The sequence below is a fragment of the Tiliqua scincoides genome, chromosome 1 (genome assembly GCF_035046505.1).
Source record: "Tiliqua scincoides isolate rTilSci1 chromosome 1, rTilSci1.hap2, whole genome shotgun sequence".
Taxonomy (NCBI): Eukaryota; Metazoa; Chordata; class Lepidosauria; order Squamata; family Scincidae; genus Tiliqua; species Tiliqua scincoides.
This window is the reverse complement of record NC_089821.1, coordinates 224,185,515-224,257,603: the sequence shown is the minus strand read 5'-3', so window position 1 is coordinate 224,257,603 and position 72,089 is coordinate 224,185,515. Positions and strand designations below refer to the sequence as shown.

Sequence of the window (72,089 nt, the reverse complement as noted above, 5' to 3'; positions counted from 1 at the left end):
ACTGGAAAGTTGGATAGGGTTGGGCCCTTAGTAATCTTATGATGTTACCAAGCCCTGCCTCAGAAATCTCAGGTGTTAGGATGCATTAAACGTAGAAATGCTACTCCATACCAAATAATAACATGGGCTCCCTCCGTCCCCTGCTTGTTTTGTAAAATTATTTGATTGATTGGTGTCATTTTCTTCTTTAAGTCTAAAATTCTAGATACCTAAAAAGTGTGTTAAAACTTCTGCAATGAGTGGAGAGAATCTTGTCACTTCCTGATTGGTTTTGCTCATGTGAGCAATGCTCCTGATCATGAAATGTGGTTTGTGTCAGCATTGCTGTCAGCAGCAATGAACAACATGGCATTGTGCAGAGAAAGCAGCCAATAAAGCGGCTAATTTGTAAAGACAGCAACTTTCGAGACTCTGAAGACATTAGGTAACCACAGCCTCAGCCACTAAGAAAGAAAGTCATTCTAACAATGCAACTTTCCTTGTGCTTCATTTATTGTGCTTCCTGAAGAGGTTGCTGGGAGAGGAGACAGAGCACTCATCTTGCTCAAGTCTCATCTACATAAATCCAGGTGTTGTTTCTTTCAGTTTGCCATTTGACCACTCTGTTCACTTCTATTTTTTTCAATTCATGTTTGGAAGTTTGTGCCTTAAATTAAAGCTCTGTCCATAACGTTTCCCTGCCAGAGGAAAGCCTAGAGTGAAATTGAACAGCCTGGTCAAAACAAAACTTAAACAAAAGTCTCCAAAAAACATTTTGTGTTTCTGTTTTCAGTGCAACATTCATACATGAACATCAGGTCAACATAAAATTCACAAAGTACAAATACACACATGCAAAAAATACACATGCACACATTTGTTGCAAATACATATAACATCCAACTTTTCCCTTGAAAATGCTCACAGTGATGTTGAAAATTGTAGTGATGTTGAAAAGATTATTTTTAGTTTAAAGGGAGCATCCACTCACATTACGTTAGTTAGAAGAAAACAGTTGTTATGCACCATTCATAGCTGCCATGACAAAGGATTGGGCTCTTAGTAATCCTATGATGTTACCAAACCCTGCCTCAGAAATCTCAGGCTTTAGGATGTGTCCAAGTTAGCAATGCTAATCCATACCAAATTACAACATGGGCTACCTCCCTCCCCTGTCTTGTTTTGGAAAATTGTTGTTGTCTAGTGGTATTGACAAAAGAAAAGATCTAGAGTCATGGCGTGATCTTTTTTGCACCTGTATCTTTTTGTTGTGTTGGCAACCTTCAGTCTATGGTATCACGCTCTGAATGGTGGTTCTGGAACAGCATCTAGTGTGGCTGAAAAGGCCAATTCGGGAGTGACAATCCCTTCCACACTGGGAGCAAGTGCAGTCTGTCCCTGGTCTGTCTTCCTGGCTATGGGCCTTCCTTCTTTGCCTCTTTGCCTCAGACTGTTGGCCAAGTGTCTCTTCAAACTGGGAAAGGCCATGCTGCACAGCCTGCCTCCAAGCGGGCCGCTCAGAGGCCAGGGTTTCCCACTTGTTGAGGTCCACTCCTAAGGCCTTCAGATCCCTCTTGCAGATGTCCTTGTATCGCAGCTGTGGTCTACCTGTAGGGCGCTTTCCTTGCACGAGTTCTCCATAGAGGAGATCCTTTGGGATCCGGCCATCATCCATTCTCACAACATGACCAAGCCAACACAGGCGTCTCTGTTTCAACAGTGCATACATGCTAGGGATTCCAGCACGTTCCAGGACTGTGTTGTTAGGAACTTGGTCCTGCCAGGTGATGCCGAGAATGCGTCGGAGGCAGCGCATGTGGAAAGCATTCAGTTTCCTCTCCTGTTGTGAGCGGAGAGTCCATGACTCGCTGCAGTACAGAAGTGTACTCAGGACGCAAGCTCTGTAGACCTGGATCTTGGTATGTTCCGTCAGCTTCTTGTTGGACCAGACTCTCTTTGTGAGTCTGGAAAACGTGGTAGCTGCTTTACCGATGCGTTTGTTTAGCCAATGTTTGTTTGTTGAAGACTGACAATCAGCCTGAAGAAAACACAGGTCATGGTTCAGGATGTGGACTCACCTCCCTGCATTACAATCTCTGCGCATGAACTGGAGTTTGTCCATGACTTTGTGTACCTTGGCTCAACAATCTTTTTGTTACACTTATGAAAAGTATATTGGCTATAACTTTTTACCTCTCTGATCTAGCCCAGTGAATATGATTGCATAGTGAGTTTTGCTCATTCCTTGTACTTTTAAACTTGCATCATACCAGTGAAACCCATGAATACAGGTGTGATTTTTTTATTTTTTGCAAATTTTGTTTTTTGACAAAAATGATAGGTGCAGAAAGGTACAGATAGGTGCTGTAGTGTTTTTATTCCAAGGGCACGTTTTTATAAATTATAATTATAAATTATAATTGCTTTAAGTGTGTACTAGGTAGGTGATATAGGTGGTATAGTGACAGCAGACACAGCCACAGTCATTACCCATGCATCACCACCCTCAGTCCAGCTCAACAGCTTACAGTGACCAATATGTAGAGCTGTTAGAAAACTGTCTTACTTTTTTGCAGGTTTTGGGTTCTTTTTGTTTACAAAAACAAGAAGTGGAGAAAGCAGTGTTATGTGTTTGTATTTCGTTATCACCAAAAAATCACATCTCTACCCATGGCGAATTTCTGATTTACCAAGGAGCGAGTGCAGAGTTGTATGTGTGTTCAGAAGTGGTATTTAATCAATGTTGGGCCCATAACATTCTTCCATATGCTTTTCTTCCACTTCGGTCCTCCTCCACCTCCTGCCTGCTTAGTAAATTCACTCCAGAACTGAGAGGTCAAGAAGTCCAAGACATGTTGTGTTTTTCTAATTGACCACATGCATCTTGTGTTCAGCTTGTCAATTGTTTCAACACAATGATGTAGTCTGCTTGTTAACTGGAACACAGTGCCCAAGTTAAGAAAGCTTTCCACACCAATACAACTGATGTGGGGGGAAACATAACTAGATTAGTAATTCTCCAGACACAGTTGGAGAATTATGCACCTGAGAAAAATTCTGTTTCCTTTTACAGTTCCGCACTGGCACACTGGGTCCCTATCACAGTCCGTCCAGGCAAATAGATAGGGCCTAATCAGAGCCTGAAGAAGACTTAGTCCCCCAAACCTGTTTTCAGTGGAATGTATGAAATAAATTTGGAAGACTTTTGGGAATAATTATGACCATTATGGGGGAGGGGTAGGCAAGCCACTCCATATTCAAGTAGTATAACATTGCTTACTTTACTGTATGCATATCATTATTCCCTGCCTCCTCCTCACCATCATGTATGCTTTCTTATGACCTTTCTGTGAAATACACTTGGTACAATAAAATATGTATCAGGTTGCCCCATGAAAAATCTGCTCATCAAGAAAGAAGAGACCTTTCCATCATCTGGGGCTCAAAGATTGAGCTGATGGCGGCAGTGCAGAAAAGCTTTGGCCACATCCACTTGGCTTGCATACCTAAAAATAATCACTCCTGCAGCCGCGGACCTCTCCAGCCCTGTGCCCAGGGCAAAGCTCCGCGATGGCACCCCTCCCCCGCAGGCTATCACTGCCCCCGCATGCAGAAATCTGTCCCCCCTACTCACCAGAGCCTCACACAACCTCATCCCGAATTTCCGGAGGCACAGTTTCTGCCTCCATCAGGAGCCTCAGAGAGGCTTCCATGGGGTCCTAACGGCAGGCAGCTGGGGCTTTTGGCCTATGGCAGGTACACAACTGCACTCCTGTTTAAATTTAAATTCCCTTTCCCCCCTACCACACTGATTAATTTCAACAGAAGATCATGTTCAAAAGCAGAGTGTAGTTGTTTCTGTTCCAAATGAAAGAAGTATATATCATGTCAAATACGTATATTTAGATTTAACTGCTCATTGGCCATATACCTATGAGTTTAAAAAGATTTTAAAAATTTTAAAAACATATTTGAACAAAAATTGGCCACATTTACTACACAATTTTTACGAAACTGCTCAGAAGTAACTTTAATCTTGCAGTATCCAGGAAGGTTGAGTATTTCAACAGCCACTTTTTAAAGAATCTCTCTATCGCCATTTCATATTTCAGGCAGTGAAAGAAAACTATGCAATGGTGTATCCAGTTCTGACAAGGGGCAGTCACAGTAATGTCAAGAAATAGGAACACTTTCCTGGTGATTTCTGATCATTTCTTATAAAGATACATTACATATATATTCTCATATTACTATAACGTGCAGTGATACATATGGAAAGCTTCAGCATATGGTTCCACAGGAATGAACTTCCCTGACGGCCCAATCCCTGATGGGTCTTGACACAAGTTGAATGCATGTTCCATTGGCGGTGACTGTCGAAAAACAGCCATCAGCATGCTCCAGCAGGATGCCAAGTAGCGCAGTGCCGGCAGAAGTCCAGAGCCTTTCCAAGCACATCACCCACCAAGAAAGGTAAGGAGGCGGGGAGGGATGAGGGAGGGCAGAATGGGGTGGGGAGGGATGAAGCTGGGCAGAGAAGAGGAAGGAACAAGGGGCAGGAAGGCTGTGGGATGGGGTGGATTTAGCAGCAATGTTGCATGTTGGATTCTATCTTCTCTGGAAGCATCCTACCACCCCCTTTCTCTCTTCAGATTTGCACCAGCAAAATCTCTGGGGCAGGTCCAAGGAGGGCAGGAAGGGCAGGAAGCTTACTGAGAGGGAAGAGAATTTAAATTCTTTCACTTCTGAAGCCCCTTGCTCTCACCCCCGGCCCCCAGGCTGGATAGAGTGCATGCCTTTTCAGTGCAGCTGCACCAGCAGGGAGGGGGGAAGGATTAAATTGGACTACAAGGTACCTTGAATTCAGTGCCATCGCAGAAAAAACCACATGGCCAATTAGACAGATCATTTTGTGAACTCCTGTGAATTTCTGGTCTTCTTCATCTAGGTCCAGCAAGAACAATAGCTCCTAGCTGCTGGAATTGGCACACACTTGTCAATTGGGCATCCAAGTCCACCTGATTAGGTCAGAGGGCAGGTAACTAGGTATCCAATCACATGGACCAGTGACATCATCAATACTTGGTTTTGTAAAATCAAGCAGGAGTCTGAGGGTCCAGTCATATCCAACTTTCCAACACCAGTACAGCCGTGCCAATGGGGAGTGCACTGCATCCTATGGTGGAAGGGTGGTCACAAAGTCCTCCTCAAGGTAAGGGAATGTTTTTGCATTCCCCAAGGCAGGGCCTATGAGAAGAATTTTAGCAGGAGGTACAAAGTTTCTTCTGGGCCCCTTCCCAAAGGGGAAGGGGGACAATGGGGGCAAGCAGAATAGGGGGCAAAATAGGGCGGGAGAGAGTGCTGACAGCCACAATAGTCTTTGGACCTCAGGTCTACTAGGCTTCTTGATGCAGAGCCCAAGTCTACCTGACCATGCACCATTGGCAGCTAGATAAAGTAATATGGAAAACCAAACTCCCTCCTAAGTCTCTCTAAATTTTTTGAAATTTAGAAAATCGATTGCAGAAAATTAGCATCATCGTACTTAGGCTCACACTAGAATGGATCAAAATGAACTTCCGCCACAGCTGTAGCCCCACAGCTGGGTCCCTGAACTCCTATACACTCCTTCATGGTTATAGGATCCACAAGCCAAAGAGCTACTGTAGCAGGCCAGTCTCCTCCCAGATTTGACATTGTGTTAAGGAGGGTCATGGATACTTTCCTGGGCCTAGTGTGTATGGCTTGCAGCAGCAGTTAACACTGCATGCATATGGTTGTGCCCCAGCATTATGTGCTGACAGTGAGTTCAGATGAGATAGGAAAATGTCAAGTCCCAGGAACTTTCTGGGCCCCCTCTTTTGGCTCCTGGACCCCCTTTCTGACCCTGGGCCTGGGTACAAATTACCCCCTTTACCCCCCTCTCCTAGGCCCTGTCCCAAGGTAAGTGTTGCATTGTGGCTACATCAGTGCTGGAAAATTGGCTAGGATTGGGCTTTAGCTGTGTTCCAGCTTGGCTCCCTCAGAGAAAGTAGCTGGGTGCAGCCAAGTCCTCTTCCAAGGATCAGAGAGGTGTGATGCACTTTTCAAGCTCACTTTAAACCAAATAGGAAACAGTAAGATTTAGGTAATCATTTTGCTTTAAAGTTTTCCTGTAATTGCTAAACATTTTGCTAGCATTCACATCTGAGCACTGCGGATCCCCAAGCTATTTTTCAAATCCTGCTTGTTTTATTCTTTCCTTTTTGCTTTATTCAGCCCTGCCCCAATCCACCCTGTTCTTTTTATAGTTTTAATAATTGTTAAAATGCTTTAACCATTGTCTGTCTGTGGCTTCAGACAGCCAGAGACTTCCCTTAGTTCAATCAGAGACTTGCCTTAGTACTCATAGATCCTGTGTTAGGGTTAGAATGTTAGGAATTAGCCAAGTAATTGGGAGGAAGACTTTCAAGGACAGTTTATCTCTGCCTGGATTTGTCCTTATGGTGGCAGCAAAGTTTACCAACTTTGGCTTTGGCCCAGGAAAAGAAGGGAGGTACCAGCACCAGAGTTTCCTCCCCCGTCAATCAATCACCACACATTGGTGGACATAAAGGTTTGATTTAGCTATCATAGCTGATAATAGGGGTTTCCATAACTGAAGTAGATAGAAAGGCCCTTGATAGGTGGAGCCAAAGAAAGGTGTGTATGCATGGTGTCGCTGGGGTGGCTGGTAATATCTCATTTTAGGAAAGCAGCAGCTGCCACTATTATTATTATATTATTATACTTTATTTTTACGCTGCCTTTCTCCTCAAAGGGACTCAAGGCGGCATACAAAACAAGGTTAAAACACATTAAAAACATAGTTTAAAACAGATACAAAATAACATATTTTGTACAGATACAAAATAACATATTGTAACATATTGTAAAAACACTACTATTTGCATTGGAGTCCAACAGCAGAATCTCATGCATGTGTACTCAGAAGTAAGTCCCACTGTGTTCAATATGGCTTACTCCCTGGAAAGTGTTATAGGATTGCATCTTAGTAACCTCCACCTGGAACTGGCCAGTATAAAACCATTCCCTACTTCACACATTGTTTAAAACATAGTTTATTTTCTGTTTTGTAGGCAGCCCTTCCTAGACATTATCAGTTTTATCATGTCTTGTGATACTTTGTAATGGAAAAAAGGAAAAACCTCATCCCATCTCATCACTGCACTCACTGGCAAATGTCTATCTGATCCCATGCAATGAATCAAATGACTACATTCAGAAATAAGAGTAAAAAATTACATCTTTTATCTCTAACCATAGAGTTTCCATAGGAAATGTCCACAGGTCATGGGCAGCCCAAACCTGAGCTCCCGTGGCACGCAGCTTCATCGGCACCGAAAACAGCTGCCACTGGATCCTGCTGGTCACAGGCTACCGCAGGTGGCACCTTGGGAGAAGGGGATGTTCGTTCCCTTTTCCTGGAAAAAGGAAGTAGCCCCACAATGGGGCTACTCAGTTTACTGCTGACTAAGGTAAAAGTGTTCATGTAGGGCGCTGAGCCCCACGCAAATGGACAGGATCCAGACCCACCTCCCTCCCTCCCCGCTCCCTCCCCCCGGGTGTGTTTGAGCAACATACATTTGGGTCAGGGGCTGCTGGGAGTCAAGTTACTCACTGTAACCCACAGAAAATAAGGAGAAAGCCATCTGGAACTGAATCTTCAGCCGGGATAGTTGCAAGCCTCCAAATGGGAGATATTTTAATTTTTCTCAAGATCCTAACTGCTATCAGGTGATCCACATAAACTGTGTTGGACCTCCAGTGCAGCCTATAATCCAGAGATTGTCCATTTCTGATGGAGGTGGTAAATGAGCCAAGGTGCACTAGTAAAAATCAGATGTATTAAGAAATTTTCTTTATACAGAATCTCCTTGAGGAGGGTCAATATGGTCAGTGAACAATATTATGGTTTGTTTTTTCTCACCTTGCAAGTATGCTTCTGTGAGTGCAAAAGAGAAAATAGCTCTGAGAAAATGAAAAGCTAATATCCTTCTAAGCGCAATTTCAGAAACGTGTGCAAAAATGGCCTAATGGGGTTTGTCTCCAGGGAGCATTGGGCAAAGTTAAACATCTTCTGATCCAAGTGCATGTGGACAATATATTATGGAAGCCATTAACCAAGAGAAGGACAGCATTGTTTCACAAAATGGAGCAGAATGTCTCCACCTAGTAGAGAAAACACATTCAATCAGCTGATGTGAATGACATTTCTGATCATGAGTTTAATTATGAAGAATGACATTGCAAAACATACAAACATCACAAGTTTAGTGAAACATCATGTGGATTGCTAGACTTCCATTACTGGGTGAGGTCACAGACTGACTTTTAAGTTTTCAAAATATGGAGCTGCTGTCTAGCCTAAAAGATTCTTCCCATAGTGCTTAAGGGTAAGTGGTTTGTCTACGTTTTGCGGAATGTCAGATGTTGTCTGTAGATGCAGTTGAGCACACTCCCTAGTAAAAGCTTCTGACTATATATTAGCCTGTTACTTGGAGTCTATTAGGATTGGTTATCTTGAGCGCAGGACAGTGTTCTGATTGTTGAATATGAGTCAAATATTCAATTTTTAATCAGACAATGTTTTGATTGTTGAACAGTGTCAAATATCTGATCATAAAGACAGCATTTTGTGGTTATTGTGTAAAATGCTGAAATAGTATTGCAGAAGATCAGGCTTATGCAACTGTTTAAAAGTCTGTTTTTATTTATTACTCATATAATGAAGTTGGGATGGCAGAATTTCAAAACTGCAACAACTCACTGTCTTGAATATCCCTCCAGAATTTTCAGTTGTTTCATGTACCTAGAAGACCTTTGTAAGGCATCTAAGGTTTAAAAAAAAGGGGGTGGGGTGCTGGAGATGCCTTGAAGAAGGCTGGTGTGAGAAAAAATAAAGTCTGGGTCTTATAAAGGTCTGGGTCTTATAAAAATAGTCTGGGTCTTATAAAGACCAGTTCTACCTCCACTTTCCCCCATAGGATCTTGCAATGATTCTGAGCCAGAGAAAGTAGGGTACAGTGCTTAAAACCTTTATTAATATGTTTACACATGGGAGTAAAATAAAGTCAATGTGGGTAAAATGTTACAATCTGAATGCCGAATACTCTGAAATACATAGATCTTATCCAAACCTTTCCCAAACAGAATACTTCTCAGGGCTAAGCAGCCGGCCTAATCTTTGGGGCAGTTTCTTACCATTCTCTGCAGAAGCCCAGGGTCTAGAATGGGTGTAGTTGCACTCGAGTGGGCAAAAGCAAGTTGTCACTTGTGCACTGACTTCTCTTTTTTACACCTTCATTGATACATAAATCTCTGAGACTTTCCAGACGCCTTCATCTCTCCCTCCTTTTGTCAGTGCTTTTTCAATCTGAAAATCACCACCTAAAATCTTTTTTTTTCCCTTTTCCCAGTGCCTGCTTATCTATTTCCCAGAGCTGTGCCCTACTTGCCCCATTCTTGTCTTTGTTCCTGGTGGGTTCCTATCTTGCAACTTAGAACTCAGTGAACCTTCTATGTTGCTGTCATCAGGGCCTCTGAGAGGAATTTTGGCAGGGGGTACAAAGTTTCTTTTGGGCCCCTTCCCAAAGGGGGAGGGGTCAACAAGGTGGGAGGGCAGCAACGGGGTCGATGAGTATAATAAATATAAATAAATAAAAGATGATAACAAAGCACATTTGATTTGAACATATTTGTTTATGCTATAATGCAGATGAGAAAGAACAATACAGATAAGGAGACAGAATTCACATTGAAACACCATTTTATATTAATATGCAGATATGATCATCAGAAGACATAACTATTATTAAGAAACTTACAGTGCAGTCCTATTCATGTCTACTCATAAGTAAGCCTCATTGTGTTCAGTAAGGCTTACTCCCAGGAATGTGTGTCTAGAATTGTAGCTTTAGTATTTACTTTGCAAAAAGAGCTTTTCTGGCCTTTTTCTGTGAAAAGTTTTGAATCACAACATGGAAATTAGTTGTTCTGGCAACACTTGATTTGATACTTAGCCTGGCCAAATCCACAAGACGTCCCTGAGACATTGTAGATCTTAAATAATTCTTAATTAGCTTTAGTTTGCTAAATGACCGCTCTGCAGAAGCTACTGTTGCTGGAATTGTTAACAATATTCTTAAACTAATACAAACATTTGGAAACAGGTCACCTAGTCTGTACTCTGTTCACAAGTTCAACAGATCTCATGGTTTTAATTGTGCAGTTCCAAAATTTGCTTTATGCACTGATGGTAAATGTTCCATTCATAACATACTTTTCTATTTCCTTTTGAGGTGGAAACTCAGTTGTGATATATCCAGTGTCAAGTGATCACACCTCTCTCCTTCCAAATTCACTTTCACCTGCATCTGTATGTCTACTTCTTTCTGTTTTTCATTTTCATTTCTTGCATCTGCCTCTTTATCCAAACTCCGTGCAGAAGCACCCAAATCAATTTGGGGATAAGGCTTTCAACATCTTCTTCTTGTTCCAATTCTACATGTGAGCTCAATGGAGAACTCTGTGCATGTGAAGCTGCACCTCACCCAAACCGAAATAGTGTTTGTTGACCCCTTCCATGAGTTTCATCTCATTCTTTTTTGTCTTCTCTTTTCTGGGCTCCTGATTTATGAGAATAAGACATTTTAGAGACAGACCAGACTGAAGAGAAGCCACAAAAAACTTTTTCAGACGTTGAAAATGTTGAGGGAATATTTAGGATGCCAGCAGGCCACAAGAACAGATCTCAGCCCCTCTCTTATAGCTCAGAGCACAGGTCTGCCTTGTGCACTAGTGCCCAAGCCCAGTAGGTGGCGCTGCCTCTTTGCCTTGTGGGAGTTGGAGGCCAGTTCACAGAGCCTGCTGCTGAGCGCTGGCATTGCCTGGCCTCTGAGTTCCAGGAGGCAAAGCAGCAGCGCTCCTGCATGAGGCAAGCCTGCGTGCCACTGCTAAGCTCTGAGGGAGGGGCGCAGGCTCAGTAGGCTATAGCCTGCTGCTTTGCCTTCTGGGACTTGGAGCTAGCGTCAGCATCCTGTCTCCCGTGCAGCAGTCTGCTGAGCTCTCAGGAGACTGTATCTCTCCGGGCCCCCTCCTCTAGCTCCCGGGCCCCCTTTCAGAACCCGGGCCCAGGTACAAATTACCCCCTTTACCCCCCTCTCCTAGGCCCTGGCTGTCATCAGGCCCGGCGACCTGACCAATCTTCTCATCCCAAGTCCTCTGGTCTCTACATGACCTCCTTAATCTTATCAAGCTATCAGCCAAACATTCAATCACTAACTGATAATTCTTGAAGCACAAGCCAAGGTGCTTCAACAGTAGAGAAGGAGGAGGATAGAGTGAACTTATCATATACAAAATTAGCTCATGTTGTTCTCCAGAGGCATTCAAATACACAACAGCATGAATGGGGTTTTTAAATGGAGGGTGTGAACCAGGGTAGAAGGTGGGGTAAATGAGTCAAGAGTTGAGAACAGGGACCTGTTTTTTGTTGTTAGTTTGGCACTGTGCTAATTGATGGCACCATAATTAACAGTATTTAATTAATTAACAGTATTTGATCCATATTGATCACAATGAGCGGCAAGAGGAGGAAAAAATAAGCTCTTAGCCATCACAACTCAAGTGAAAACTCAAGAACAGGCAACTTACCGTAGTGTGCAGTCTGAGAGCCCAATCCTACGCGTATCAACTCAAAAGTAAGTTCCACTGTGGGAAATGAGGCTTATGCCCAGGGTACTTTGGTTAAGATTGAAGCCTGAATCTATCAAGTCCTATGAATGTGGCCAGAGCAGCACATTGGGTCCTAAGGCCAGTCCCAGGTAACACTTGTTACCTTATCCTGCAATCTAGTTCCAGTGCCCAGTTATTGATCTGCTGTCTCTTGTGCCCAAAGTGGTTCCATTGTACCTACAGGGGGGGCTGAAAGAAGAAGCTTCTCTTTCTTCACCTATGTGGGAGCCCCAGGTTAGAATGAGGGAATGTAGGGGAAGGTTTGCTTACTGAGAAGACAGACCCAGCCCTTCAACCAAGCCTTGGATTTCACCCGATCTCACTGGTGAACAGTGACACAACTCCTAATGATTCAGTGAGATTCAGTGAGATACAGCTTCCCATCATCTTCAGTGAATGTGGAAACCTTGCCATCAGCATAATATTTTTGTATTCAATAATATTTTTGCATTCAAAGTATTCTGCAAAAAAGTGATGCCATTATATTCACAATGAGTGAGGCCAACATTCACAATGATTATAAATAATATGTTTAAAGTGGAGTGCTATGTGTGCTCCAACTCAGATAAAGAGCTGGGGTTTTGAGTGATTTTATTACCTAGGAGCTTGGTGATTAGATTCTAAGGCCTCTAGTTGACCTAGCATTCATGGGGTTTCTTCTATAAACAACCTCACCAGTGATGTTCTCTGTTTTGTGTCCATCTATTCTTAGTTGCTCGCAGCCCACCCTTCAGTGCAAGAGAAAAGAAACTGGGGAACACTTGGAGGACATTCTTTAAAAGTCCTGAGTAAGAAAGATACTGTACTGAGTAAGAAAGATACTGTATTTATTTCCTTGTGAGACCTATTTTAAGACACAGCACAGGCAACTCCCATCTTTAAATGAGAATGATTCAAATGGTTGCTCTTCCAGTGCTACTCCCTTTTTGGCATTTTGACTACCTTGGGCAACTTAAATATATTGAAATGGCTCCATTAAAACAGGCAAGCACTCTGAACTTTGCTCTGCCTGACATTTGTCTGAAACAAAAATATTCATTTGCTTGCGGCTGAACAGAAACCACGTGGAAGACTACGGAAATGTTATCAATTGGGAAATGGGGGGGGTCCCCACTATTTTAGTCAATAGTAATGGTTAGAGGTGTTTGAAAATCAGGTTATTTATTTTACTCAGTCATCTCATTGCGTTCAGTAAGACTTAAGCTGTAATCCTATCTACTCACCAGAAACAAAGACCTCTACTAATGGTCTTATGTCCTGGTGACGCAGAGGCAAGGGGCCAGGGACAGCCCATCTATGAAGCAAAGTGATGAAGGTTGTTTCAGTGGCAGGTGTGTGTGTGAGAGAGAGGGTGGCTGATCTGAGGTGCCCTTCACTCTGAGTCTGCCACCACTGCTGCCTCCTTCCAGCCCTCCACAGACACAAGCCCCATCAATCCACTCTCCTACTGTTAAAAGCCAGTAGAAAGTGGACCATCTACCTTCTCACCATGCTTCTTATGCAGTTTGTGGAAATGCTGGAAAAGGAAGAGGAAGGGAGGAGAGTGCTGAGCTAGAACATTGGCAAGTGGGAGGGGCAGAGGCCAGCACACCATCAGACAAGGGGGTAGCATTTGGCTGGCCCTGGGCATAACTAGATCAGTAGTCCTAATATCAGTCAATTTTCTAATGACCCATAGTATATAATTTGCCTTTTTACCACTCATTTTCATAGAGCTATCCACCACAAACCCAAAATCTCTTTTATGATTCATCACTAACAGCACAAAGTCTGTCAGTACTTATGTGAAGTTGGGATGTTTTGCCCCCCAAAATGTTTTGTTTTTTTTAATTCAGTTTAGTTTAAGTGAAAAGTCAGTACCTTGGTGGTGCTACAAGTAGCATGTCTGGAAGGCCCATGTATCAAACAATGCATTCTGTGAAGATTACAAATATCACAACACTTTCTCAAGTTTTTGGGACAACCTGCATATTAAGACATTCTCTCACTTGTGTTTGCAAAACCTGCACAAGCCATTTAAGGCACAAGGAGAGGGACAGAAAATGAATTTCTAGTGTACCATCTTTCTTACCTCTCCCAGAACCAAGGAGTTTCATGGTCATCTCTCCCTTTGATCCTTCAAGAGTGCTAAATGAGGAAGCCATGACTATGATATGTTTGGGTAATAGAGGAAGGGAGTGGCATTGTGATGTAATCTCTTTCCTTGTGCTACTACTTAAGGGTGCACCCAGGAACGGAGAGTATCAGGGGCAGTTTCCAACTACAAGAGTAGCACCAAACAAAGTTTCATAACTCAGCATGTGAAACTGACTACTGTTGCTTGATTTCGGCAATACAAAGCTAGAGTGTCTTGAATGGCACAGGAAGGGAATACTAAACCTCCGAAGAACACAAGCTGCAGAATCCTGAGAGGATGGATTTTTGAAGGACTGTTCTCAGGAGGCCTGCCACCACTGCTGAAATTACCATTAACAAGAAGGATTTTCAAAGGTAACTCACTCCATTGAACCAGTTGGTATAGGCAGTGTCTGTGGGCAGTGTGGGTGAGAACAAGAGAGCAGCTGTTCTTTACAGCAATTGCAAGAGACTAAAATCTTACAGTGCATGTCTTAGGTAGGAGTCAGGCCTTTCAGGCATGCATCTATCCCAGAGCTATATCCTCTAACCCCAAAGGAAGTAGTAGCCCAGAGCTCCATTGCAAATCACATCCTTACATGCAGAAGACCCCACTCTTCATCCCTAGCAAGTGTGTAACCTGTCTTACACTGCCACTTGACCATGCTTCATTTCTCCCCAGCTCAGTTTCAGTATTGGAGCCAGGATGGAAGAAAAGTGTTTTCAGTAATGTAATGGGCGAGAGAGGGAAGACCCATTCCCCTCACTTGTGTGCACATTCTATTGTAGAAATGAGACCCCACCCCCAGACCAGCACAGCTTTATCCACCAACAGGAAAGATGCATAGACCACAGATGTGGTTACCCCATCAGGTTTATTTTGGCCCTAAAATCATAGGGAAATGAATGCAAAATTATGGCAATTGGTACTGTGCTCATGTTTGCTCACCTCTGTACGTTACCTTTGCTTCCAGGCTTGTTAATATAGCTCTGATCCTTCTTTTAGGACCAAACTAGATGAGATGTTGGCAGTCGTTGATCAGATCTCCTCCTTCTTGTTTTAAGAACACTTGTCACAGATGGAGAGAGGGCAAATTGGTTTGGGACCTGCATACTAGTGTAAGAAATTCTTTCCCTTGTATTATTTTCCCTGTTAATCATTCTCTCTCAAATTGTTTTGTGCCTCATTAAGGAATGCATGTGGGAGTCACCAGCAACTGATCCAGTTGCTTAGTCCTGATTCAGTTCTGCATGCTACTCCACCCCGAGGATGTTTTTTTTTTAAACATTACTTCAGAGGGACAAGAGATCCAGTCATAGATTTCCATTATCTACTTTGGCCCTTAGTGTCATGTGTACTGGTTGCTAAGTATGCAAATAGTTCTGAGATAAGAGGGGGATTGGTGTGGAAACTGCTGATGTCACAAAGACCCAATAACTCTCTAAATGAGAGAAAAGCAGTAACCTTCTGTAATGTTGCTCCTCGTAGGGCATTTGGATTTTAACCTGGCACTTTTAAAATGGAACCCCTCCAGCCACAATTGGCAAAGCAGTTCAAGAGAAGAAAGCAAAGCAGACAGGCAGAGATTCACGCAAGCTCTGAATATTGTTATGGAAAATATAACTAGGAGTGGAACTGAAGGACTGTTTTCCATAGTAAGTTTGATTAGATTTCAGAATAATAATAATAGGCTACATAATCAGAATACTGCTGGTTATTTTCAGTACCTAATATGCCACCATCACTTCTGAATTTAACCTGGTGCTATGAAATACTTGACAAGACCAGAGCGTATACGGTCTCCCGAGTTACTGCATATTCATTTTAAATTCATTCTTCAGGCTGCATTGATAGTTTAAGCTCTTCAATTCACATTGATCTCTGCAGTTTTTTGGCAGACCTCTCAAATTTTCCTTTTAAAAAGCATTCTAAAAGAGGTTTCAAAGGAATGAATGCACAGTAACTAAGACAAAGCCACTTAAAAGTTGTGTTATATCCAACAAGGGTAGGTTGAGAAGGTCATGGTGACAGCAGATGAAGTCAACCAGAAGGGACCAGAGCTCTTGAGATAAGCTAAAATGTCCAGAGAGGAATCTGATCCATGAAATCAGAGCCATCTGGACATACTCCTGCACTTCATGTGAAGGGTAGTCCATCACCATTCCCCTGTTGAGCTATAGCATGTGGAACTAAAACCTCACCCCTGATAGTTTCTTTCCCACATTTGAGCTTTTTGCTCTTCACCAGTAACAGTTTTCCAAAGAAAAGTCCCATGCAGGGCTCCTGTGCCTTTAACAGCAGCCTATCAAGCCGCAGTTCAGAGTAAGAAGATTTCCTGGCCTGGAAATGCAGTGATGGGAAGTTGCTTTATTTCTGCTATGGCCCTGCTAGACAACTACTTCTATCCCAACTCTTTACAATAAAAAAGGGCATTGAAGGTGAATATGAGGAAGGTACTCCAAAGGTTACAGAGTGGAATCACAGCTGTTTGGAAACTGTGGGTTTTCATATCAGATTAGCCCGTGCTTGAGATCAAAAGGATCCCCCATTGTTTGTTTGGAATGCTTCCCAAATAGACTGAGCCAGCCATTGGTCTGCTGTGCCAAGCTCCTGGGTTCCAGTTCTGATTTGGCTGTAGTTGCCTTTGGACTCAAGGCATAAGAGGCAAGCTGACACTGTTACATGAAAACACAGGGCATCCTTTTTTTGAACAGTGAAAGGACCTGCAGTGGATAAGCATACTGATTTCAAAAAAAAAAAAATTTTTTTTAATCCACAGGCCAGGTATTCCCTGGCCTGAGGCTTGCAAACTCAGTTCCTTACAATCCATTCTGGGCAAGATCCATCCTAGCCACAGGCTCCAGAGTTGTTGCTGGGACCACTCCAGGTTCTGCCCTTACCAGTGGTGTAGCTAATGATCCTGTTGTCCGGTGCAGAGCACAAAATGATGTCCTGGCAGTGACGTCACTTCTGGGTTTTTATTTCATACTTTTTTTTTTAATTGAGAAATAAAAAATCTGCCATATCCCCCCAGCACCAGTATCTCCCTCAGCACTTAATCCCTACTACAGTCTGTCTGAGGCAAACCCTGCGTGCCCATGAGGGAAGCTCCAGACATACCCCTCAACACACCAGATGGCCATTTTGTTTGGCAAGCAGAGCTCGAGTCCCGCAGCTGTCTGGGAGAGGAGGCTGTGGCGATTCCGCCACCCACTTGCTGGCTTGCAGTGGCCAGGGGGGGTAGGAAGGAGGATTCGGGGCAGGCAGGTGGGAGGAAGCCACACCTGATGACTGAGGCTACAATTCTATCCACACTTACCTGAGAGTAAACCCCATTGGCTGTAATGGGACTTACTTCTGAGTAGACGTGCCTAGGATTGGCTCTGAATGAGCCAATCAGGAGGCGGCGGCAGCAGTGACGTGTTCCCGCTCCTTCCCTCCCACTGCTGCACCACTGAGTGTGATGGAGGCAGATGGCAGCCTCCGCCTCAGCACTCACAGGCCTAGATGGGGCAGCTGTTGGTTCTTGGGCAGGGGGGCTGCAGTGCCCCCCCAGGACTGAAACACCCTGCAAAGGCCTTCCCCAGCCCTGCCAAGGTCTTGGTTGGCTCTTCCCACAGGGAACTTTCCCCCCTCAGCCTCTGCCCACCATCGCTGCCTCAACCCCCTTTCCAGCTCTGCCAAGGGCTGGCGGGCAGGCGGCCTGCCCTGCACCCTCCTCATCTCTCCTTCCCACCCAAGGGAGGGTGGTCAAGGCGAGGCTTCCCCGCCACCCCCCACCCCCCGAGGGGCTTCCCTGCTCTCTCCCGGCTGCTAGGGAGGAAACAGTGTAGCCCATTGCCGCATGTGCGACTTACACTCTCCTGCACGTGGTGATAACAATGGACAACCATAGCTCCAACCCGTAGGCCAAGTTGCATACAAGAATTTTTGTCCCTGATGTTGCCCCCCCCAGCAGCTGTAGCCTGCGTTTGCTACCCCCTGCATCCCTTTAACTATGCCACTGGCCCTGGCATGCAGCTATTGGGGTGTTGAGGGAAGCCTGTGTGAGTCATCCCTTTCCCTGACAATTCCCAGACTATTAGATCTGTGTAAGTAAAATGGAATGCCCCAACAAGGATTCTCTCATCCACCCTCAAAGTCTGTGGCTAATTTATTTTCAATCAGTACTCCAGGATGTTCACCATACCTCCTCTAGATGGTATCTCCAACGACCTTCAATATTTCTGTTTCTTGTTCTGAAATAATGAACCTAATTATCACATTCCCCCCCCCCCAAATTAGGTAATGCAATTTTCCTAACCTTATGTGGCAAAGTAGGTGAACATATAACACACCACAAGGCCAACATGGGATGAATCTTTTTAAAAAATCCTACCCCATCCCAAAGGACCCAGCTAATTCTGCACTGAAGAACAGGAAAGGGGCAGGTTGGCTGAAACACAGTGGAAAGGTTGACTTTGGTTGATAAGTAAATATCCAGCCAAGCCAAGCCTCTTTATCGGCCACACTGCACAAGGCTGTAAAGCCAGAGCAGAAAGCCACCCACTCACCCACTGGGTGGAGGTGGAGTTGAGTAATTAAAGAACTACAGTTTTCAATTCAGAGAACAGGATGTTGCTTAAAGAATGATGCAACCCAGGAATCTTCTACGCTCAAGTACTGTCTTAGTGTTTCAGAGCCACTTGCACGGGAGAGGGTTTTTTTAAACATTTATTTCCCACCTTTCTTCCACAGTAAAACTCATGCCAATGTACATGAGGTTCCCAGGCAGTTTCCCATCCAGGTACCAACCAGCCTCAGAGCCACTTAGCTTCAGTAAGAAGGCAGCACCATGCCCTAGGACGACTGCGAACATTATTGCATTCACCACCCAACAACCTTGACAGGCAAGCAATTGACATTCCCATTTTATTCAGAGAAAACTGGGATGGGCTAATTTGCAAGGCCACATAGTCCATGACACAGGTGGGACTTAAAGAGCTTTCCCTGCCAAAGATCATCTAGCCACTGGGCCATACTTCACAATTTGCCCATTTCCTAAGTTGCACAATTATGAACAATTAGTTGGCAGTTAAGTCCCATTAAGACTTACTTTTGCTTAAACATGCCTAGGTCCGGCTGCAAGAATCTGCATCCGATTGCTCCTTCCCTTGAGAACTGTGCCCAAACTTTCTACCCTACAGACATTTCCATTTTGCCTGGAGCAGTGGGACGGGAAGGAGACAGATCACTCCGACTGTTTTCCGAGGCATGCAGTTATCAAGGAAACTGTCACAACTGTCTGCCCACATTAGTACAGCACAACTCTGGGCAAAATGTTCCAAAATTAGGTACAGTTACATATTAATGAAACGTCTCTTCATATTTAGCTCCTGGGATGAGTGAATCATCACTTTTGAAGTAGAACAGGAGGCTCCAGGAGGGAAGAGGTGAGAACTGTACCAGGAAAACAAGACCCTCCTGAGGCAGGTAAATGACTGCCAGAGTATGATTCTGAGCAGAAAAATGAGCTGCTGCTTCTGTCCCTCTTTTACCATTTCTCCTTCTTTGACGTGAACTGCAGTCATGTGGCTAAGTGATGGTCCTGGGTTTCCAATATTTTTCCAAGCAGATGCTTTCACATCTGATCGGCCCTTGCCTTTAAGCAAGAAAAGACTTTTTTCCCCACCTGGGGACCCGTTTGTTCTGAACACTCCCCAATCATGCCAAGTCACATAATCAGTTGCGTGTATGCAAGGAAGAGGTTGCAGGGGCAAAGGAAAAGTAATGACCCTTCCAGAGGTGTGAAGTGAGAGGCACTGAAAGGAAATTTCCTGGGAAGGGATGAGGTATGAAATAGAGACTGGGGCATGTGAGCCAAGGAGAGGAAGCATAGTGGGATCAGAGGGAGCTGGAAGCCTTTACAAGGGAAAGAGAAGCCAGGATTATCTTTAACTTCTTCTGACTCTAAAGAGAAGTACGGAAAAAGGAGAAAGCATTTATCTGACTCCTCGACCATACAGTTGTAAAGCTTCCAGTTATTTCAGCCAATAGGGCCATGCATACCGCTTTGATCTGAACTATCCAAACTGCTCCTGAAGTACAACTAAGGCAGAGGTTCCTAATCTGTGCATCACAATGCCCTCGGGTGTCATAGCGTGCTTGCTGGGGCATTGCAGTCCACCTGCTACCCTGGCAGGAAGACCAGAACAGGCAGAGCTGCAGCACACGAAAACCGCATGCTGTAGAAAGCCACGCTCTCACCGTGACCCTCTCACCGTTCTTTGGAGGCTTGCACTAGACCTCCCAACCCAAAAGTTAATGGCACCATATGATACATTTCACGTCGCCATCACTCACTTCCTGGTTCCTGAGGCGTTGCAGTCTCAGCAAGTTGGATAACTGCTCAACCAGCCATTTTCAACCACTGTGCCATGGCACACTGATGTGCTGCAGATGGTCTGCAGGTGTACCACGGGAGTTTGGGGGAGGATCATTTGTTAGTAGGGCCACTGGACATAGTCTGTGTGCCATGAGATGAAAAAGGTTGAAAATCACTGTGCTAGACTAAGAATTTAGCAGCCATTTAGCTCTTTCCCCGCCCCACCTCCATTTAATGTTGTCACTACATCATTCACTGCTACAAAAACTGCCATCACCAATGGTGTGTTTTCATTATTACTGTTGCTGGATGGCAAATCTTTAATTTGCCCCCCCCCCCCCACACACACATGAGTTTTAACTATTTTGGTTCTGAATTTTTTGAATATGTATTGGGGCTTTATCTTTTTCAAATGTGATTATTTTGAGCTTTCTGTTTGGGTGGAAAAGTGGAAACATTTATTATAATAATTACGCACATGCTTGAGTGGGCACAGATGGAAATGTGCACACAGTCTGCTTAGAAGTAGTGCATGTTTGCCCTCATGCATTAAGCATGTCATGTTTGCATATGCCTATGAGCCATTTTTCATCAACTGCATCTGACATAGGAAGTTGATCGCAACAGAAGGACAGCAGGAACTGTGGCAGCAACCAGAAGTCAGGAGGGGGCGAAGGTGAAACTCAAAGTCTCTGCCAGGTTCCGAAAAGCCCCATCCAACCTGTTCCTGCTCAAAAATCCAGTCCAAATTCTAATATCTGTGCAGAGCTCCAGCAGTCAGTATTCTGCAAATATTTTTACTTCTACCATCACCACCAGTGCACACAACTGTAGTTTCAGAAAAGGGAATAACTTATACAGGGAAGTTCATCTACACAAGCTCCATTTCAAATGAATGGGAGCCATGGGAGATGGTGCTCCATTTCTTGAACTGAAGATGTGACCACTGCATACACAGAAAGCCCAAAAGCCCAACAAAGATATCTCTTAAACAGCACATATGACCACAGCAAAGAAAATGCAAAGTCTTGAGCCCAGAGGCTCAATTACATTAATGTAAAAAAAAAAAAGTAAACGTGAATTTCCTGATTTGAGGGGTGGAGTCATTAATTTCTATGGTCTCTCCTTTCTCACATTTCTCTACACTTAAGGGCTTTTGGTGGAAGCATTTGGAATTCTCTGTACATATGAGACCCGAGACTGAAATAAAAAACCTCTTAGGAGACAACTTAATCTTAGGTGCTCTGACAGCAGGAATGAAAGGGTGTCAGGATTGATACATAGCAGAGCTTTGGGACATGTTCACAGCTTGGTACAAAAGAAAAAGCACTTCAGCCTTATCAGATTTCTGTGGTGAAGATTCTATGCATTCCTTAGAAGGGACTCACCAACAGGGAGTTGAAAAATTCTGTCCCTGGACAGGGAGGTAGAACAGGTCAGGCTCATCTCAGATCAGCTAACAAACAGGCCTTCATAATGAGTGCTGACATGAGGATAGGTTTTATGTGCCAGGAAGCCCTGAAGAGCCTGAGGCCCTAATCAAATTTAAACTGAGGAATTTAATTGCATCTTTTACAAGTATTTCTGGAGAATAAAATGATTCATTCCACTGGTATCAGCCTGAAGGGTCAGAGAAGTAACCCACCCAGGGGAATCTCTGGGAATTGTTCATCACAGTCTATTTATTCTTCACTTGATAGCAGGCCCAGCTGAAATACAATACTAGTTTTCCTAAGTCTGCCCTGCATCAAGCATTATCTCATGACTTTCCAGCAGAAGGTTCCCGATAATTCATAGCAATGCAAAGAACTACTTGAAAGCACTTTAGGAATTTGGAGCACTGGTAGGGAAAGGGCCTCTTTCTTGCTAATTCTTCATCTTTGCATTGATTTCTGTCTTTGGACTTGAAGTGGAATTTGCATTTTCACCTTTCTACCTTACATATGGTGAGAGCCTGCCTTACTCTTGTGCATTTCACGATAGTCAAGTATTAAGCTGATAAAAAGAATCATTTAAAACTTCTCCACTGATTATGTGCAAAATCTTTTTAAAAATAGGGATTTTTTTAAACCGAAAGTTTCTTATTTAATAAACAGCATTGATTCTCTTCTTACACAGCGTTTGCAGTGAAAAAACACCAATTTTGATTTGCTTTTGAGTATCATTGTCAAATATCTATTTTCTGGCTCCTCTGGGAAGGAGGGGTTGGTGGCTCCTTGTAGTGGGCGATTCTAGATGGGTTTTTGTGATGGATACGTGGACTACAAGATGACCTTCCTACCTGGTGCAAAGATTGTGGACATCACATCTCATCTAGATAGGCTAGTGGAGAGTGCTAGGGAAGAGGTAGAGGGTGTGGTACATATTGGCACATGTGGTACATGCCGGCACGAACAGCATGGGTAAATGTAGTTGGGTGGTCCTGGAGGTCAAATCTAGGCTGCTAGCTAGGAAGCTCAAGGCTAAGACCCTGACAGTATCATTCTTTAGAAGTGCCATGCATGGGGACACGTAGGCAGGTGGTGCTTAGAGGGCTCAATGCATGGATGAGTCAGTGGTGTCTGGAGGAGGGGTTTAGATTCATTAGGCATTGGGGAACGTATTGGGAAAACCTGGGCCTGTACAAGAGGGACAGTCTTCACTTGAACTGAGACAGAACCAGACTGATGGTATGTAACATTAAAAAGGTGGCAAAGCAGTCTTTTAAACTAACCCCTGGGAGAAAGCTGACAGGAGATGAACGGCATCTAGCTCGAGACTATTCATCTCTATGGGATGAAGGTGGAGATGTTCTACAGCAACCAGGCAAGGACAGACTACAATTTAGAAATGGATGTATGATGGGACATGACAGCTGGTCTGATAGAAGGAGAGACTGCAAGGATTAAATTGCAGGCAACCCTTCTCAGAGGACTCTTTATATAGATGTTTTTATGCAGATGTCAGGGAATTTGTGGCTGCCACCAACCTATATCACACTACACAAACATTTCTCCCTAGTAATAGTTGGTTAAAAGAATAAAGAACTCCAAGGCATGCAATTGTCAAGAAAACTTGCACAACTGTCTGTCTGTATTATGTGTTGAATTTCCCCCATATCTAACCAGTACAGGTAGGATCTGTTTATCTCCAGATTTAGCCTCCACAGATTTGCCAAACACCTGGATTGCCCCACTGCAGATCTTCCAGATGTAACCAGAACCTTGTTCCAGTTACATTTGGGAGGTTTTCTGAGCCTTGGAAAGGTCACACACCACCATGCACAGCCTGTCTGAAGCTCAAAATGCCACCTGGAGCTTTTTAAAAGCAACTTCCAGTTTTTGCCAAAAAAACTGGGAGTCGATCTCAAAAGGCCCTGGGCAGCATTCTGAGCCTCAGAGAGGCTATGCACAGCAGTGCACAGTCTCTCCAAGGCTCAGAAAACCTCCCAGGCTCAGAACAGCTCCTGATGCAACCAGAGCAAGGCCCAGCGGAAGTGTGTACCCAAAAAGAAGGGCTTGATTAAGTCCAGGAGGGTGCCAGCATAGCTAACAAGCAAATTAGAGAGGCAATAAAAGGCAAGGAAGCTTCCTTCCATAAATGGAAGTCTTGCCCAAATGAGGAGAATAAAAAGGAACATAAACTGTGGCAAAAGAAATGTAAGGTGATACAGGAGGACAAGAAAGACTTTGAGGAATGCATAACCAGCAACATAAAAGGGAATAATAAAAGCATTTTCAAGCTTGTTAGAAGTAGGAAACCTGCCAGAGAGGCATTTGGTCCATTAAACGGTGAGGGAGGAAAATGAGAGATAAAAGGGAACTTGGGAGATGACAGAGAAATTAAATGAGTTCTTTGCATCTGTCTTCACAGCAGAAGATCTCAGGCAGATACCTCTATGTCAATGATATTCAAACTGGGGCGTTGTGACGCCCCAGTCTGTAGGTACTGGCTTCTGCCCCCTTAAGGGGCAGGGGCAGCCAGGAGACATGGGGAAGGCAGCGGTGCTATCCTGCAGATTGCGCCGCTCAAGGGGGCTGCAGGGGCTTGGGTGCACTTGCCCAAGCCTCCTGCAGCCTCTCGGGGGTGTGGGGAGCCCTGCACAACCTTCAGCAGGGCTCCCCAGGTCAGGAAAAGTGAAAGTGGAGCGATCGTGCCCCGTTCCGCAGAACCGAAAGCGGAGCACAATCGCTCCACTTTCCCTTCTGACAGGGCTGCAAGGACTGGGGTGCACCCTCCAGTCCCTTCAGCAGCCTGCAGGTGCTCGCGCAGGGCTCCCCGCACACAGAGATGGCTGCTGCAGGGACTGGTGAGTGCATCCCAGTCCCTGCAGCCCCCTGAGCGACACGATCCTGGGGATCATGTCATTGCCTTTCCCCCGCCCCTGCCGCCTCCCCCCCCCCCGCCCCTGCGAAGACTTACTGCAGGTTTCAAACTCCCGGAGAGTTTGAAAACCACAGCTCCATGTGACTAAGGAATGGGAGTCCCAACCCTATCCTGCCTGGTACCCAGGGCTTCAGAAGCTCCGAACGGGCTGCCATTGGATCCTATTGGCTCCAGGCTAGCACGGGAGTCAACTTGAGGAAAAGGAGCATTTGCTTCCTTTCCCTGGGTAAGGCTGCTGTGGCTCAAATGAATCGTACTTGGCTCTGCACCCACCTTTTGAGTAGCACAGTGTTGAGGAGGCCTGTGTCAGGCTGCCTGGCCCAGAAGGAAGAACAGGATACAGCGGCAGAAGCTGCCGCCATCTTTGCCCCCTCTCATACCTGATCCTGCCCCCTGCCCAGTTCCACCATCCCCCTGTCCTGGAGCACCGCTTGACAAGGTGGCTGCAGAACTTTCCACTAGCTGATCCCGCAGCATCCTCTTCTGGTGCTGGGTCCAGCGCCAACTGGCGCAAGCCTAGCGCCAGTGGCCCCTCCTCTCCAGGTGCCACAGACACGCCTTACAGTACATTTGCAACACTTAGAGCTGGCAGTAAGAGTGTACCACCGATGATCCCTTTCCCCGGGTAAGGCTGCCATGGCTCAAATGGATCTTTTCAACACTGTGCCTGCTCAAAGGCTGGATAGGATCGGACCCTAAGTCAAACAGAGGTTAAAGAATAAGTTTTAGACCTAATTGATAAATTAAAGATAAATAAATCTCTGGGCCCAGATGGCATCCAAAGAGGCTATCAGAGGCTTCTGCAGGCCATTCCGAGGCCCGGAGACGCCAGTAGAGTGAATCATCGGCTTAGCACTACCCAGAAGAGCCTTGATTACCTTCCACAACAGCAAAAGACAAAAAGGAAGCCTAAGCAAAAGGCCCGTCCCACTTTTAGCATCATGGAAAGATTTAAAAAACACTGACATTTAAAAGTTCAGAAACAATTGTTTGTCCTGATGGAAAAAGGAACCAAAGAACTTTTAAACAATAGTTAAAAATGCCATGGCACAATCACAACCTGCACGCTACAGCAGTTCCCAACGAATTACAAAAGACTTATCTGATTTCAGTATGTAAATAAAAAGAACTCAAAGCCATAACAACTCTGTATGCCCATGAAAACCAATTTAATGATGTGTTATTATTTTCTGAAAAGTTCTGATATGTAAAAGTGAACCCTTCAATTGTATTTCAGCCAATTTAAGTAATGAAGCAAAAGGTTGTGTTAGCTAAAATGTAATAATGTTCCCTTTTTAATCAATTGATTAAGTTTTAATGTTTTCCTTTGTTGTGTCAAGTCATGTAATTTGTAATCCCATAGCGCAATTTAGAAAGAAAAAAAGGGTGAGATGTAGTATTTATATGCACAGGCACCAAGGCACTAAGGATGTCTTAGCATATTTGGCATCAAGGACAGTCAGGCACGCCTGCGCAGTTGAGCACGCTCAATCAACCTTGAAAATATGTTGGGTCATTGAACTCTGCCTGTGAACAGCAGAATGTTATGAAGAAGAATCTTATCTAGGAATGTGTTTGTTGTTAAGCTAGAACTAGCTAGTAGGCAGCTAGTATGAAGCAAGGTAGCATCCTTGTGGAAATTTCCCAACTATGTAACCTTATATCATGTGTTTTGAGACTTAATAAAAAGCTGGGTCAGGAGCTGGGAGACTTCACTTCACTTCTCCCTTGATTTCATTCTTGCTCCTGCTTCCAGCACTTTCAACCTCTCTGAAACCTGTCTCTGTTGTCTAATTCTTGCCATGGCTTCTTTGCCACGCCAACGCAGCATCTAAAGCTGCTCCTCAAGTAGCACTGAAATGCTACATCTGGCGCCCTGGCACAGGGACATCTAGCCCTGGAATAGGGACCCTCTGCAACTTCTAGCCCTGGAACAGGGACTTCTAGTGCCCTGGCACAAGGACCCTTGCTTTTTCTTATTTCAAGCAGCCTGACATTCTTTGTTGTTCTCCATTTGCGGCTACATCTAGCACAGCGAATGGGGACCCTTTCTTGCTCTGGCTTCTGCGCCATATCAAGCAGTCCTTGACTTCCGGGGTCTCGGGCTGCTCCCCAGGTAGCATTATTGCTACATCTAGCGCAGCAGGCAGAGACTTTCTGCAATGATTAGGTACAGTAGAGCCAGGCGGCCTTGATCAAGCGGCCTGTCTTCTGCCTCCAAACTTATTGCTTTGACTTGCTCCAGTTCTAACTTTCAAACCCTCAGAGTGCTTCTGCCTTAGCACTCTCCCTCAGGCAACAAGGTACAGTCTTGTGAGTCTCCCATCAAGCACCAAGGCCTCAAAAGCCTTGGGTGCTCCCCAGAGCAGCATCCTGTGCTGCTACATCAGGCACCCAGCCCGTGGGGCCAAGAAAATCGCTTATCAACGCCCGGCAAGGGTTAAGAGCTCATTCATCTTTGAGATCCCAATGGTAAGCATAAGTACTTAGGTAAGTATTAAAATAGTACAAGCCTCTGGCTACACACTTTTCTATAAAGCTAAGCACCTTGTTTCCTTCTAAGAGATCACAAAATTTACCATCCAAACTTACACTCTGCAGGCAGAGTTGTAAAGCAGCTAGAATAAAAACTATTTTTTTATTCCCACTCGGCTGCCCGGGTAGGAAGTCTCGGGACTGGAGGACGTCATCCTGGAGAGGAGGGAAACAATCCCCTAGGGGGGACCCCTTCTCCAGGGGATGGGCCTGTATCCGAGCGCACTCGGGATACTCCTCGGCGGGAGGGGGGTCGGGGGCTTCTTGTAGTGGGGGATTCGATTATTAGAAACATAGAGAGGGGGGTTTGCGACGGATGTGAGGACCGCATGGTGACTTGCCTGCCTGGTGCGAAGGTTGCGGACATCACTTCTCGTCTAGACAGGCTAGTAGACAGTGCTGGGGGAGAGGTAGCGGCTGTGGTGCATGTCGGCACCAACGACGTGGGCAAGTGTAGCTGGGAGGTCCTGGAGGCCAAATTTAGGCTTTTAGGCAGGAAGCTGAAAGCCAGGACCTCAAAGGTAGCGTTCTCTGAAGTGCTACCTGTTCCATGCGCAGGGCCAGCTAGGCAGGCGGAGATCAGGGGTCTCAATGCGTGGATGAGACGGTGGTGTAGGGAGGAGGGGTTTAGATTCATTAGGCACTGGGGAACATTTTGGGACAAGCGGGGCCTGTACAAGAGGGACGGGCTCCATTTGAACCAGAATGGAACCAGACTGCTGGCGCATAACATTAAAAAGGTGGCAGAGCAGCTTTTAAACTGATCCCTGAGGGAAGGCCGACAGGAGCCGAGGGGCATCCGGTTCGGGACTCCTCATCCCTATGGGATGAGGATGGGGAGGTTAGAGAACAACAAGACAAAGGCAGGGTAGGAGAAGAAATTGGCAAAGGTAGGGTGATGGGATGTGATAGACGGTTTGGCACAATGAGAGGATGCGGGGACAAAGGAGCGAATAAGCAGCCCATCCTGGGGCATTCCGTGTATAAATGCTTTTATGCGAATGCCCGAAGTCTACGAGCAAAGGTGGGAGAACTGGAATGTCTGGTGACAAGGGAAAATATTGACATAGTGGGCATAACGGAAACCTGGTGGAATGCGGAGAATCAGTGGGATACCGCAATCCCGGGCTATAAACTCTACAGGAGGGACAGGCAGGGGCGTGTTGGAGGTGGGGTGGCCCTTTATGTTAAGGAAGGGATAGAATCCAGCAAAGTAGAGATTGAAGGTGGGTCCGACTCCACCGTAGAATCTCTGTGGGTTAAATTACCAGGCTTGTGCAGCAATGTAATACTGGGGGCGTGCTATCGTCCTCTAGACCAGAAATCTGATGGGGACCTTGAAATGAGGAAACAGATCAGGGAGGTGACAAGGAAGGACAGGGTTGTAATCATGGGGGACTTCAATTATCCTCATATTGACTGGGTCAATTTGTGTTCTGGTCACGATAAGGAAACCGGATTTCTTGACGTGCTAAATGACTGTGGTTTAGATCAGCTAGTCACGGAGCCCACCAGAGGACAGGTGACTCTGGATTTAATTTTGTGCGGTACGCAGGACCTGGTTAGAGATGTAAACGTTACTGAGCCATTGGGGAACAGTGATCATGCTGCGATCCGTTTTGACGTGCACGTTGGGGGAAGAATACCAGGCAAATCTCTAACAAAAACCCTTGACTTCCGACGGGCGGACTTCCCTCAGATGAGGAGGCTGGTTAGAAGGAGGTTGAAAGGGAGGGTAAAAAGATTCCAGTCTCTCCAGAGTGCATGGAGGCTGCTTAAAACAACAGTAATAGAGGCCCAGCAGAGGTGTATACCGCAAAGAAAGAAGGGTTCCACTAAATCCAGGAGAGTGCCCGCATGGCTAACCAGCCAAGTTAGAGAGGCTGTGAAGGGCAAGGAAGCTTCCTTCCGTAAATGGAAGTCTTGCCCTAATGAAGAGAATAAAAAGGAACATAAACTGTGGCAAAAGAAATGTAAGAAGGTGATAGGGGAGGCTAAGCGAGACTATGAGGACGCATGGCCAGCAACATCATGGGGAATAATGAAAGCTTCTTCAAATATGTTAGAAGCAGGAAACCCGCCAGAGAAGCGGTTGGCCCTCTGGATGGTGAGGGAGGGAAAGGGGAGATAAAAGGAGACTTAGAGATGGCAGAGAAATTAAATGAGTTCTTTGCATCTGTCTTCACGGCAGAAGACCTCGGGCAGATACCGCTGCCCGAACGGCCCCTCCTAACCGAGGAGTTAAGTCAGATAGAGGTTAAAAGAGAAGATGTTTCAGACCTCATTGATAAATTAAAGATCAATAAGTCACCGGGCCCTGATGGCATCCACCCAAGGGTTATTAAGGAATTGAAGAATGAAGTTGCAGATCTCTTGACTAAGGTATGCAACTTGTCCCTCAAAACGGCCACGGTACCAGAAGATTGGAGGATAGCAAATGTCACGCCTATTTTTAAAAAGGGAAAGAGGGGGGACCTGGGAAACTATAGGCCGGTCAGCCTAACATCCATACCGGGTAAGATGGTGGAATGCCTCATCAAAGATAGGATCTCAAAACACATAGACGAACAGGCCTTGCTGAGGGAGAGTCAGCATGGCTTCTGTAAGGGTAAGTCTTGCCTCACAAACCTTATAGAATTCTTTGAAAAGGTCAACAGGCATGTGGATGCGGGAGAACCCGTGGACATTATATATCTGGACTTTCAGAAGGCGTTCGACACAGTCCCTCACCAAAGGCTACTGAAAAAACTCCACAGTCAGGGAATTAGAGGACAGGTCCTCTCGTGGATTGAGAACTGGTTGGAGGCCAGGAAGCAGAGAGTGGGTGTCAATGGGCAATTTTCACAATGGAGAGAGGTGAAAAGCGGTGTGCCCCAAGGATCTGTCCTGGGACCGGTGCTTTTCAACCTCTTCATAAATGACCTGGAGACAGGGTTGAGCAGTGAAGTGGCTAAGTTTGCAGACGACACCAAACTTTTCCGAGTGGTAAAGACCAGAAGTGATTGTGAGGAGCTCCAGAAGGATCTCTCCAGACTGGCAGAATGGGCAGCAAAATGGCAGATGCGCTTCAATGTCAGTAAGTGTAAAGTCATGCACATTGGGGCAAAAAATCAAAACTTTAGATATAGGCTGATGGGTTCTGAGCTGTCTGTGACAGATCAGGAGAGAGATCTTGGGGTGGTGGTGGACAGGTCGATGAAAGTGTCGACCCAATGTGCGGTGGCAGTGAAGAAGGCCAATTCTATGCTTGGGATCATTAGGAAGGGTATTGAGAACAAAACGGCTAGTATTATAATGCCGTTGTACAAATCGATGGTAAGGCCACACCTGGAGTATTGTGTCCAGTTCTGGTCGCCGCATCTCAAAAAAGACATAGTGGAAATGGAAAAGGTGCAAAAGAGAGCGACTAAGATGATTACGGGGCTGGGGCACCTTCCTTATGAGGAAAGGCTACGGCGTTTGGGCCTCTTCAGCCTAGAAAAGAGACGCTTGAGGGGGGACATGATTGAGACATACAAAATTATGCAGGGGATGGACAGAGTGGATAGGGAGATGCTCTTTACACTCTCACATAATACCAGAACCAGGGGACATCCGCTAAAATTGAGTGTTGGGCGGGTTAGGACAGACAAAAGAAAATATTTCTTTACTCAGCGCGTGGTCGGTCTGTGGAACTCCTTGCCACAGGATGTGGTGCTGGCGTCTAGCCTAGACGCCTTTAAAAGGGGATTGGACGAGTTTCTGGAAGAAAAATCCATTATGGGGTACAAGCCATGATGTGTATGCGCAACCTCCTGATTTTAGGAATGGGTTAAGTCAGAATGCCAGATGTAGGGGAGGGCACCAGGATGAGGTCTCTTGTTATCTGGTGTGCTCCCTGGGGCATTTGGTGGGCCGCTGTGAGATACAGGAAGCTGGACTAGATGGGCCTATGGCCTGATCCAGTGGGGCTGTTCTTATGTTCTTATGTTCTTATAATTTGCCATATGGCACAACTCCACAGGCAATGTCCTGCCACTTACCTGGCTACCAGGTAGCCCAGTTTAAGTGAAGCAATAGCCTCTGTCTAAAGAAAAATTGTAGGCATTGCACCCATTAATTTAAGAACAATTATAAGTTAAACATATTGTTCTTTTCATTAGTCCATGGAATATACCAATATTTGTCATAAGAAAAGAAAATTAAAAAATGAAGACTCTTGTATGATCTCCATGAAGTAAACAAACGAATCCAACCCATGGAACCACGTTAATTTGGCCTCCCAAATCCAAATTTAAATTTTATGATATAAAATAACCCCATCTTGTGTTAATAATATGTAAATCAAGCCTTGCAGCCATTTAATTATGGAGCAAGCCCTCAATTTTAAATCAAATAGCACAGACAAATATTCCCAAGAATTATAAGCTGGTCCTAATAATATAAGCAAGTCTTTAAAAAATAGCAAACTCCTTTTCATTCTGTGCCACAAAAAGTACAGATTGCACTTAAATATTCTAGCATCATTAATAGATGCCAAAAATTCACAAAGTATAGTAAACAAGCAGCCACCCTGCCAAAAAAAGTCAAATGTAGTATGCCAATGCTCCTAACTTTGCCAGGACAGATATCACTCCAATAGTTCAAACAGCAAGACCAACCCCCCACCATAAACAGCTTTCCTACATGCTGTTAGGTGAAGAAGCACTTAACACAGCAAAACCACAAGCTTATTACCCTAACCATCAAACATACGTTGTACTTAAAATGTGGTGCCACATTTTTGGCAATCAGAAGCTCCTAAAGTGCATAGTTTTAACCTCTACACAAAATGCAGGATAGCCCAGCAAGTTCAAACCACCTTAAAAAGAAAGCCATTAGCAAATACCATTAGCAAAGTTTCCTTTAAAGTAAGTCTAACAGCCCAACCTTGTGTTAGCCTCTCTTTTTTTTTTTTTTGTATACTAGCTCATTAAAACAAAAAACCATGATTTGCCCTGTGGTACAATGCCACAGGCAAGCCCTCAAAAAACAATAAATTCTCCTTCATTCTGTGCCTTTTATAGGTACAGATTGCATTTAAAGTTTTTGGCATCACTAGTATATGCCAAAGATTTGTAAAATATAGTAAACCAGCTATCACCTTAAGAAAAATCTTATAGTAAGAAGCCCTTAAGGCTAACCCCTAAATTTTAACTCCTGCACCAAATGCAGGAGAGCCCTGTAGATTCCAGTCATTTTAAGAGCCAAAAAGAGCTGCAACAATAGCAACAGCACTGACCTTTTAGTTTTGTCCAGTGCCCTTAAGAAAACAGTTCCATTTTTTAATTAAAGATGTAAAAAGCATCATAACCACAGTTATTAGTAGAAAAATTTTATTAAAAGCACCAACAACCAATGATAAGCTATAAAACGTGTTAAGCAAACCATAGCCATCGTTTTTCAGTGTTTTTTATTCCACACTCTTTAAAACTGCAGCCATTAACCATTTTATTTATTAGTAGCAGTCATTATAGCATTTAAAGTCATAAGTTATTAAGTTTTATGTTTTTAAATATTAAAAGCAAACCGAAAGTCACCAGCAGTTTGTTTAATTTATTTGTAAACCACAGTGTTCCCAAACATAGATAAGAAATTGTAAACAACCGTGAAAGTCTTGCTGTGTCCGTGAGTCTTGTTTACAATCACAGAAGAGAGAGGGGGAAAAAATGCTCCAACTAATTTTTCGGTTTGCATCAGTTTGCAATCTTCAGAATACCATCTAAAGAAAACCATATCAGATCCCCCAGATCTGGTATAGAAAGATACCAGTCAATTTAGTTCCCTTATAGTTTAATGTATATGTATAAATGATTAGTAAATAATATTTTAAGTTAATTGTGGTGGTTTAATTACATCAGAAAGTTCAGAGTTTAAGATCTCACAAAGAAGGCAAAAGCATGTAAGTTTTAGCAACAGTTATGTTGCCTGTTGAAGGTCAGAAGTAAGTTGTGTGATGGTTGTGAGAAATGAAGTCATGTGAGCGAAGGTGAAAGTGCAATGCCACTGTTAAAAGTATGTGTAAGATTGAACAACAAATTGTTTCTAGTGAGAAATATAGATATTTCAAAGAAAGAACCCCACATAGTAATTTTTTTTAAATAATTAAAATGAGGGATATGACAATGATGTGTTTGTTTGATTAGATCAATATATATTTTAGAGATATTTCATAGGCTTAGGAGCCACCCTGTTTTATTAAATGAAATATATTTGACAATGTAATTGTTTGTTTAATTTTAGATGCAGAAAGGATTCACCTTTCAAGAAAAGCACCCCCCACAAAAAGGCACAGTATTGCCTTTTAGCCAAAAAAATTAAGTAACTAACCCATATGTTTAAACAATTGTGAGACCCAAAAAAGGGACAAGCCCAAACCTCCAGAATTTAGGGTAGCCTGTATTATTGTGTTTAATTTTTCAGAAACGCATGGTGTCGACACAAAATCTGCCAAGAAAACCAAGGCCTGAAAAGAAAAGAATCCAATTTCCAATTTCCAAATTCCCAGCTACAAAAACATAACTCAAAACCAAACAACCCAGCAACAAGGCCTCAAGCCTTGATTACCTTCCATAACAGCAAAAGACATAAAGGAAACCTAAGCAAAAGGCCCGTCCCACTTTTAGCATCATGGAAAGATTTAAAAAACACTGACATTTAAAAGTTCAGAAACAATTGTTTGTCCTGATGGAAAAAGGAACCAAAGAACTTTTAAACAATAGTTAAAAATGCCACGGCACAATCACAACCTGCATGCTACAGCAGTTCCCAACGAATTACAAAAGACTTATCTGATTTCAGTATGTAAATAAAAAGAACTCAAAGCCATAACAACTCTGTATGCCCATGAAAACCAATTTAATGATGTGTTATTATTTTCTGAAAAGTTCTGATATGTAAAAGTGAACCCTTCAATTGTATTTCAGCCAATTTAAGTAATGAAGCAAAAGGTTGTGTTAGCTAAAATGTAATAATGTTCCCTTTTTAATCAATTGATTAAGTTTTAATGTTTTCCTTTGTTGTGTCAAGTCATGTAATTTGTAATCCCATAGCGCAATTTAGAAAGAAAAAAAGGGTGAGATGTAGTATTTATATGCACAGGCACCAAGGCACTAAGGATGTCTTAGCATATTTGGCATCAAGGACAGTCAGGCACGCCTGCGCAGTTGAGCACGCTCAATCAACCTTGAAAATATGTTGGGTCATTGAACTCTGTGCCTGTGAACAGCAGAATGTTATGAAGAAGAATCTTATCTAGGAATGTGTTTGTTGTTAAGCTAGAACTAGCTAGTAGGCAGCTAGTATGAAGCAAGGTAGCATCCTTGTGGAAATTTCCCTACTACGTAACCTTATATCATGTGTTTTGAGAGTTAATAAAAAGCTGGGTCAGGAGCTGGGAGACTTCACTTCTCCCTTGATTTCATTCTTGCTCCTGCTTCCAGCACTTTCAACCTCTCTGAAACCTGTCTCTGTTGTCTAATTCTTGCCATGGCTTCTTTGCCACGCCAACACAGCATCTCAAGCTGCTCCTCAAGTAGCACTGAAATGCTACAAAGGGGCATGGAGGCTTGAAAAAGAGGGGATAGGATTTGGTGCATGCTATTGCCCTTGAATACACCCCTCCTGCCCCTCCTGCAGGATTGCGGTGCTGCCTCTTCTAGTGGCAGTGCTCACAAAATAACCATTTTACATAATGTCAGCCATATGTGTTCTGCCGTCATAATCCATTACGTGCAACAGCCCAATTCTGCATGGGACTGAGCTGTAAATCTCACAGTTCCCTAACCCACTCAAGGTGAATGCACAGCCACTTTGAATGCCTGGGAGGGAGATAAAGAGTGGTACAAATGTGTAAATAAAAATATACATAAATATATAAAGTCAGCTTGAAAAGTCTATCACACCTTGCTGATCCCTTAGGAGGCAGGTGGGGGTTTGGTTCAGTCTTTGAGAAAGTTATGCCAAAGCACACCCAGGCACCCTTGGGTTTGGCCTTAAGAAAACTAGGGCTGATTGTGTCACAAGGTCATCTGGACCACCTGGGCATCCCTAACTGCCCTCTGACCTAACAATGGTGCATGCCAGTCCCAGCAGGTTGACTGAACAGAGCTGTGTCCTGGCTAGAGCCAGATGGAGAAGATAGTGAATCCACAAAACAGCCTGTCTGTCCGGCCACACAGTCTATCTGCAATGTTACTGTTTTCAAAGCGTCTCAGGGAAGCCTCTTCTTTATTGAATCTTATGTTGTGGCTTTCCTTAAAGGACTATATGCAGTGAAGGAAAGGAGCACAGTCATCACACCCTTGCAGGCCAATGGCTAACCATATTTCACTGACGTATTTTAACTATTTGCATTTTTCTTCTTGTGCCAGTTATAGGTTAGAGATGCATATTATGCAACCTAAGACAGATATGAAAAATTGCTTGACTGTTAGAAGTGGCTTGTGTAACTTGAAGCAAAAGGGCAGATACTAAGTAGATAAAAATTCTATACATGTCTTTAGCAAGTGAATAAGTAACAAGTTCCTATGGTGTTTTCAATATTAGAAAGAGCAAAGTTCATTGACAAGTTCCCAAGTGGTTAACAAAGCTCTTTTACATTACAGATGTAAACAGAAGTGAAACCGAGCCTGGCTTTCATTTCTCGCCCCCTCCCCTTTTCCCCCTCTTTCCATCTGGAATAAACACCTTAAACTGACCAGATTTTATCTTGTGTGATCCAAACATGGAAAAATATCTGAAGAATATTCTTGTGGTTTCATTTGGATTCTTGCTCCTGTTCACTGCTTACGGAGGGCTCCAGAGCCTGCAGGTAAGTAGACTTCATGTTGATGCTTCATCCTCAATAGCATGGGATCCAGACACAGAGCACATGGGGGGGAGGGATTTAACCCAGGGCAGTCATCTTTAGAAGATGTGAGGAGTTATAATGTAGGTGGGAAAACAGGCCAGGCACAGGTGTTCTGCATTTTCTAGAAAGGAAAAGAGCCCTCAAGACAAGCTAGGCCAGAAGGAAAAAGAAAAATGTCATGTTGTTGACATACAGCACTTCTGCAGATGGGTGACACCAGGTGTCAGGCACTGCTGGGAGACCCATACCCATCAGAGGGCCCATCAGGCCAGGCCATTCCCTGAATGCTCAGTGGCCAGGGAGGCACTATGTGGGGCCAATTCCATCCAATTTTCCAGGTCTGATGCAGCCGTGCCAATGGGCCGTGTACTGCATTCTGCAGTGGGAGGATGGTCATGGAGGCCTCCTTAAAGTAAGGGATGTGTATGTGCAACCTCCTGATTTTAGAAATGGGCTATGTCAGAAGGCCAGATGCAAGGGAGGGCACCAGGATGAGGTCTTTTGTTATCTGGTGTGCTCCCTGGGGCATTTGGTGGGCCGCTGTGAGATACAGGAAGCTCGACTAGATGGGCCTATGGCCTGATCCAGTGGGGCTGTTCTTATGTTCTTAACTGTTTCCTTGCAGGGCTGCATTGTGGCTGCATTGGCATGGAAAGTGGGATAGGATTGGGCCCTGTGGTCCTTACTACAGGGCTTTCCCCTAGGGTCCCCAACAACCTGAGGGCAGCCCTGTCTTCAGATTCTTCTTTTGCTCCTTTGGGGAAAAAAACAATTAGTAATTCCTTTTCCCCATGAAGAATACTTGGATAATTATGGGGGGGGGGGGGAACCCAGGAATTTCTTATGATGTCAAACATTCATAGAAATGCCATTGCTAATATTTGCTACTTACAGAAAAGAGTAAGTAGCTTTCCTTCCTCACTGCCTCAGGTGTTTTCCTGCCTTCCTGTCCCACAAGGACACCATTGACCTGGGCAATATAGATGCTTCTGGGTGCTCCAATTAACAGGCTGGCTCATCTAAATGCCTCATTTAGCCAAAGTGTGATGTTTTTCTCTAGCACCTGCTTACTTGTCTTTCACTCCACTCACCAGTCAAACGTTCCCATTGCTTGTGGTCAACATGTGCATCCATTGCATTGCATTTTGTCTCTACAGAGCAGCCTCCACTCTCAAGAAGGCCTCGGCGTTGCCTCTCTGAGCGTTGTCTATGCAGCTTTGATCATGTCTTCCATGTTTCTCCCACCAATCCTCATTAAGAAACTTGGATGCAAGTGGACCATTGTAGGCTCCATGTGCTGCTACATTACCTTCTCCTTGGGCAACTTCTATGCCAGCTGGTATGACCAATTGCCTCTTTCTGAGGAGATCTGCATTCTTCTTTTAGATTTTAATATACTTTCAACCTAATAACATGGTGCTCCCGCCATGCAAAATCTAGTGTGACACTGTTCAAACATCTAACAAATAGAAAGCTTTTTTCATTCAGAGGAAGCCTGTTGCATCCCAGTTTTTTATTTTAGATGTCCAAAAAACTGCACTGTCTTATTTGTATGTCTCTAATAGTGGTTGTGAAGGCAGCACTTGAGCACTCCTGCCATCACAATCACCAATCCTGTTGTAGACGGTCCACTTTTGCTTTCACACATTCCACAGACTAGGAAGTGTAACAAATATTAGTTGTTGTCCCAGTCTCCCTGATATAGTGTATCTATTGTATCTGCAGATCTGGCACCTGCAGATTTGACTCAGCACAGATGCGGTGGATACGGGGGGTGGAGCCAGTTTCCTTATCAAACCTGAAGTGGTTTTCTGAGGCCTCCGGGAGGCCTTCTGAAGCTTCCAAAAGCCTCCATGGTTCTCTGAACACCTCCTGGAGGCCTGAGAAAGCCACTTCTGGTTTGCTTGTTAAATCACAAGTAGCCACAGATATGTGTATCTGCAGATTCATGTATCCGCAGGGGTGTGTGTGTGTCCTGGAATGGAAACGGAGTGGTCCTGGATAAAAAGGGCAGACTGTTCATGCTTCTTTACTTCTGGCCCTCCCTTGTGTCAATGAATTGTTTCTTCTAAGAACAAAAGAAATAAGCACATAACAGGCATTATGAGGTTGAGCCATCTAGAAGAGAATGAGAAAGTAGAATAAATAAACAGTTTCTGTGCAGCATATTATTTAAGCTGGGCTTGTGTACAGCCAGCTTGCTTGTCGCCTGGGTGATCACTAGCTTCACCTCCTTCAGTAAACAATGCTTGAGCCAACTTAAACTGAAAGGAGGCCAGTAAATGCTGCATCTAATCTGGTGTTTAAGTATGTTTATACTTCAAAGGATGAAGTAGAGGAAAAAAATAAGTTTACCTAATGTTCAGTTCCTATAACACTTGCATTTCCACCAGAGTCCATGACAAAAAAATAAGGATATCATGGGGCACATAAAAACAATGACCACCGTAGAGAACTATAAAGGGCAGTACAATCCCAGGCTGCCCTACTGTCAACACTGCAGCCCAAGTGTCAGTTGTGGGTGTTGCAAACATGTCATAGGTAATATTTGTGACACCTGGAGAGGAAAAAGTGCTGGTGGGGAGGCTTGCTCCACCCCGTTAACGCTGCAGATCGAACCCCAGCCATTGGTGAAAGCAGTTCAGCGCCAAGCGGTATGGGGCGTGGTGGGGGGTGACAGGAGGGCAGGGCCAGGTGTTTCTGGGTGGGGGAAGGGTTGAGGAGGGACTGGCCCAGGAGGGGTGGAATCCTATCCCCTGTGTCAGACTTGGAAGCCCAACATGGGGCTTCTTGAGTCTGCATCAGTGAAATATCTGGAACAGACTCAAGAAGCCCCATTTAGCAGGCTGGGGTGTTACTTAGAGTAAAGGGATGAATGCCCCCTTCCCCCAAGGAGACCTCCGGCCTGCTCAGATCCAGCACAGGATCTGACCGTAACCATTTGGAATTGCCACTCCTATGTTGGATAGGTTTGGGCTATAAGTAACTCATAAAGCACTTAGCTTCATTAGATCTATTTGTTCTTATTCCTCTGGAACAGCAAATTCATCTCTAGCTAGCACAGTGGTTTTGAATTACCTCCATTTTATTATGAAGTTGGTCAATGATAAAAGTAAATTGTTTCTCCAGAACGCCCATTAATGTTTAGCCAGTAGTCTTAAGGTGCAATCCTAACCAACTTTTAGGTAAGGGCAATGCAGCTCCAAGGTAAGGGAACAAACATTCTCTTACTTTGAGGAGGCTTCCGTGACTACCACCCAACTGCAGGACACATACCCCATTGGCACAGCTGTGCCAGTGCTGGAAAGTTGGTTATGATTTGGGCCTTAAACTCAGTGGTGTTCATGCATGAAATATTTTTCTGAAGCTGCATAATGTTTTTCTGATATCCGATGCCTGCCTGTTGTTGCATACTTTCACCACTAATGATCATATTAGAGGTTTGCTGTGGGACTCCACCTTTCTCCCAAAGTCAATGATTTTTTTAAAAAATCACTCTGAATTTCATGGGGACGATTTCATTTTTCCCCACTTAACTAGAATTGAATACATTATTGTATCCCCTCCCCCAAGAACCTTTATGAAAAACCTTTTCTTCTGATGAAATCATGCATCTGTCAAACTCAAATTCTGAAAATGGCTGGAAGTGGTGGGGACAACAAATTGAATATATTTGCTGTTACTTCTTGTTGTTTCTGGAACTTACCACAGGATGACTGAAAAAAAAATCTCTTTCCAGTGTGAGATATCCATTTATGTAACTACCATCACAGTGTGGTGATATAATGGGCCACATCACCTTCCTTCTAGGATAAATTGGTACCTTCTTTGACCTTCCTTCTAAGATAAATTGGTTGCTTAAAAAAGATAACCAAACAAAGTATTTTTTACAGGTACACATTGATCCCCACATCTGTGATCTTGGGGCTAGGAGGAGCACCTCTGTGGTCTGCCAAGTGTACATATCTCACCATTGCTGGGAATTTATATGCACAGAAAAAAGGGAAAAATGGAAAAGATGTCATCAACCAGTATTTTGGAATCTTCTTTCTGATATTCCAGTCCTCTGGAGTCTGGGGAAATCTTATATCATCTCTTGTATTTGGACAGACTCCTGAAAAAGGTAAAAACAGAAGTATTATTCTAGGGCACAGCTTCCTTCTTCTCTTTCTTAAAAGTCAGATTTTGCTCCTGAGAAGCTGACTCATTTCATTATTACATTTTTAAACAGAGATAATGTGGCAGGCAGAGTAGAAGAGACACTATCTCAGGGATAATGGGTACCACTTACAAAAAGAGCAGAGGCATATAATTTTTGTTAGAAGTATAGCAATGCATGAAGATGATGCCTTTTGAATAGTGAGCATATTGCCAATTTTAAGATACAAACTTATAATCAAATTGTGCATGTCCAAAGCATAGCCTCAAAACAGTCTTATTTACAACTGCTCCTTACGAGGGAGAATTTGCTGGCATTCCTGAAGGGAATGTCATGTTATTTTCATGATTAAAGGAATGCATATAGAATGTCTCTGCCTCTATCCACTAGGAAAAGAAACTCCTTCCCCTTTGGCCAGTGGTTTCCAAACTTTCTCGACTGGTGGCTCCCTTGACCTACTGGACCATTGGCTGTGGCTGTCCATTAGGGCTACAATCCTATAAATTATCTGGGACAGCAGGTTTTTTGTGAGGATTCTGTGGCTCCCCGGGCTGGTTTCCACAGCTCACAGTTTGGGAACCACTGCCTTTGACTATATAGGAGAGGGAATCTTGCTCCCCCTGTTGCCTGCTAGGTGAGCTTGGAAACAGAAAGAGTGCATAAGGCCTATACACTCTTTTCTGGGAGAAAATCCTATTGGACTTAGTTCTGTGTAAGCCTGTACAGCCTTGCACTGTAAAACTGCACTCACACTTACTTAGGAGTAAGACCATTGAACACAGTGGCTTATTTTTGAGCAAGCTTGCACAGCATTATACCATAGGTCTGTAAGCATGTCTGTCTCTATTATTTACTTAATTGGGAGTAACTAGAAGTGTCTAAAAGAGGATGCTTGGGACCTTCAGTAAGTTGGCAATCAATGTAGAACAACAATATAGCTATTCGCTAACACTGAACTGGTCATCTTTGCAGCTTAAAGCATTGGACTCTCAGAGCTGTGTTATTAGATTGGGTGCCCTGCTGTAGGTTGCAATTTCTGATTACTGTACAACTTCATACAGTGACACTATGGAGAATTAGACCTGTAATTGAGTCATTGAATTGGGATTTCTTTATTTTTGTTTTTGGGCTGTGTCTCGTTAGGCACAGGAGTTAACGGATTAAATGAACTGTGATGGTTAACTCAGGCCAGGTGGAATATGCTGGCTGGAACTAAACCCAAGCAGGCTCTCCCCAGGGACAGATTAGGGCTAAATGTCACAGGAACCAATTAAAAATGACTGTCCTATAACTCCTGCCTTAAGAGGATCACTGCTGATGGATGAAACTCCACTGACTAGCCAAACCAAAAGCTACTGCTAGGATCCAATTAGAAATCTCTGGTAGTTCTTTTGCAGAGCTGCAAAGGAACACAATATTTGATCATAAGAACATAAAAACAGCCCCACTGGATCAGGCCATAGGCCCATCTAGTCCGGCTTCCTGTATCTCACAGCGGCCCACCAAATGCCCCAGGGAGCACACCAGATAACAAGAGACCTGCATCCTGGTGCCCTCCCTTGCATCTGACATAGCCCATTTCTAAAATCAGGAGGTTGCACATACACATCATGGCTTGTAACCCGTAATGGATTTTTTCTCCAGAAACATGTCCAATCCCCTTTTAAAGGCATCCAGGCCAGATGCCGTCACCACATCCTGTGGCAAGGAGTTCCACAGGCCAACCACACACGGAGTAAAGAAATAATTTCTTTTGTCTGTCCTAACTCTCCCAACACTCAATTTTAGTGGATGTCCCCTGGTTCTGGTGTTATGTGAGAGTGTAAAGAGCATCTCTCTATCCACTTTCTCCTTCCCAGGCATAATTTTGTATGTCTCAATCATGTCCCCCCTCAGGCGTCTCTTTTCTAGGCTGAAGAGGCCCAAATGCCGTAGCCTTTCCTCATAAGGAAGGTGCCCCAGCCCAGCAATCATCTTAGTTGCCCTCTTTTGCACCTTTTCCATTTCCACTATGTCCTTTTTGAGATGTGGCGACCAGAACTGGACACAATACTCCAGGTGTGGCCTTACCATCGATTTGTACAACGGCATTATAATATTAGCTGTTTTGTTCTCAATACCTTTTCTAATGATCCCCAGCATAGAATTGGCCTTCTTTACTGCTGCCGCACATTGGGACGACAATATTATAATGCCGCTGTACAAACCTGTCACAGCAACCTGTCTGCTGAGCACTATGAATCTGCTGCAGAAGTTCTGTGCCTTGTGCAGCATTCTGAAACAAAGTGTCAAACTGTCCATCACTACTGGTCCTGTTGAAGAGAATTCTGATCAGATTCTCAGGAAACCCAGAATTCTTAGAAAAAATACTTTGAAAACCTCTGCTGTATGACTGGATCTGCTTTTCTTTATATTTTTGGTGTTAACCCATCTTTGAACACGGTCAAGTTCATCTTTTGTTTCTTTTGTTTTTTTTAATGGACCAGCGACAATCTCCGAAGCACAGCTGGCATGTTGTGGAGCCTATGATTGCACGGTAGCAAATGGTACGAAGAATCCAGGGACTCCAAAAGGACCATCTAACACCTTGATTTACATTCTGCTGGGAATCTACACAGGTAGATACTCTTTGGAATCTTTTGAGTTCTGTGCAGGAAAGTGAATGTCAACCAAAAGGCTTTCTATGCTGTTATAAAAAATTCAAAGAGCCATGTTCTCTCACTCTGTAAAAAAAAGGGAGTGTCTTCAAAAATCTCCAAGTATACAGTCAGTTCACTTTATATGCGAATACGCTCTCTGCGAATTCGCTTATCTGTGAGGGGCGGAATTGCTACCTTCTCTCATTATATGCATCTCATTATCTGCTGAGACCTTCTGGAGGCTGCAGGGACCTTCAGAATGGTGCCTGTGACTAGCATGAACCCTTTTAAAATGGCAGGCGGAAGCTTCCACTGTTCATTTTAAGGGGGTCGGAGCTGGTTGTGGGTGCCATTCTGAAGGTCCATGCAGCCTCCAGAAGGTCTCTGCAGCATTCAGATATATTTTTGCACTTCTTGCTGCACTCTGCTGGCTTCCTGAGGGTCTCTGCTGGCTTCTTCTGATGGTACTTCTTCCTCCTAGGCTTGTACCTTGTATCTATCTCCATTGATCCCATAGGATCAGTGGTTCATTATCTGCAAATTCACTATCTGCTAGGGTTTCCATGAACCTAACCCTAGCAGATCACGGTGAATGACTGGTGACAGATCATGACTGGTAAATGTATTGTCTCAGACCTTAAAACAACAAGCTAGTTTTAATATCCTGGTGACGCACTTTCCAAATCCCACATTTTGCCAGCAGAGCATGATGTACAAGCATTTATAAAAGATGTGAAAAAGGAAGATACAAAAAGTGCCTACCACAGAGGGTGCATGCAGCTCCATCCTCTGTTTCTAATCCATGGCAGACATTTTATGTATCATTCTAGTTCACGTCCTTTGGTAAGGCTTGTATATCACATTGTGGAGACATTTGCCCTCAGCCAATGCAATAAGCTTAACATTCCAGTTCTAGAGTACAGTATAATTTCTCTTTTTGACATATATTTTGGAAAGGCTGTCATGAAGCCTGAAGACAGAGGCTCTGAAAACACACATTCATCTAGAGGCAATGTTGACAGATGTAAGGGGAGTGCACTCATGCTGATCTCTAAGTAACCTCTGACCTGACCTAGAAGAATAAGAAATCTCTCTTATGCAACAGCACATTTAGTTTTTCCAGCTGTCATAACACAAATGTCACTGCTGAGCAAAGGGAATTGTGCATGTTAGATGCCCTTATACTGAAGGCTTAGACTCAGAAGTTGGGATTTTATTTAAATTATTTTGGCCTCTAAGATTCAATTCAAATTAGAGACACTTACTAGCCAAGTACTGTAACTCAGCACTGATTATAAATGAATCAACTGCCTGCCACATTTTGACTTCCTGTGTGCTGTATTGTCTCCTTTACCTCTTCAGCTAGTGGGGTGCTGGCTGTGCTGCTTGTTGTCTTCTTACTGGATAAGATTGAGACCAACCAAGAAGAGGGTAAAGAAGAAAAGAAACACTCCTTTTGGTTCACTTTCTTAGCAACATTCCGGCATCTTAAAGATAAACGGCAATGTCTCCTGATACCTCTGACCATGTACAGTGGGTTTGAACAAGGATTCCTTGCTGGTGATTATACCAAGGTAGGATAGCAAGTGAAATTCAGATGTTCTCAGTGTTACCTCAGGTCCGGGTTACTCAATGAAGACATGAAAACATACTCATTGGACCCTCAGGATATTGGCGGGACGCACGGCGGCTAAGTCTGCCCCACTGCTTTTTACTTGCCATGGTAGCACCATCAATGAGACATGATCATGTCATGAAATGGGCTACTTTTATTGATTACACATTGAGTTCAATACATCCTGCAGCAGTTTTTAGCCAAATGAAACTTCTTTCCCACTTCAGTGCATGCACCTACGCTGGAGGAGATAGAACCCACTGTCACTTCCCCCTGGGCATTATCACTCTGGCTCCAACCTGAGGTTGCCTCTCACTGACACCAGGTTTTCCACACCAACCCTTGGAAAAGGGATCAATGTTACCAAATTGCACTGCCCATCCCAAGCCTGACTAAAAAGCCCAAAGGGTCACTAGCCTACATCCCTGAGCCAGTCAGCCTCTTGAAATTGGTTCTGGTTGCTCCTCTAACTCTTGCTTACTTTGGGGTGCACACCAGATTCCTAATCTTACTCCATGTCCTGCACAATACCTGCCATTAGTGGCCATCCTGAGTAAGACCCCACACCCCAAGTCTCAGACCGGAATAGATAAAAAAAAAAACTTCCCACCAATAACCTATTGGGAAGAAATCAAAACAAAATAGTCCTACCTGGTGTAGATCCAACCTACCACCCTACAAGGATAACCATCTAGTCTCAGACTATCCCAAGGTTGGGTGGGCTGGTACACAAAGCCTCCCAGGAACAGAATGCTAGCTTTGGGGTTTACATGCAGTAACACCATTTTAGCCCTGCCCTTGGCAGGCCCAAAGTACCTATCAAGTGCCTCTCTTCCTGTCTTGAGCAAGGCTGGACCCAGTAAACAGAGCCCTCGCCTGATTGATGGAAGGGCTGCATTCTCAAATTAGTTATGGGCATCTTTCACAATATAGGAATGCTCCAGCAAGACAGATAATATATAAAAACCTGAGAGAGACACATCCAGGCATTCAGCCTTATACTTGGCACAGTAAACAACCATACACAGGAAGGAATGTGTACAAGCAAAGGTGTCATAAGGCCCATTTGGACCATGTAAGCAAATTAGAGGTTGAAGTGAGTTCTTAGTTATCCCAGGATAACACAGGCCAACACACATTTTGCTTCCTTGCACCAATTCCTGGGTATATTTGGGGTGCTGGTTCCAAAAATGGCATCTGTTTTGCCATATAAGAACATAACATAAGAACATAAGAACAGCCCCACTGGATCAGGCCATAGGCCCATCTAGTCCAGCTTCCTGTATCTCACAGCGGCCCACCAAATGCCCCAGGGAGCACACCAGATAACAAGAGACCTCATCCTGGTGCCCTCCCTTGCATCTGGCATTCTGACATAACCCATTTCTAAAATCAGGAGGTTGCGCATACGCATCATGGCTTGTAACCCGTAATGGATTTTTCCTCCAGAAACTTGTCCAATTCCCTTTTAAAGGCATCTAGGCTAGACGCCAGCACCAAATTCTGTGGCAAGGAGTTCCACAGGCCGACCACATGCTGAGTAAAGAAATATTTTCTTTTGTCTGTCCTAACCCGCCCAACACTCAATTTGAGTGGATGTCCCCTGGTTCTGGTATTATGTGAGAGTGTAAAGAGCATCTCCCTATCCACTCTGTCCATCCCCTGCATAATTTTGTATGTCTCAATCATGTCCCCCCTCAAGCGTCTCTTTTCTAGGCTGAAGAGGCCCAAACGCCGTAGCCTTTCCTCATAAGGAAGGTGCCCCAGCCCAGTAATCATCTTAGTCGCTCTCTTTTGCACCTTTTCCATTTCCACTATGTCTTTTTTGAGATGCTGTGACCAGAACTGGACACAATACTCCAGGTGTGGACTTACCATCAATTTGTACAACGGCATTATAATATTAGCCGTTTTGTTTTCAATACCCTTCCTAATGATCCCCAGCATAGAATTGGCCTTCTTCACTGCCGCCGCACATTGGGTCGACACTTTCATCGACCTGTCCACCACCACCCCAAGATCTCTCTCCTGATCTGTCACAGACAGCTCAGAACCCATCAGCCTATATCTAAAGTTTTGATTTTTTTGCCCCAATGTGCATGACTTTACACTTACTGACATTGAAGCTCATCTGCCATTTTGCTGCCCATTCTGCCAGTCTGGAGAGATCTTTCTGGAGCTCCTCACGATCACTTCTGGTCTTCACCACTTGGAAAAGTTTGGTGTCGTCTGCAAACTTAGCCACCTCACTGCTCAACCCTGTCTCCAGGTCATTTATGAAGAGGTTGAAAAGCACCAGTCCCAGGACAGATCCTTGGGGCACACCGCTTTTCACCTCTCTCCATTGTGAAAATTGCCCATTGACACCCACTCTCTGCTTCCTGGCCTCCAACCAGTTCTCAATCCATGAGAGACCTGTCCTCTAATTCCCTGACTGTGGAGTTTTTTCAGTAGCCTTTGGTGAGGGACCGTGTCAAACGCCTTCTGAAAGTCCAGATATATAATGTCCACGGGTTCTCCCGCATCCACATGCCTGTTGACCTTTTCAAAGAATTCTATAAGGTTTGTGAGGCAAGACTTACCCTTACAGAAGCCATGCTGACTCTCCCTCAGCAAGGCCTGTTCGTCTATGTGTTTTGAGATCCTATCTTTGATGAGGCATTCCACCATCTTACCCGGTATGGATGTTAGGCTGATCGGCCTATAGTTTCCCGGGTCCCCCCTCTTTCCCTTTTTAAAGATAGGCATGACATTTGCTATCCTCCAATCTTCTGGCACCGTGGCCGTTTTGAGGGACAAGTTGCATACCTTAGTCAAGAGATCTGCAACTTCATTCTTCAATTCCTTAATAACTCTTGGGTGGATGCCATCAGGGCCTGGTGACTTATTGATCTTTAATTTATCAATGAGGTCTGAAACATCTTCTCTTTTAACCTCTAGCTGACTTAACTCCTCAGTTAGGAGGGGCCGTTCGGGCAGCGGTATCTGCCCGAGGTCTTCTGCCGTGAAGACAGATGCAAAGAACTCATTTAATTTCTCTGCCATCTCTAAGTCTCCTTTTATCTCCCCTTTCCCTCCCTCACCATCCAGAGGGCCAACCACTTCTCTGGCGGGTTTCCTGCTTCTAACATATTTGAAGAAGCTTTTATTATTCCCCTTAATGTTGCTGGCCATGCGTTCCTCATAGTCTCGCTTGGCCTCCCGTATCACCTTCTTACATTTCTTTTGCCAAAGTTTAAGTTCCTTTTTATTCTCCTCATTAGGGCAAGACTTCCATTTACGGAAGGAAGCTTCCTTGCCCTTCATAGCCTCTCTAACTTGGCTGGTTAGCCATGCGGGCACCCTCCTGGATTTAGTGGAACCCTTCTTTCTTTGCAGTATACACCTCCGCTGGGCCTCTATTACTGTTGTTTTAAGCAGCCTCCATGCACTCTGGAGAGATTGGACTCTTTTTACCCTCCCTTTCAACCTCCTTCTAACCAGCCTCCTCATTTGAGGGAAGTCCACCCGTTGGAAGTCAAGGGTTTTTGTTAGAGATTTGCCTGGTATTCTTCCCCCAACGTGCATGTCAAAACGGATCGCAGCATGATCACTGTTCCCCAATGGCTCAGTAAGATTTACATCTCTAACCAGGTCCTGCGTACCACACAATATTAAATCCAGAGTCACCTGCACTCTGGTGGGCTCCGTGACTAGCTGCTCTAAGCCACAGTCATTTAGCACGTCAAGAAATCCGGTTTCCTTATCGTGACCAGAACACAAATTGACCCAGTCAATATGAGGATAATTGAAGTCCCCCATGATTACAACCCTGTCCCTCCTTGTCACCTCCCTGATCTGTTTCCTCATTTCAAGGTCCCCATCCGATTTCTGGTCTGGAGGACGATAGCACGCCCCCAGTATTACATCGCTGCACAAGCCTGGTAATTTAACCCACAGAGATTCTACGGTGGAGTCGGACCCACCTTCAATCTCTACTTTGCTGGATTCTATCCCTTCCTTAACATAAAGGGCCACCCCACCTCCAACACGCCCCTGCCTGTCCCTCCTGTAGAGTGTATAGCCCGGGATTGCGGTATCCCACTGATTCTCCGCATTCCACCAGGTTTCCGTTATGCCCACTATGTCAATGTTTTCCCTAGTCACCAGACATTCCAGTTCTCCCACCTTTGCTCGTAGACTTTGGGCATTTGCATAAAAGCATTTGTACACGGAATGCCCCAGGATGGGCTGCTTATTCGCTCCTTTGTCCCCACATCCTCTCATTGTGCCAAACCGTCTATCACATCCCATCATGCTACCATTCCCAATTTCTTCTCCTACTCTGCCTTTGTCTTGTTGTTCTCTAACCTCCCCATACTCATCCCATAGGGATGAGGAGTCCCGAACCGGATGCCCCTCGGCTCCTGTCGGCCTTCCCCCAGTTTTCACATCTCGTTTTGGAGATATGGTATAGCCTCATTAGTGAATGGTTCAAGCAGCTACCTCATGAGGAAGTCTACACCATGGCTTCCTCATGAGGAAGCTGCTTAAACCATTCACTAATGAGGCTATACTATATCTCCAAAACTAGATGTGATAGGGCAAAATGGATGCCATTTTTTGAATCGGCACCCCAAATTCATATCAAACCACCATAAAGTTTGGGAAAAACTTTACTGACCCTCAATTTTGGAGGCCTGTGTAACTAACTGTGCCTTCAGCCCTACGGTGCCTTTCTGTCTTAATGATGCTATTCTTGGTAATATTTTGCTACTAGTATATAGTCTCCCTCACTTCACTGCCCCTGAAATGAGATCATTAACCATGTGACTATCTCAATGACTAGGGCTACATAAATGATTTCTATCCATTTTTAATACCACACGTCATCCCCGGGTCTTCAGCTGCTTTTCACATTTGACAGCTTGCATGGCAAATGTTCAAGGCCTTGTCTTAGCCCCACCACTGCACAGCAGGCATGCATTAAATCCCGAGGCTCTCTGGCAAGATTTGGAGCTGTGCTTATTGATCACGTCTGCTCTGTATGAATATTCACTCAGCATTCAGAAACAGACATTGAGTCTGTAGCCTCAAATGAGTGAATCAAAATTGCTGTCATGAATAATAATGCTGTGTGTCTGTCTTTTTTCCTCCTCTCTAGTCCTATGTGACCTGTGCCCTCGGGATAAATTTTGTCGGCTATGTGATGATTTGCTTTTCGGGTGCAAATTCACTCTGCTCAATGCTGTTTGGAAAGATTTCCCAGTTCACCGGCAGAAGAGCCCTCTTTGCACTGGGTATGTTAAAGGTTGATTGAGGACCAAGGGGCTCATCTGGTATGATGAATTAGATGTGCTCGTGCTTAGGGTATGGTTGGGGCATTATTTAATAAGCAGCTGGTCAAAACAAGGCCAAACTAGAGGAAACCTCATTCAATACTAGGAAATTGAGAAAGAAATAATCTTGATTAATTTGAACATTTCAATCAGTCTGTTTGTTCAGTCACTTCAGAGAGAGCCTCTGGATTTCAAACACAAGAGGAATTCTAGTTGTTCACAATTCAGAAATATTTCCTAATTCTGCAACTTTCTGTGCATGGCCAGGCAGGGTTCTTAAAATGCATAGCATGTTGCTTCTGGTACCTTGCCCCAAATCAAACATCATGCTTTTCCTTCAAACCTATTCCAGTATTCTCGGCAGAGGAGAATAAGGGCCCAATCCTATCCAACTTTCCAGCACTGGTGCAGCCATGCCAGTGGGGTGTGTGCTGTATCCTGCAGTGGAGGGGACATTCACAGAGCCCTCCTCAAGGTAGGGGAATGTTTGTTCCCTTACCTTGGGGCTGCATTTCAGCTTAATCATTGATGGAAAGTTAGATAGGATTGGGCCCTAAGACTCTCCATTCATCCATCTATCCAGCATCATCTCAACAGACCCTAGGAGGTTTGCACTGCTTCTGTAGCAAGAAAATAGCATGTCCCATACCCACTTGACCAATATTATGGAAGTACTGATTTCATAGTACAATATTGGAGTGGGAAGTTTCAACACTTTTTGTGGAAGGTTGTGTATCCTCCAATGAGATTGGACCTGATTCCCTTACCAGGCCTCCACCATTTTATAACTAGGGAGGGCTTGGCATTTCAAAATTCAAGGGCTACAAGGGCATGGCACCTTGTAGTTGGCATTCCAATAATAAATTCAAGGACGATTACACTGTTTTATCTTGGGGAACTTAGTTTCTCCTTAAATTAATATATTTCAACCTTTAATTTCTCTTTTAACTATAAACAAGATTGAAATCAGAGCAAATGAAGGGCCTTTCATTTCAGGCTAAGTCTTCCCCACTATACAAAAGTACTGCTGCTGCCTCCACTCAAGCCTCAAGTTCCTCTGCTATAACAAATGGTTGCCCCAAAAGATATGGGGGTTTCCATGATGGCCACTCCTAGGTTCATGAAGGTAGTGAAGTGGTAGTGAAGGTAGTGAGTGGTCTGATCAACACCATGAAGGAAAGCAGAGAAGACAGCCTGTGAAGACTGCCTGGTGAATTTGCCAGGATCGTATCTTTTGGGTTTGTATCTCCAACAAGTCACTGGATTGTTTTATGAGCTCTACATTTTTGCAGAATCCAGCACTTCACATCTAATAATATGACTGATGAGAGATGTTCCTAGTATTTTGAGTCCTGGACAAAATTCAGGTCTTGATGAAATCAGTCAGATTTTCTTAGAACTGACTTAAATAGCATAATGTGAGAAAAAGAAACTATTTCCTTAACAAACAGGACTAAACTAGAAATGATGAAGGAGTTCCAATACTGGCATTCTTAATATCTTTTATTTTTCAAAAAGCAGTCATGGAGGGTCTCAACTTGGCTTGGATGATAGCATGAGGTTATCTAAACCTTCCCCCCAAGCCACAGCCCTGAACCAAACCACCCAAGTTGCTTATTTTCCACAGAGGGGGAAATACACAGTTTCCCCCTCTGCAGCGCAATGCGGCTTCAAAGATATCGAGGAATCAGTGCTGAGAAAGAATTAAAGAAAGCCCCCACACCATTACCCTAATCCAAATCTGTCCTGCACCTGACTGTGTTTTGACAACAACAACAAAATACATTGAGAATTCTCAAATCACAAAATCACAATGGCCATAGTAATAGATAGCCATAAGAACATAAGAACAGCCCCACTGGATCAGGCCATAGGCCCATCTAGTCCAGCTTCCTGTATCTCACAGCAGCCCACCAAATGCCCCAGGGAGCACACCAGATAACAAGAGACCTCATCCTGGTGCCCTCCCTTGCATATGGCATTCTGACAACCCATTTCTAAAATCAGGAGGTTGCACATGCACAACATGGCTTGTAACCCGTAATGGATTTTTCCTCCAGAAACTTGTCCAATCCCCTTATAAAGGCATCCAGGCCATACGTCATCACCACATCCTGTGGCAAGGAGTTCCACAGACCAACCACACACTGAGTAAAGAAATATTTTCTTTTGTCTGTCCTAACCCGCCCAACACTCAATTTTAGTGGATGTCCCCTGGTTCTGGTGTTATGTGAGAGTGTAAAGAGCATCTCCCTATCCACTCTGTGCATCCCCTGCATAATTTTGTATGTCTCAATCATGTCCCCCCTGAGGCATCTCTTTTCTAGGCTGAAGAGGCCCAAACGCCGTAGCCTTTCCTCATAAGGAAGGTGCCCCAGCCCTGTAATCATCTTAGTCGCTCTCTTTTGCACCTTTTCCATTTCCACTATGTCCTTCTTGAGATTCTTGAGACCAGAACTGGACACAATACTCCAGGTGTGGCCTTACCATAGATTTGTACAATGGCATTATAATATTAGCCGTTTTGTTCTCAATACCTTTTCTAATGATCCCAAGCATAGAATTGGCCTTCTACACTGCCGCCGTACATTGGGTCGACACTTTCATCGACTTGTCCACCACCACCCCAAGATCTCTCTCCTGATCTGTCACAGACAGCTCAGAACCCATCAGCCTATATGTGAAGTTTTGATTTTTTGCTCCAATGTGCATGACCTTACACTTGCTGACATTGAAGCGCATCTGCCATTTTGCTGCCCATTCTGCCAGTCTGGAGAGATCCTTCTGGAGCTCCTCACTCCCCACTGGAGCCCCACTGAGAAGCCCCACTGAGATGAGCAAGACTGGAATAAGTAACTTTTAATAATTGCAAGTACTGTTAGCTTGATTATCAGGGTTCAGAGGCATCTTGGATTGCAGGTTAACCCAAGCCCTCCTTTTCCTGTAGCCAAGGTTTGATAATTGATCCAGAGCAGGGGTGTCCAAACCTTTTGGCAGATGGCCAGGGAAATAAAGAATTACGAGAATGTAATTTACATTTCAAATTTGAATAAATTTACATAAATGAATGTATTAGAGATGGAACTTATATGAATGAATGAAGGCCTATAAAAGGCCTTGCACAAAGCAAGGCCGGCCTTTCCTTCCCTGCTGCTGCTGCATCACAGACGTGGAACAGCAAGCAGCGGAGGGAGCCCTCATCCCACAGCTCACGCAAGAGGTTGAGCAGTCACCCTCACATTGCTTCGGGCTAGCACAGGCTCCAGCAAGTCTCCGGAAGGCCAGAAGCTCATTGGAGATTGAGGGCTCCCCGCGGACCGGATTGGGAGTCCTCGAGGGCTACAAGTGGCCCCCAGGCCGGGGTTTGAGCACCCCCGGTCCAGAGGCATCCTGAGGGTGCATGTCACCCGCTACTGCACTTATCTGCATAAACTTGGTGTTCAGGAGTGTCATAAGGAAGCAATCATGTCTCCCCCGACCTTCCGGACTATGACATTGTTTTTAATGCGATGAGCCCACCTTTGGACCACTTCCTGCAGTCTTTGGCCCTCTCTGGGACTAGCCACTTCGTGTTCTCACCAGTGAGCAGTGAAAACACAATTGTTGGTGACCGCCTGGGGTGACTGGGCCCAGAGAGGACCAAAGATCACCTAATGGAGGCTTGGGCTGTGTGTTATTACCCCTCCTGAGGGTGACACCGGGTGTGGCCCACACTTGCCGCACCTCCATTGTGACACCACTGCATTGGTCTTTTTGCCACTTATTTGATTACTTCATTTAGAGGAAGTGAACTGGTACCCACTGATAAAATTCTGTAAAACACTGTAAGGTAAAGACGCTTATGCAATTATTTTGAGGATTGTTTTTGCTGGGGAATAATATTCTATGGTAAGAAAGCAGCTCTAATTAAAATTTACTAGAGCAGAAAACTGCCAAAGAAATTACTTCAGTTTTATCTCAGGGTTGGAATTCAGCTCTGTGAAAGAATTCTTGTGATCTTATATGAATAGACAAATGCATGCAGGACCCGTCTATCAATGGCCATTAGTCATAAATGCTAAACGAAAACTCTATGTATTGAGGCAGTATACCTCTGAATACCAAATCCTGCCTGATCTCATCTGATCTCAGAAGCTAAGCAGGGTCAGGCCTGGTTAGTACTTGGATGGGAGACCACCTGGGAATACCGGGTGCTGTAGGCTTACATACCATAGTCTTTCGAGACTGAAGGTTGCCAACCAACCAAATCCTAGGGACAAACAGCAGGAGATGGGCACTGCCCTCTTGTCCTGTTCTATGAGTTGGTTTGGCCCAAGGTATTTTGCTACCCTTGGCAAATGAGCATGCTCCATCCCTGTCCTGCTGTCTTAAGCAGAGCAGAATACCAACAGCACATTAATGGTCCTGAATTCACTAAAACAGTGGTTCTCAAACTTTGAACCTCCGCAACCCACCTCACCCTTCATTGTGGGTCATGGCCTGAAGCTAACACCACAAAGCATTACTGGGAGCCACTGGAGACTGTTTCTGGGTCACGCCAGGCTGACAACACACTCCATTGGTCTCTATGGGCCCCAGAATGCCTTGCAGATGCAAACCAGAAGTCACAGAAGCAAACGGGGAAGTTGCAGGTGTTAACTAGAAGTAACTTTCGCAAGGCATTCTGGAGCCCATAGAAGCCAACGGAGTGTGGTCACAGGCCCGGTGTGACTCAGAACTGACCTCTGGTGGCTTGCAGTAATGCTTTGCAATGCTACAGAGAGCATCAGATCACAACCCACTGCACACTAGGTTGAGACCCACTGGTGAATTGCAACCCATAGTTTGAAAAATGCTGCATTTGGAATTAGATATTATATATGTTCTCTTTTCATGTCTGCTTCTGCTTTCCTTTCCCCCCATTTACATCTGTGACTGTGCCCTGGGAAGCCAATGGAGGCTGAAGGTGATCTTGAGCATGTTGTCAGGGGACAGCAACAGAGATGCATTTAAACTGCCTCTGTGCACTTTCTCCAAAAGTGCAGGCTGTGGGTCTCATAAGACATTTACACAGCTGGAATTTCATCGCTTGTTTATCTCTATGGTCTGGCTGGCTCTGCTTGTTGGCTTCTGGAAACATCTGGGTGGCTACGGGGAGCAGAAGTATGGACTAGATAGACCAGGGGTGTCTAACTCCTTTCATACCAAGGGCCGAACAGCATTCATGGTGCCTGCTGAGGGCCAGAAGTGATGTCATTAGGCAGAAAATGATGTCATTAAACAGGTCATAACCAAAAATAAGCACTTTTTCTCACTTAGGAACTCATTAGCTGCAAATGACAGAAGGGGAAATATGCAAATTGTGATCATATTTCAAGATATGGGAGAGCCCAATTTTCATGTGGGCTGTCCCTATAGCAGTAACACCTCAGTACTGCTCAGCAGCTGAGAGCCTGAGGGCCGGATAAAAAGCTTCCAAGGGCCGCATCTGGCCCCCAGGCCTTATGTTTGACACCCCTGAGATAGACCTTGATCGGATTCAGCTGAACTGTTCTTGCACTTTAAAACTTGCAGTTCATAATGACATGTATTGTTTTCTCTGCATCTTTCCTAATCCAACAGTTGCAATTGTCCACATTGCCTGTATAATAACCATGTTGCTGTGGAAGCCTCACCCAAAGCATCTTGCTCTGTTCTTCGTATTATCTGCACTCTGGGGTGTGGGTGATGCAGCCTTGCAGACACAAACCAACGGTAAGTCACTCTGACAGAAGACTTGGGACTCAATGGAAGGAGACAACCTGCTTAGTAACTGTGTGAATGTGTTTGGAATGTACCCCGGCCTGAAATATTGGCAGGCTAGGCATTTGACAGATATGTTATAAAGTTCTTGAAGGGTTTCAAAAATGAATAGCAGACCCTTTACCCTTTTGAGATTCAACAACATACATAACACACATTATTGTTAAGTGCAATGCTCTCTCAGTTTTTTGTGCATGCTTGTGCAAACTTAAGTATATCCTCCCTCCTGAATAATACAACATTCAATCCTGTTTTACTCAGACCCCAGTGCCTATAATGTTCCTTAGAGCACAATCTTATGCATGTCTATTCAGAATTAACAACCCAATCCTATCCTCAGCTGGCCCATAGTGGCTGCCATCAAATTAGTGACAGTGGCAGTGGCTGGGCACTCTAGCAGCATGTGCACAGTCACCAATCATTTGTGGTGGTGGCCAGCACTAGCAACTGTAGCACCAACAAGCAGTTGTTCCATCAATGGAATGTGAGTTCCAAAGCCTGGATACTATTGGACAGTAAGTTCTATTGAGTTCGGTGAGACTTCCTCTGAAGTAAATTGTGTAAGATTGCAGCTTACATTTTCTATTTCACCTTCTATTTAAACAAAAGAAATAAATATTTTTTATTTATTTTATTTATTATTTTTAAACATCTGAGGGCACAATCCTAACCAATTTTTTAGCACTGACCTCGCTGCAATGCAGACCCAAGATAAGGTAACAAACATGCCCGTACCTTGAGGAAGCCCCCTTGACTGCCTCCCCACTGCAGGATGCAGTGCATGCCACATTGACACAGCTATGTCAGTGCTGGAAAGTTGGTTAGAATGGCACTCTAAGGGGCTTTAAACAATTAAGTACACCATCAGTAAGGGAATATTCCCGGCATTTTTTTTTATTGTTTATAATTAATACAATTCCAGAGGAATTAATGAGGAGAGTTATAAGAATAATATTACAATTAGTGAAACCAGTAGTAGCAGAGTCAGAGGGGGTGGAGCTGTAAGTACCGCACTTCTCCGAAACTCGCCATGTAAGCTATCCCTCCCCCTGCTCTCAGGGCCAGTCCAAGGAGAAAAAGCAACATGGAGGAATCTCCTCTGCATTGCTTTTGCCCCTGGACAGGCTCTGAGAGCAAGGGGGAGGGACAGCTTACAGGCAAGTTTCAGAGCTGGGGGCACTTACAGTTCCACCTGACCTCTGGCTCTGCTGCTGAGTGGAATACATGTTCTTCCAGGTGGCAAAAGCCTTTGCAGGAATTGCCCAACAGTTTGAGCTTCCAATACTTTCCCACTTGCATCAATAGTCAGTTCTGACACAAGCAATAGCGGATGGTCACCCTTGAAAGGAAATTATGACACTGGTGTTAAATCACACGTGTTATATGTGACCAAATATAATGCCTGTAGTTTAACATCATGTTACGAGCCCCTTGATTTTGAATTGTATTCATGATCAGTGAAGAAACATGCGAACAGTGTTATTTTCTTAGTACTGACAGCATTCATCTGTGTATGTATAGAGTCTAGGAAGGGAGAAAATAGATATTAAAGCACAGGTTGTGTTTTAAGAAGCCAGGAATGAGAAAAAATATCTGATAATTAGCAGCTGATCAGAATGTTTCTTATCCCAGCTGTAGAAAAAAGTACAAAGGGGTAATAATCATGCATCACAATGTTGCACGAGAAACTCAAGATGAAAAGGTACACCTTCTAGGTATGTTGCAACATTTACAACCAAGATATAAAAAGCCTAAGCTAATTAGCTGTAGAGGATAAATATGTCATCACTTTGCCTAGCAGGGCAAAATGCAAACATACCCTGGCCTCTGAGCAGCCCGCTTGGAGGCAGGCTGTGCAGCATGGCTTTTCCCAGTTTGAAGAGACACTTGGCTAACAGTCTGAGGCTAAGAGGCAAAGAAGGAAGGCCCATAGCCAGGGAGACAGACCAGGGACAGACTGCACTTGCTCCCAGTGTGGAAGGGATTGTCACTCCTGAATCGGCCTTTTCAGCCACACTAGACGCTGTTCCAGAATCACCTTTCAGAGCATGATATCATAGTCTTTCGAGACTGAAGGTTGCCAACAGTGCAAACCTCCACCAAAAGGCACTGCTTCACATAAGACAAATATCCTTATAGTGTATATATCCTCTCTCTTTCCCTGGAATTTCATGCAAACAGTCCCTTGAGAACAGCAGCAAAAGCATGAACCATGTCAGAGTTGCACGCAGGTTAAATGAGGGTATGCTAAGAAATGTTCATTGGACATCTGGTAGCTTGAAGCACTGTGTTCTCACCTGCCAAGTCTATGGGCTTTATGTATTCTACCATGGGACCATTCAAGCCCAGATTTTGGAACTGGTTACAAAGTTCAGCACGCTGATATTCTCAACTCATCCAGGGCTGTCCCAAGACTTTGTGATGCCTGAGCTAGCAAGCCAAATGCTGTCCCCAGCTGATAATGTGCCAGCCTCTGATCCCTCCCCCCACTCTCCAATGTTCTAGCCCAGCTCTTTCCTCCCACCCACTCACATTTCCTTTTCTCCTCTGTCTCCCTCATCCTTTTCCAATCCTAAGAGTGGATAGAGAAGGAGGAGCAGTGGAGATCTAGAACATCTAGTTGCCCCCCCCCAATCTGCTGCCCAAAGCAACTGCTTCAGTTGGCCTCATAGATGGCCCTGCATGGCATTACTTCAGAAATGCATTCTGAGAAGTGTTTACGCTTGTAAAGTGTATGCTTGAGAAGTGTTTACGCTTCCTCTTTCATGGAAGCTCTGCCCTGCCTTCATCCCAGGTGCTCACATGCTTAGACAGCCATTCTTCCTTATTATTACAGCATATGCCATGATTGAATCCTGCCAGTGCCACTTAAAGCTAGGCCTAGGGCGATTAAACCAAACACTTTTGGATTATACCAGCAGTGAGTAGCAGAATTTGACTTCAGTGGAAGATTTCCTACCCCCCTCCAGAAAAGACTGGGTGGGGGAGTCCTGATCAGGACCATGGCAGGGGCAAAGTATTAAACACCCATTCCACTTAAGGTCCCCTAAGGGTTTTCCGCTAAGGGTTTTCCGCTAAGGGTGCTACTCAGCTGTTACTTAACAAGGTCCATTGCATTCCAAAGAGGATTGAGGAAAGTGAAGATTGAGGGTTTAAGCCTGAGGTAGTCAATCTGTGCCTCCCTAGTGAGGTATGGCTAGCCTCCAGGGGCATCGCCAGGCATCTTGCGGAGAGATGCATCTTTGCTCTGCTCTGTTGCACGTGCTGCCTCCTGACTTGCTGCTTTTCACAAGGTGGGTGGGGCAGCGTGAGGGGGGAGAGCGTGGGAAACATGGTGGGGGGAGGTGGGAGAGAAGGCTGTCTGGGCAGCAGCAGAGGTGCTGCATCTCATCAGCACAGGGCTGCTCCTGGCAGGCTTCAAACTAGGAGGCAAGCCTGACCTAGAGAAAGCAGCAAAGCTTGGGAAAGAAGGAGCCCAACCTGCTCTTGGGGGTGTCCAAGTGCCCAGCCGGCATCCCTCTGTCTTGCCTGGGGGGAATAGGGGTGGCATCTGCATGTTGGGGTGTATGTGTGTGAGCAGACCCCATCTGCTTTGGGGGTGAGTTGCAATCTTGCTGGGTGTGGCTGCAATCCTATCCACACTTTCCTGGGAGTAAGCCCCATTGACTCAAATGGGACTTACTTCTGAGTAGACCTATATAGGCTTGGGGTCTGTGTCAGCTTAACCCAGGATCCTCACCTTTCTCTTTTTCCTCCCCCTTCAAAAAAGAAAAAAAAGCCAGTCTTGATGGTTTTGTCTCCAAAAATTGATTAAAAAATAAAAACAGCCATTCCTTTTCAGCCACCCCCCTTTTTCCTCCTGCCTCCTTTTGAGGGGGGGGGGTTTACTTCCCATGTTAGCTGCTATTATAAGACAAAAGGCACAATCCTAGCTAGGTCTACTCAGAAGTAAGCCCTATTGTGTTCAATGGGACCTACTCCCAGGAAAGTAAGGTTAGGATTGCAGCGAAACAGTCTCTGGGTCTCAGTTTGCATCAGTTTGCAATTAGCAGATGCACACAAAACAGTCTTCCCCTCCCCCAGCAAATTCATCACTTCTTCCCCCCTCCCTTTCCAAACCCCTCCAGGTGTGCTGCTAACAAATTTGGGGTACAATCCTAACCAGGTCTACTCAGAAGTAAGTCCTATTTTGTTCCATGGGGCTTACACTTGGGTAAGTGTGGTTAGGATTGCAGCCTCAGAGTGCTGGCAGCTGTTTTTTTTGTTTGTTTGTTTTTGTTTCTAGTGTATAATTATTACACCTTCGTCCCCATTTTGGGGGTAACCGAGGTGAGGTGTTGTAATGGGGAGCCGTGGCCAATGGCCACAAGGATCAGGGGAGGCTCGAGCTGGAAAAGTTGGAGAACCACTGGTTTAAGCATCAGTCACTGTTCCAGCACAGCTTTTATGAATGGGTCACTTAATATTGAACAAGGGCTCCTCCTAGAGGATTTGAATGGGAAATGCATGCCTTGTTTTCCCATTCTAGATTTGCAGCTGTATTATCCTATCTATGCATAACTGTCTATATTTTGGCATTCCGAGCTATTTTTAAGTTAAACCTGTTTTATTTATTTTGATCTTCTCGAAGAGTTGCATCACATGTGACAGTCTACGTGCAAGTTGCACATTAATTCCCCCACAGGAATTTTGTGATGTATTTTAGTCCTTTCTTCTAACAGTTGCTTAACCAGAACTATGTAGCACAGTGCAATTAATCTGAGGAGAAGGGCCTAGTTCTGTTTCCCAGCCTGACACTCCTCTTTAGGCCAGATATGAAAGCGGCCTGAAAATTTCAAGAATAAGCCCAGATGTTATTTCCTGCAGACTCACCAATGTGGCATTTCTAATGGCTGACTATAAACATAACAGACATTCCCAAATCAAAAGGAGGGCATGTGAGGTGTGTGTCATCTGGAGAAGCCAATCAGGCTTTGCATATTGACTATTTCAGCTGCAAGCAGATTTGTTGTTAACAATGCATGCTAACAGCCTGCCGCTATGAGGCATGCACATTCACACATACATACAGTCAGTTGACCTCAAGGAAAGGTCCAGAGGTGAATCAATGAGCAAATGCTTGGTGATGGGTCCATTCTCAATAAGCATAGCAGTGAGACTTATGACACAAATTGATCTATTATTTATTTATTTAAATGATTTATAGCTCACCCTTGCCTCCGAATAGCAAGAACATTACATGGCTCTAAACAGTAATTAAAATATATCCTTGCAGTGTGATCTTTGCCAGTAAAGGGTTTGGGTGGTGCCATTATAAACATTAATCAAACAGATGTAGATTTCAAACATACTGTTTCACCCTATTCTCTTTTTTCTTTTTTTTTTTACTTGTTTACAGCTCTCTATGGAGTTTTGTTTGAAAAGCACAAGGAGGCTGGATTTGCTAATTATCGCTTATGGGAGTCATTGGGATTTGTCATAGCATTTGGCTATAGCACGTTTTTACAAGTCTACATCAAACTGTATATTGTATTGGCTGTACTGATCATCGCTATGGCTGCCTACGGTACAGTCGAGTACTTAGAATCAAAGACTTCTCGTGAAATACCCAACGCCACAAAGGAGGAACCAATCAAAACGCAACAAAATGCTCAGCAAACAAAATTGTAACCCAGCAAGCTAGTACATGTTTTCATGGGCCAAAAGAAAGATGGGATTGTGCATTACAGAACTGGTGCCAAAGAAGGCTTTCTACAAACCTCAGCTTTGCAGAAGAATAAAAATAAACTGCTCTCACAGTTCGCAATCAGTGAATAGGAATTACTTTGGCCTAAAGCCTTAAAATATCATCCTTTATCAGCTCAAGTTAAACATCTTGCTGTCAATAACAGAATAGTTTTTAATTGCATTTACATTTTTAATCTCCTGAGGCAAAATCAACAAACATGATGAATACAAAAAAAAATTGTTTTGGTACAAAAACAGTTGTATCTATGTAGTAAATACAAGTCAACCATCTCAGCAGGATACAAGTTTATCAGTCGGAAGTCAATGGGAATACACATCTTCCCAAACACAAAGTTGTTGTGAGTACACAAGCAGAGTCACAATCTTCCCTGTTCTCTAGCTCTCCACTCTTTGCTGTGAAGTTCTGCTAGAACCAGAATGAACTCTGTTCTTTTAGTTAGAGGCAGAGCACTCCAAGGGACAGAATGCCAATACCAGATCTGAATTTGATTTCTCATCTAGTCAGTGAAGTGACTTTGGGTATTACCCATTTCCCAACCACAGTGCTGTGACTGTAAAATGGATAGAATTTTGACCAGTTTCATAGGATTATTGTAAGAAAGAATGAGGTAAGGGCTGTGAATTCCTATACAAAAATGATAAAAGGTGGTACATGGAGGATTGTGAGAGCAATTCTACCCTGCGCTGGAACAGTTAAGCCAAGAGACTTGCACTGTATCCATCACAGGCTAGGGACTCAAGGTGACTCAGCCAGGGGCAAAGGGAAACTTTTCCTCTTACCCCTGGGTAAGGCACCCTTGCCCCAATGGGTCTCCTCAGATTTGTGCCGCCTCCTGAGGTGGCACAAGTCCAAGGAGAGCAAAGTGGCTTCAAGCTGCTCTGATCTCCCTGGGAATGGAGGTTGGGATCCGGCATAACTCCTGGATCCCAGCCTCGCCTCCCGCTCCCCACCTGCCTGCCCCGGAGCCACCCACCACCTGCTGTGCCCCCTCCCAGGAATGTCTCCCTCCCACCTCCCTCCCTCCCACCCCAGATCTCAGCCAGGCTGACACAAGGCTCACAGAGTAAGCTGCTGCAATGGCTGGATTCAGCCTCCGTGTACTGACATGGCTTAATCCCAAGGAGGCGCAAACGTACGGCCCAACTCATTCTCAGGATTGCACCCTGTGACTCATACAGAGGGCCAAACTAAACTAAGCGTTGACATTGGAGTTTCATGATGGCAACTTCCTATATCATTTGCTTATCCAAAGGCAGCTGTCAGGAGGGCTGATCTGGATTGGAGCCACAGCATAAGTAAAAGAGGGTTTTAATCTGTTCTTGCCTAGTGTGGCCCTGATCTAAAGCTGCTATTAAAATTGCTCTAATAAGTTTTCACCTCAGTGGTTAACAGCAGCGTTGGCAATTTAATTTGGTGGATTTGCACAGAGCACTGGTTTCATGCAACCACCTCCGACACACACTGTTGCTCTTGTCCAAATTGGGTGTCCCCTGTGGTTTCCTTCTGGGGAAAAAATGTGTAGGGAGTTCCAGTCACAAAGCTCCCATATTACATCTACTTTGGCTCTCTTTGTTTTCCTGTTTAGGAATTATAAAATAACTGTGAAAACCAGAGTCTCCAAAACACATTCTAAACATACACAGAAACGCAGAGTAGCTGACCACTGGAAGTTTCATTTCCCATGGTCACCTGCATGTTTGTTTAGAAGTGTTGTTACATATATATCCCCAGTGGCATCACTAGAGTTTGAGAAGCCAGTGCATCACCCCCATGATGGATCCCTTCCCATGCAGTGGGCAGGGCAACACCCCAGAGAGTGGGCATGGTAATGTACCATTGCCCCACCCCATTGGTTTTTTTGCTATAAATTTTAATACAATAGAGCTATTTCAATGCGGGTTTTTTTCATTGCATTCTGCATGATATTACACGTCGAATGATATAACATAATGGTATTATTCAAAAATACCAAAGTATAAAATTTTTTTGGCCAATAGTGGTGTCACCCCCCCCCCGATGCATCACCTGGTGTGGCCTGTACCCCCTGCACCACCTAGCAACACCACTATATATCTCTCAGTTCCAAGAAGCAAAGCACCATGCATATACATTTTTCAACACTTTCCAAATACCTACTGATGCTAAATGTCTGACCAGAAATGGAGCTACATCAAGTACTGTCACACCATTCTGGTTCCCTTGCTCCTGAGGACTTCTCCATTCATTCCACAGCACAAGGAAGTGCTGCTTCAAACGATGAGATCTTCACAACAATTTGTGTCCTTGTAAGTTTTTTTACACTAAGACATTTCCAGAGAGCTAAAAATAGTGTCTCCTTTTGCCCTTCAGTTAGATGAAAGTATGAAAAGACTTGAAAGGGGAGAAAGAATCAGAAGTACCCAGTTGTCAACCATCTCTCAAGGATAGCAATAGCAAGTGATGAAAACGGGGGGGGGGGGAATGACACACACATGCACACCTCAATCACAAGGGCTGATTTGGAAATCTAAACTGAATGCAGAGGAAATGAATGCTGGGAAACATAATCAGCTTACATGAGGCCATGGAATGTTTGAAAAACTATTGTGTAAAACACTGCATAAGGAGGTTAAACATGTCAAATTGTTTTCTTTTGCTCTCTGTCTTTATTTGGTGCCTGCAAGACATTTTGCCAAATATAGACTGCTAACCCCAAGAACCTACACCTGTTGATCCCAAGAGGTGCTCACCAAGATCATTTGCAACATCCCTGAGGATGCTAGGGTGCAACACTCAGGCAATGCGTGGTTGTGTATAAGCTGAGATTTGTATCCCAGCAAACTCTGCCACTGCTCCAGGTCTCCTTGCATCAGGAATATAGAAGCTGTGGAGCTGCAAGCTCTTCAGTGAATGGAAATATCTATATGACATATAAATCCTTTTCCTTGAGGTTCAAAGATTCCTGTGAAGCTCATCCTAAAATATGTCGTCTTTTCCCCCAGCATTTGAGCACCAATTCTAATAGAGGATTTTACCTCCAATGAGAAAGGACACATGTATTTGGGACATAAAATGTGTCCCAAGGGACATGTGTGTCCGAGAGGCTGATCAAGGGAAACAGTGTCTAGTGTTTACACTCACCACAGCCACCATCCCACTCTGAGAAAACTAGGCAACCCTCCCTACCTAGGAAAACAGTTCTTATTTAAAACCAGAATGCACAAGTGGATGGTTCACCAGATTTTGCCATTAGCAGTCCAATTCTATCCTCCCCCAGCACTGATGCAGCTGCACCAAAAAAGTGCACACTGCATCCTATGGGGGGGGGGGTACAATTGGACAGCCTACAGTAAGTGAAAACATTTTGTACGTCTCTCCTTGTAGGCTGCCTGATTGCCAATGGGTCTCTTCTGATATATGCCACCTATTTTGGTGGCAGATGTCCGAGGAGAGGGAAGAGGAGGGAAAGTTTAAAAAAAAGCGAATAAGATCTGGCAGGAAGCATTGACACTGAATCCACCTCTTCCTACCTCTTCCCCAACTGTGTTTTTTTCCCTCCTTCCCACTCAGGAACACCTCTAGCCCTCCCACTTTCCCCTCCCTCTCCATGGCCCACTCCCACTGCTGCCTTACTCAAGGAAAGCTACTGCCGCCTGTCCACTGCACCACTAGAATGCCAGTTCCAGAAGTGCAGCAGGCCCATAGAATGGGGCCATTAGAATCTCATTTTCTTGGCTGCTTTGGCAAGAATGTGCATGAATACACAAATGGAGAGCGTCTATCATCCACTTTCACTCTGTTCACCCCACCCCCCTTCTTCCTAGCTGTGTATGGCTGTGGGAGTGAACAAAGCAGATCTGAACAACACCAATGCCAAAATGGATCACTGCTCCCCCAGAGCTAGTTGGTGGCTATTGTGTTTGATTTCAATGGCCACCAAATAGAACCAAATTGGTTCTGTTCACAGCATTTTAGCATTCATCCTGAAATGACGAATGCTTCTATGAAACCAAGCTTATCAGTGATGCCTGTCTTCCTCTCACAAGAAGAGAAATGGTTGGCAACCTTCAGTCTCGAAAGACTATGGTATAAGCCTACAGCACCCGGTATTCCCAGGTGGTCTCCCATCCAAGTACTAACCAGGCCTGACCCTGCTTAGCTTCTGAGATCAAACAAGATCAGGCATGTGCAGGGTAACAGTTGCTGCAGCACAAAAAGAGAGTTGTGAACATTTTGTGGTCACTTTATTCCATGTGGATTAGGTCACGCCTTACTTCTGCCAGTGCTTTCTCTTTGTTGGCTTTGTTGGAACTGAGGAAAGATGCAAAAGCATTGCACAAGTATGCTGCACCTGAAGGGGGCAACATAGCTAGTCATTACACAGACTTGGCACAGCGCCCAGTTTAAAGGGTAGATACAAAACAGTATGGCATACATACTTGGCTGTTTACTTAACAAAAATCTCCCAATCCCTACTGGGTCAACCAGTGTAGCGATGGGGTTTTAGGCCCCAGCAGAATTTGAGGGCCTTTGTATACATGGTCCCATTGTTGCAGCCTGACATAAGAGATGGAATTGGCTTCTATTCTTGAGTTGAGGGATACCAAACATCTGCTTGAAATTGTGGTTTCCAAACTGGTGGGTTTAGTACCCACTAGAAGAACTGGAGGTAGTCATTTCCCCTTAAGGGAAGTGGCCCAGCAAAGATGGCCGTGATGGCACCACAGCGATTGCACCGCTGTTGTGACCAAGGGGCTTCCTAATGTACCTGGGGGCAGTGTTGGCCATCTGGAGGGTGTGGGGTGGCTCGTAGCCCCCTCTGCGGGCCTCCCCGCTGCTCAGAAAGACTCCTTGATCAAATCACAACCCACTTCAGGATTGGAGATCAGTGGGTCACGATCAGATCAAGGAGTCTTTCTGAGCAGTGGGGAGGCCTGCAGAGGGGGCTATGAGCCTCCCACACCCTCCAAATGGCCAGTACTACCCCCCAGGTATATTAGGAAGCCTGTTTGTCATGGTGGCAGTGCAATCGCTGTGGTACCATTACTGTCCGCCCACCCCCTCAAATGCTTACTTGGTTCCACTGACTTAGAAGACTTGGGTGAAGAGACAAGATCACGCTGAGTATATTCATTCATACTTAGGTGCAGGGGCTGCACAAAAATATCTAGGAAAGGGTCAGAAAACAAACTAGTTCCATAGAAAACTAAACTCATTATACCAAGTCATTTGACATTTACATTGGGGGATGGAGCAGGAAGATGCGGTTACAAATCTGTTCTGAACCTCACTAGGTGACCTTGGGCAAGTCACTCTACTACCAGCCCTAAACTCTATTTATGGGATAAGACAGAATAGCCCTGTTTTATGGAATTGAATAGCTGCCCCAATGCCTTTGAGGAAGAGCAGGACAAAACAATAATAAAGAGGTTGGTCCAAGTGCATGCTGGGCACATGCTGTGCATGTATTGGAGAGAGCTAGGGAACTTGATCAAGAGAGAAGAAGGAAGTGGAAAGGTAAGCTGAAGGCTTATGTTGTGATCAGCAAAGTGGTTGCTTTTGTTTGCAGATCTCTGTTTTGCATTGCCAGGCAACCATTCTTCAGGCCTTGTGGCCTGCTTGCCTTTAGAAACATCCAAGAACAAACAATTCACCCCTACTCCTCCAGGCAGCCCAGAAATTCCTATTTGGACCTACAAAAAGTCAACTGAAGGAAAAGGGCATGTTGGACAATACCCTGGCCCTGAGGCTGAGTTGCACTTCTGTTGCTGTAATGATTGTGCCAAGAATTCCTCTGTTGAAGGAGCCACAGTGGAGAATTCCTGAGAGAGACAGGTACATGAATATTTTGCACTGAAAAATCCAGACCTTGAGTTATTTAAGAAAGAGGTTATGCTAGAAAAGGTGAAGTGAAAGCAAAAATTGTGAATTTAGGAAGAGGCTGAAGGAGTCAGGAAGTCTTTGATACAAATCTCACCTAGCTATGAACTCATCAGTCGGCTATGGACAAACCACATTGTCAGTCTCTGTCCCAGATCTGCGATACAGGTGTACCACCAGAAGACCTTTCAAAGTTGTTGGAAGGACAACTGAAATAAGATTTAAAAGATATTTGCATTTCTGAAAGTGTGGTTGCTTACTGTCTTAATGTAGGAGAAATTCTGGAGCCCTGCTCTCTGGCAACTACACCCTTGTTTACATCACGTTGTGGGTCAAGTTGTAAAAAGATCTGGATTTCCTGAGGGAGCACCACCACTGACAAATGCTGACAAAGTGCTGCTTCTTTACTGCCATTACCATGATGGAGCTCATTTCCATCATGAGCTCTTACCTGTTCCATTTGATTCACAGTGAGGTTTCTGCCAGCTGCATTCCAATTGTCTCTTTCCCTGCCTCGTAGCCCAGATCACACTGGTAAACAATGGTGCTGATCAAACTCTATAAGAAAGGGTGGTTAGGAGCAATCATATTCATTGCTAGAGTCATTGCCTTGTTGATTCAGTTTGCACAACTTCCATTCATATCTCAGTGAGGCTTTCGCATTGTTTACTGCGCACATGCCTTTGGGCTTCTTCTCTATAACTATACAATCCCAAGAGCATTTCTTCCTATACAGTGATCTGACAACAGTGCAACATATGAAATTGTAGCACCACTGAACAGTCCACTGAGAGAGAGACAAGGGAACAGAATTCTGGAATGTGTGACATGCAGTACTTCACAGGTTCCTATGGTGATTTGGAACTTATGAAATAGACATTCTCAATTTTCTTTCCAAAAGGTGGTAGCTTAGAAAAAATGGAGAAGCCTTCTCCAAACTGGCACAGGGCACGGAAGATGGCACTCTGGGAAGACATCGACGACAACACTGAAGAAGATCAAATTTCTACCGTTACAGATGCGATATGGTTTGCAATTTTTCTATTTGACACTCGTCTCCATAACAAAAGTTTAGTGTTTAGGGATTCTCTGCATGGAAAATATCATGGGAAATTGGGATCACAGTGGTCAGATAGTGTCATTGGAAGATTCCATTTGTAACAGAGTAACAAAAGCAAAAGCATTTCCTGCCCCAAGGAGCTTACAATCTAAATTGAGACAGTGGAGAGGGGAGGAGTCAGTAGAGCCTTGGAAGAAGGGTCAAGGGATGAATCCAAGCAATAGCATTTACATGCATTCAATGCAAGCACAAATATCTACATGTACAGCATTTCATTTTATCTGGGGATAAGAGCCAAGAGGTTCTTGTGGTAAATAGGGACTGAAAGCAGTAGTCTTTCTTTCCCTCTTCTCCTCCCATAATGCCTAGTGGGCAAAATGCATGCCCCTCCATTTCTTTGCCTGCTTCATGTGAGGACATGGAAAATCACAGTACAATAATGTGTTGTATGTTTTGTTACTGAAAGATGTTCCCAAAGCAGGTGGGAGATGCAGATTTCAGTGGCAGCCCCATATCTATCTACTATTTGGGACTACTATTTGCTCTGCAAATGGTACCTATGTAACGGAATCTTTGGGAGGGTGAATGACATAAAAGCTGTAAATCTCTTTGCATTTTTAAAAAAGTTGCTATATACAGTATGTGTAAAATGTATCATTATATATTTGACACCGTTTCTTATTTGCTTTTGCATATTCACAGTAATATAAGAACGGCAGGACTGAGGAGCCTAAGGAAAGGTACTTGATTTTTAAAATTCTCTTTAAGTTTTTCGCTAAACAAAACTTGATTGCTAGAATTTTCATAAGATGACAGATCAGTTATATTAAGGAGATATGCCTGTTTAGAATGCTAGCACAAGCCTTGCAAGACAACAGAATTTCACACTAATGTTGACCACATGGCTAGCAGGCACATTAGGGACTACGGCCTCACTCCCACCCCAAATTTGGTGCTCATGGATGGAAAATGGATTAAAAGGGCCACTGTGAACAGTCAGTCCCTATGATTAACAGGCAATATGAGGTCTCCAAATAGAGCAGGCCATATATCAGGGCGGCCAAACCACAGCTTGCAAACCACATGCAGTTCTTTGACACATAATGTTCAGCTCTTGGAAGTATATTGACTGAGTTCCTTTTTGCATCATAATTAATATTAAAGGTAAATAAGAAATTGTCAAGCTTTATCATTATTTCTGAACTGAGAGTCCACTGGATTAAAACATAAGTTTAATGCTCATGTTGAGTAAATATATTTAAGAATTTAAACACTTTTTAAATATTGTGGCTCTCAAACCTCTCTTTTGCAACTCTCAAACATCTGAAGTTTATCATATGTGGCTCTTATGTTAAGTACGTTTGGCCACCCCTACTATTTATGAACATTTGAAACTTCCAAGCCTTGTCTGGTTGACAGAACACAACTTGCAGTCCAGGGACTGATCCACTTGAGTTCAGCTCCAGCAACTGATGCAGGGACTGGAGAACAAGTTGGTTCTTGATGGCTTGTGACCCTGCTCTGGCCCAGTTCCATGAACATGAATGAAAGTCATTCAGCTTCATGGTCATGTGGAATGCAACCTCCATTTCCATTTAGTGTCATGTGGGAAGCAGTCTAAAGCTCCAGTTAATGCTGAAAATCCATGTTAAGTTCATTGCCCAGAGTCAATGAACCTGTTAGAACTTTGTTACCTATGAAGCAGTATTCATAGACTGCTTTATAGATAATATCACCAGTGCTGCATAACTTCCTATACAACTGAGATTACAATCAGAGCTTTATTCTGACATTAATGAATTACTCAAACCAAATAATTAAATTGATTCAGCTCAATTTTTCCCGTGTTGACTTTCTAGAAAATAAACAGGTCATGTCAGGAAAAGGGACTGATTCAGGAGGGACCACAAGGCCGCTGGTGTTCAGGCTGCATGTCAGCGTTCCTTCATTAGTCCGTGAGGTTTTACTAGAACGAGGCTGGACTGAATACGACGAACAGGAACAAGACAATGAGGACTGGAATCTCTATTGGCGGAGTTACCCTTTCCGGATGACCGATCACCGGAGTATTAAACCATGGCAGCGTCTCAATCACCATCCAGAAACCATCAGAATCACCCGGAAGGACTACCTGGCGAGACATTTGAAGCGCATGAAGGGCATTTACGGGACAACCCTCTATGAGTTCAGTCCAGCAGCCTTCATCATGCCAAATGACTATGTTAAATTTATAACAGAATACACCAAGGAGAGGCAGATACCAGGCAAGAAGCTGAGTTATTGGATCTGCAAGCCAGTCGACAGGTCTCGGGGAAGGGGCATACTCATTTTCCAGGACATTAAGGACTTTGTTTATGACTGCATGGTCATCGTGCAGAAGTACATCAGTAACCCTTTGCTGGTTTCTGGCTACAAATGGGATCTCCGCCTTTATGTCTGTGTCACAAGTTTTTGTCCCCTCACTATTTATATTTATGAAGAAGGACTGGTGAGGTTTGCGACAGAAAAGTTTGACCTGGGGTCTCTGGATGATGTCTATGCCCACTTGACTAACACCAGCATCAATAAATTTGGACCCTCATATGGAAAGGATAAAGATGTCATTGGCTCTGGCTGCAAATGGAGTTTCACCCGGTTCCGAGCCTACCTGCGCAGTCGCAACATCGATGACCAGCGCTTGTGGCAGAAGATCCACCACATAGTCACACTGACATTGCTGGCCATTACTCCATCTGTACCATTCACCTCGAACTGCTTTGAGCTCTTTGGGTTCGACATTCTGGTCGATGACAAACTGAAGCCCTGGCTTCTGGAAGTGAACCATAGCCCAGGCTTGCGCTTGGACTGCACCATTGATTTGGCAGTGAAAAGGAAGCTGCTTCATGACGTCATCGATTTACTGAACTACAAGGAGATTGATACTTTGAGAAGAAATAAAGGGGCTGCCAGGCGAGTGTCATGTTTTAATCGCACGCAGTCTTTGTTGACTGCCACTCAGGCAGAAGACTCACTGGATTGCTTGGCTTGTGGGAGAGAACGCAAGCCTACAGCTCCTTCTCCGTCCCCATCTCTTTTGCAGTTTACTAAAGGAGCCTCAGTGTTTGGCAGAATGGGCAGTGCACATCCCAAGAAAACGTTAACGTCGCAATTGCGGGAAAGGATGAACATGCCAAAAAAGCCCCTGCAATCAAAGCCGTCAGCTAAAAACAAACTGATATTACGACCTAGCATTTCACTATGGGAGCCTCTTCAGTCCAGTCTCTGGTTTGGTTCAAATGGGCTCTGCACACACAAGCCGTCTATCCCGCTATACTTTCTCTCAGATAGCGACAAGCGCCCGTTCCCTCGAGTAGGTAACTTTGTCCTCATATTTCCTTTCAATGAGGCCGCGCTTGAAGCATCTAGGAATGGGATAAATGTCAAAGGTGTCATACAAGAGATACACAAATTAATGAGCAAAGAATTGCAACCAGAACAAATAAAAGTTCATTGAACCTGTAGAAGACCTAAAATGATGTATATATTTTAGGAGACTTTTGTTCAGGAAGGATGCTATGCCAGCTTCATTCTTTCAGGCTTCTTTGCATTACAGGTGGTGCCTCAGTATCCACTGGGGATCCATTCTTGGACCCCTTGCAGATGCCAAAATTTGCAGATAGTCTAATCTGTGATTGACCCCTTTAAGCCCTCTGAAGGGGACTGGAGCTGGAGGGCTTCCCCGGACCTCAGAATGCCTTATATGGCATAAAGACATCACTTCTGGTTTCCCTAAGGAAACCAGAAGTTGCATTCTTTCAGCCAAAATGGCCATTCTGAAGCCCACAGAGGAAGAGGTGCGAAAGCCCAGCCCTGGTCACCTTCAGAAGGCTCAGCTGGGGCCAGGTCTAGCTCCATGCAGATCCTGGG

At 44.4% G+C, this 72,089-nt stretch overlaps 2 protein-coding genes and 2 pseudogenes across 2 annotated transcripts; 3 read left to right on the top strand and 1 right to left on the bottom strand.

The window, feature by feature from the left end:
• Positions 1–35,877: 35,877 nt before the first annotated feature.
• UNC93A (unc-93 homolog A) lies at positions 35,878–61,185 on the top strand. Its single transcript, XM_066611373.1, has 8 exons — positions 35,878–35,964; positions 37,161–37,342; positions 39,897–40,126; positions 42,649–42,780; positions 44,164–44,375; positions 49,560–49,695; positions 55,336–55,467; positions 60,914–61,185. The coding sequence occupies exons 1-8, from the start codon at positions 35,878–35,880 to the stop codon at positions 61,183–61,185; spliced, it is 1,383 nt and encodes a 460-aa protein (XP_066467470.1).
• Positions 53,810–53,936, top strand: LOC136637785 (5S ribosomal RNA; annotated as a pseudogene).
• Positions 61,186–65,334: 4,149 nt separating the features above from the next.
• On the bottom strand, positions 65,335–65,454 carry LOC136638087 (5S ribosomal RNA; annotated as a pseudogene).
• A 4,602-nt stretch (positions 65,455–70,056) lies between these two features.
• Positions 70,057–71,676, top strand: TTLL2 (tubulin tyrosine ligase like 2). The gene has a single exon (XM_066622916.1). The coding sequence runs from the start codon at positions 70,057–70,059 to the stop codon at positions 71,674–71,676; it is 1,620 nt and encodes a 539-aa protein (XP_066479013.1).
• Positions 71,677–72,089: the final 413 nt, after the last annotated feature.

Bases quoted from the DNA above. Each gene is read 5' to 3' on its own strand.
- UNC93A (XM_066611373.1), top strand. From the start codon at position 35,878: ATGGAAAAATATCTGAAGAATATTCTTGTGGTTTCATTTGGATTCTTG. The intron at 37,343-39,896 runs GTATGACCAATT...TATTTTTTACAG, and splicing joins GGCAACTTCTATGCCAGCTG to GTACACATTGATCCCCACAT. The intron at 40,127-42,648 runs GTAAAAACAGAA...TTAATGGACCAG, and splicing joins TGGACAGACTCCTGAAAAAG to CGACAATCTCCGAAGCACAG.
- TTLL2 (XM_066622916.1), top strand. From the start codon at position 70,057: ATGTCAGGAAAAGGGACTGATTCAGGAGGGACCACAAGGCCGCTGGTG.